This window comes from Sebastes fasciatus, chromosome 23 (genome assembly GCF_043250625.1).
Source record: "Sebastes fasciatus isolate fSebFas1 chromosome 23, fSebFas1.pri, whole genome shotgun sequence".
Lineage (NCBI taxonomy): Eukaryota > Metazoa > Chordata > Actinopteri > Perciformes > Sebastidae > Sebastes > Sebastes fasciatus.
Window position 1 is genome coordinate 492,731 of NC_133817.1, and position 72,089 is coordinate 564,819.

Below are 72,089 nucleotides of genomic sequence, written 5' to 3' on the forward strand. Positions count from 1 at the left end.
TGGTCTCCATCACCACGTGGCACTGACTGACCTGACGTTTCAGTCTTTAGAGTTGGTCTCCATCACCACATGGCACTGACTGACCTGACGTTTCAGTCTTTAGAGTTGGTCTCCATCACCACATGGCACTGACTGACCTGACGTTTCCATCTTTAGAGTTGGTCTCCATCACCACATGGCACTGACTGACCTGACGTTTCCATCTTTAGAGTTGGTCTCCATCACCACATGGCACTGACTGACCTGACGTTACAGTCTTTAGAGTTGGTCTCCATCATCACGTGGCACTGACTGACCTGACGTTTCCATCTTTAGAGTTGGTCTCCATCATCACGTGGCACTGACTGACCTGACGTTTCCGTCTTTAGAGTTGGTGTCCATCATCACGTGGCACTGACTGACCTGACGTTTCCGTCTTTAGAGTTGGTCTCCATCACCACGTGTCACTGACTGACCTGACGTTACAGTCTTTAGAGTTGGTCTCCATCACCACGTGGCACTGACTGACCTGACGTTTCCGTCTTTAGAGTTGGTGTCCATCACCACGTGGCACTGACTGACCTGACGTTTCCGTCTTTAGAGTTGGTGTCCATCATCACGTGGCACTGACTGACCTGACGTTTCCGTCTTTAGAGTTGGTCTCCATCACCACGTGGCACTGACTGACCTGACGTTTCAGTCTTTAGAGTTGGTCTCCATCACCACATGGCACTGACTGACCTGACGTTTCAGTCTTTAGAGTTGGTCTCCATCACCACATGGCACTGACTGACCTGACGTTTCCATCTTTAGAGTTGGTCTCCATCACCACATGGCACTGACTGACCTGACGTTTCCATCTTTAGAGTTGGTCTCCATCACCACATGGCACTGACTGACCTGACGTTACAGTCTTTAGAGTTGGTCTCCATCATCACGTGGCCCTGACTGACCTGACGTTTCCGTCTTTAGAGTTGGTCTCCATCACCACGTGGCACTGACTGACCTGACGTTTCCATCTTTAGAGTTGGTCTCCATCACCACATGGCACTGACTGACCTGACGTTTCAGTCTTTAGAGTTGGTCTCCATCACCACGTGGCCCTGACTGACCTGACGTTTCCGTCTTTAGAGTTGGTCTCCATCACCACATGGCACTGACTGACCTGACGTTTCAGTCTTTAGAGTTGGTCTCCATCACCACATGGCACTGACTGACCTGACGTTTCAGTCTTTAGAGTTGGTCTCCATCACCACGTGGCCCTGACTGACCTGACGTTTCCGTCTTTAGAGTTGGTCTCCATCACCACGTGGCACTGACTGAGCTGACGTTTCCATCTTTAGAGTTGGTCTCCATCACCACATGGCACTGACTGACCTGACGTTTCAGTCTTTAGAGTTGGTCTCCATCACCACGTGGCCCTGACTGACCTGACGTTTCCGTCTTTAGAGTTGGTCTCCATCACCACGTGGCCCTGACTGACCTGACGTTTCCATCTTTAGAGTTGGTCTCCATCACCACGTGGCACTGACTGACCTGACGTTTCCATCTTTAGAGTTGGTCTCCATCACCACATGGCACTGACTGACCTGACGTTTCAGTCTTTAGAGTTGGTCTCCATCACCACATGGCACTGACTGACCTGACGTTTCCGTCTTTAGAGTTGGTCTCCATCACCACGTGGCCCTGACTGACCTGACGTTTCCGTCTTTAGAGTTGGTCTCCATCACCACGTGGCCCTGACTGACCTGACGTTTCCGTCTTTAGAGTTGGTCTCCATCACCACGTGGCCCTGACTGACCTGACGTTTCCGTCTTTAGAGTTGGTCTCCATCACCACATGGCACTGACTGACCTGACGTTTCAGTCTTTAGAGTTGGTCTCCATCACCACGTGGCCCTGACTGACCTGACGTTTCCGTCTTTAGAGTTGGTCTCCATCACCACGTGGCCCTGACTGACCTGACGTTTCCATCTTTAGAGTTGGTCTCCATCACCACGTGGCACTGACTGACCTGACGTTTCCATCTTTAGAGTTGGTCTCCATCACCACATGGCACTGACTGACCTGACGTTTCAGTCTTTAGAGTTGGTCTCCATCACCACATGGCACTGACTGACCTGACGTTTCCGTCTTTAGAGTTGGTCTCCATCACCACGTGGCCCTGACTGACCTGACGTTTCCGTCTTTAGAGTTGGTCTCCATCACCACGTGGCCCTGACTGACCTGACGTTTCCGTCTTTAGAGTTGGTCTCCATCACCACGTGGCCCTGACTGACCTGACGTTTCCGTCTTTAGAGTTGGTCTCCATCACCACATGGCACTGACTGACCTGACGTTTCCATCTTTAGAGATTCCTGGAGAAAGCCTTGATTCAGTGGTCTGATTTTTATACTTAAAAACACAAAAGCAGCTAACATATTACATATTAAGTACTGTTTTTTCTTATTTACCTTAATGTTAATTTGTATCTTAACATTGTAATGAAACATATTTAGCTTTTATCTGCAAACTGGGACTTCTGTTTGACAAACTGTTAACTTGAATTTTGTTTTGTTCTGATTTACACGACGGTTTCATGAGGATCAAGTGTTTGTACGACACTACACATGATATATAGAACTACAAATGTTGTTCTTTCTTTCTGGCGTTGAACAGTTGGAGTTGTTTCTCCTGAGTTATGTACTACCTATAGACGTACAGTACCTCAAACAGACCGTTACACATGGACTAATCAGTTGAACAATACCTACCTCCAGTCTCTCTACTTCAGTATGTATGATATATGATCCATGTATGATATATGATGGATGTATGATCTATATATGATCCATGTCAGGACTGCAGCTCCGTTCTTTACGTATCAGATCAATCTCAGTTCATTTGGATTCTCACCTTCAACGTGACTTTCAGGTTTTGAAACAGATATGTTTGGATTTTTGTATATTGTATTCATGAATATGTTTTCTTGTTTTTAATTAGTAGATATCGATATACTTGATTAGCTGTTTTTGTGTACTTAAACACAAATGTGATTTTCTTTTCTTGTGATATGGTTAAACCAGATGTGCTATATGGAATTGCTTTTTACTTAGTGATGGATTATACAATTTTTCACCTGTCACCATGGCAACCTTTGAAAAGTTCACATGGTGTTTTTTTAAACTGGGCCTGAGGTAGAGCCTCAGAGGAGCTACGTTGATCCTCTTTAAACTGGGCCTGAGGTAGAGCCTCAGAGGAGCTACGTTGATCCTCTTTAGACCTGTCCTCATCAGCAGCAGCGGTACGGAGCGGAGGCTGCTTAACAGAAGCTGTGCTGAACTCTCACTAACCAACAACCTGCACGGTGTCTGGACCGTAAAGGTGCCTTCAAGGTGTTTATTCATCACAAACAGGCAGCGGACAGCTGGACGGCTGTGCTCGACGTAAACAAGACTAAACAGTCAGACCTATCTCTTTTCTATGGAAGCCTCGGTGATCCATTTTCTAGTGCCGGGTACACACTACACGAGGCTAACGCATGAGCTAATGCTAAACACAAAGCGTAAAGTAAGCTGTTATTTATCATGTCTCATGATTTCAGTACAAAGTAGAAAAACTAACATCACTAATTCTTCCTGCGTGTTGTCCGCCATGTTCGTTGACACTAAAGTCACATTTGATCGCGAGCAATTTTGCGAGATTTACGTTTTTTTTTAAGTCTCACATTTTCAAATTCTCCAGCAGCAGTTGAAGGTCCGATGACATCATTCTGCATAATAAGTAGCCATGTGCTTCTGTTTACAGCTGTGTGTCTGAGCTCAGACGGTCAGAATCACGGCCGTGACGGAACAAAAAAAAAATCTACCATGCTAGACTTTCTGTCGGGACGTCGTGAGGCGTCCCGGACGTCGTGAGGCGTCCCGGACGTCGTGAGGCGTCCCGGACGTCGTGAGGCGTCCCGGACGTCGTGAGGCGTCCCAGACGCGGCGTCGGTTGTCGTGCACTATGACACACTAAGGTTCAGGAACCGGACCTTTAGCTGTGAACCCGACCTTAGAAAATGTATCACCAGAATGTTTTGCCTCTGGGGGCTTCCGTACTTTACTGGACAAACAGATGAAACATATCTCATCTTATAAATATCTGAAACGTGTATTAAAGTGTCAGAAGATCTGAATATGGTTTGAAAACATTCAATAACTCTCATCCAGACACTGTGCAGGAATATAATATCTCTAATAATCCAACAATCCAAACAGAGAGAATCACCAGCTGCTGTTAAACGAGCTCTAAACTGTGATACTGCAGCTGTTGATGGAGGACGATCAGTAGCTTTGAACCAACGGCTTTGAAACAGACAGGCTTCATCATTTAACACCACACCCTCCATCAGCTACACCCTCCATCAACTACACCCTCCAACACCCTCCATCAGCTAATCCCTCCATCACCCTCCATCAGCTACACCCTCCAACACCCTCCATCAGCTACAGCCTCCATCAGCTACACCCTCCATCAACTACACCCTCCAACACCCTCCATCAGCTAATCCCTCCATCACCCTCCATCAGCTACACCCTCCAACACCCTCCATCAGCTACAGCCTCCATCAGCTACACCCTCCATTAGCCACACCCTCCATCAGCCACAGCATCACCTCCAGGTGATGCTACCTGCAGGTGACGCTACCCGGAGGTGACGTTGTCTGGAGGTGACGCTGCCTGGAGGTGACGCTGCCCGGAGGTGACGCTGCCCGGAGGTGACGCTACCCGGAGGTTATGTTGTCTGGAGGTGATGCTACCTGGAGGTGATGTTGTCTGGAGGTGACGCTACCCGGAGGTGATGCTACCTGGAGGTGATGTTGTCTGGAGGTGACGCTACCCGGAGGTGATGCTACCTGGAGGTGATGTTGTCTGGAGGTGATGCTACCTGGAGGTGATGTTGTCTGGAGGTGACGCTACCTGGAGGTGACGCTACCCGGAGGTGACGCTACCCGGAGGTGACGCTACCTGCAGGTGATGCTACCTGCAGGTGATGCCACCCGGAGGTGATGCTACCTCGCTGTTGGGCAGAATGATTGTAGAAGCCGTTGACCAGCTTTCAGCTCTGGGAGTCTTAATGAAGTTTCTCTTCATGATATCATGTTCTAGTACAATCGATTACACATTACTACCTCCAGAAGAAGGCCGACTTTTTACCTCATTTCAAACTTAAATACTGTCTAAGATTCAGGTGTCCGAGAGCATATGGAGAACATTTTAAAGTTTTATATATATATAGTTTATTTTTGTGGGGGATGAATTTTATAAGCGTGTTTTTCTCTGCCTCTCAGTCACCGTACGGTAAGACTGGACATGTAACCTTACCTTATGCAATGTGTCGTAGTTAGCTGTGAGGGAGGTGGAGAGAGGTCCATCAGCTCTCCCTCCGCCTCGCTCCTTCTGTATCATTTCAAATGTCTTCTAACTTGTATTTGTTTCTCTGTCCACATAGTATTACTGTCTTTTATTTCACTACATGTTTTTGCTTGCTTGCTAAACAAAGTCTTTATAGATATTCACTGCGTTTTACCCAGCACAATAAAAAGTATGGCATCCATAACATGGACGTGTGTGGTTTTACTTTCTGTTCTTTCATTTTTTACAGTGTAGATGAATCCTGTGTTTTGTTGAAAAGGTTCAAACCCAAAATCAGGTGGTCTCAAACCTCACTGCTGTGTTCTCACAAGCTTCAGTTCTCTCTCTGTTACATATTCCATATGTACGTGAAATGATCCCCCTGTGGTACGTGGGTAGATGCCCGGTGGCCACGCTCTACGGTTTACCCAGAAAACACCTGTGTGAGTCTGGAACTACTGGTGGTTTGATCTCCGGCTGCGTCAGGGTGAAGTGTGTGACAACCCATGTTGTGATATCGAGAGAAAGAGAAAGTGTGTGTGTGTTGAAGCCATTAACTACGAATGGTCAACGCGTTCTGACCCCGTCTCAGACCTCTTCGGTCGCAATAAACACACCCTTAATGTTGTCAATTCATTGTTTAGGATTAAGCAACAAAAGCGCTATAGTTAGGTTTAAAGGAAAAAACAGCATGTTGGGCTTAAAACTAGGTTTTTACAGTGAAAATGACATGAACGAACAGCTGACTAACGTGATGGACGGGACGTGAACAGCGGTCTCCTGGATGAAAGCCTTATGTTTGTTGGACCCATCCACCTCTTCTTTCGCTCTTAAAGGAACGTCACCACGCTCTCTGCGCCTTTTCCCCGAGTGTTAATATTGACGTGAATGGGTTTACGTTGTAGTTAATGGAAAGCTCGGTGCGTCTCAGGCCCCGTTCAGACCTGGTATTAAGATGCGTCCTCAGTGATCGGATCACACGTGGACAGCTTTAAGTACGTCTGTTCACACCTGGCATTAGAATGCGTCTCCAGTGACCACTTGAGTTCCGATCTCACTTCCTGCTCTATATGCTAATAAACACGTAGTAAACACACGGCTGATACAGCAGACGTTGTGACGTACTACTACAGGAATGTCAGTACTAATATGGTGAATTCAGGTACATCATTGGACCGGCGGTCCCTGGCCAGCTAACGTTCTGCATGTTGAGCGCAGACGAAGCCGACTGACCGCTGACCGCTGACGTCCTTCCTCTCTTTCCCGTTAAAAACGTGCAGCTTGTGAAGAAATGTTGGATAAACTTACTATAGACCATAGAGTAGTCTGCAGGTTGCCACTAGGCTGGCTGTAACCGGGGACGTGAGAGACCCGGAGCTGCTCTTTTGGAGGTTCCTCTCTCTGAAATACCCAAGAAGAGAAGTTGGGAGTGTTCACCCTGCGGTGGTTGAAGCCTTCTCGTTGGTTTCTCCCTCCAGTTCCATTCTTGGCGAGGCCTCCTGCACCAGCAGCAACATTATGGATGGCCTGCTGGGTGAGATGCACAGAGCTACACGGACCCGTCTGCTCCATCCAGGAGGCATTCTGTCCTGTCTGAGCCGGTAAGGTGAGCTGTGATCATACAACCCACCACTCCTTTACTCTATTCACAAAGGCCGTTGGATCGCCGCCTTCAGTTCTATTCAGAAGGTGAATAATTCTTAGATTACATTCTCCCCTGTGACTCTTCTCTGCTTCTCTGCTTTCTGTTTCAACGTGGAAACATCTGCTATGAATTCTGCGTTTTCTCTCCCCCCATGACTTTGAGCCTGCAGTCTGTAGTTCTCAGCAGCTTCCAGGGATTCAGACTTTGGTCACGCAGCACACCACTTCATCCTGGAGTTCATTTAAAGTGTCTTTGATGGGTTTGAGACTCAGAGTCCGGCCTGCGGTGATTCTTTCCTCGCGGACATCGGTTTCAGCGAGGTCGGTGTTGGCGTGAGTCATAAACACGGCTGCCAGACTCGGTTCACTTATTTTCAACCGCAAATATAAAATAACATTGCTGCCTGTATGTGGAACCTCTGGAACCTCTGGAGAGCTGTACGAGCTTCATGAACCAGAACCAGAACTTCCTCTTGAACTCAGTCAGGAGTTGATGTTTAAAGGATACGGCGGGTATTATTTTATATCTTTATTATCGTCAACAAATGTCATGTCATGTCAAGGTAACAACCGCAGCTGACCGCAGTGTTGGACATGTACAGAATCAAAATGAAAAACAAAGCAAACAACAATAAGAACAGAGCAAAGACAATAACCATAATCTGCACGTAACGGCAGTGAAAGAGCAGCACAACAGAAGGTAAACTCAATCAAACGCCAGTGAGAAGAGGAGTAGTGAGTCTACAGCAGCGACTTCAATGATTCTACAGTCGGAGCAGTTTGAATATGTAGAGGTGAGCTGTTCCAGAGATCAGGAGCTCCAGGACATCCGAGAGCATCTGATTGGTCGAAGTGCTCTGACTGGAGTACGGAGGTGTAATAGCTCTGATAGATAAGGTGGTGCCAGCCCATTTAAAACCTTAAAAACAAACAATAAAATCAATCTGGAAACGGACAGGAAGCCAGAGGAGGGAGGCCAGCAAACACCAAAACCACCAATGTGTTATGGTACGTGTCCACCGGGGCGTTTTTTATCGCGAGGGGACGTGACGCTTCCCAGCATTGGACGCTTGGTGGGCTGTCCCTAGAAACAAGGCACTCGGCTCCTGATTGGACGAACGCTTTCCCGCCGTTGGCTGCTGCTCCCAGCTTTCAAACCGGAACCAGTCTGGAGGCTCGTTTGGAAACTTTCTTCTCTTATTTCACGTAAATAGTTCACTGAGATGTTTCTGAAAACATTTGAGGAGAGAAATAATCCATGTTGCTGAATCTGTCTTTAATTTAGATCAACAACGTTTATTTTAAAAGATCCTCGGGAGTTTGGAGAGGCGGCGAGTCGCGTCGGACGCCTGTGATTTACATAAAGTAGACGAGCCCTCAACTTTATGCAAATGAGGAGCGGGCATCGTGATGCCTAGTCTCTCGAATCGCGACGCCACGCTATCAGAATGCATTGCGTGGCGGCTTACATAGACAATGAATGGGGAGCGTGGAAAGCACGGAGGCTGTGGACATGTACCGTAAGTCTGACTCTCCTGTCCTGTCTGTGGCTCATTAGCTTCACAAACGCATCACAAATATACAGTTTTTTACTTCTAAAAAAGTTCGGTAATTTCCTATAACAGCAACAACACTGTAGTTTTATCAATCATGTCTAAAACAGGAAGAGTTGTGTATTCGTTGGAGAATATTTTCAGCAGCAGATTAATTCCCAGTCGGTGGCAGAGTGGCAGCAGGACGCTGGATGTAGGTAAGTAAAGTTTATTTGTATAGCACCTTTCACAGATACAAAATCACAAAGTGCTTTACATTGATACAAAGAATACATGAAGAGAGCGTTACAATAATCTCAACAAGAAGAAATAAAAGCATGAATAATCATCTCCATCTCAGCCTGGATGGATGTGGGATGGAGTCAAATTAAAGTACAGTTTGTCTTCTTGGTGATGAAGGAACACATTTCTACTTAGAAAGTGAAAGCAGCAGCAGAACTCTCATCACAGTGTGTGTGTGTGTGTGTGTGTGTGTGTGTGTGTGGAACTGGAAGGTCCAGTTACAGTACGTCACATCCAGTTGTATTCAGACAGAACAATAGCATCCTGCCAGGTTGGCCTCTCACATTGTCTTCACTGAATCGGAGGACAACGCAGGTTTTGATAGGATTAAATAGACTTTTATTGCCCCCCCCCTCCTCTCCGTAACATCTCCCTCCTCCCATCCTCGGAGTCCATGACCACCTCGGAGACCCCGACCTCCGACCTCACTGGGAGTTCTGTGAAAAAGGGGGCTCCTCTCTCTCACATCAAAGCTGGCCGACTCGCTGTTCCCCGACGGGCTCCGTCACTCAGCGTCCGCCCAAACCTCCCGTTGTTAGTGCCAGAGCCCGTCAGAAAGCCTTCTGCTAATTCCTCCAGATTGACCCACGAAGAAGAGGAGGAGGAGGAGGAGGAGGAGGAGGAGCAGGAGGAGGAGGAGGAGGAGGAGGAGCAGGAGGAGGAGGAGGAGGAGGAGGAGCAGGAGGAGGAGGAGGAGGAGGAAGAGGTGTTGTGATGTGGAGCAGTTTAACACTCCTCACCCTCCTCTTAAGTTTTCTACTCAGCTTCATACGAGCACGATGAAGGTTCATTTATACCTCAGTGAAGAGTCTCAATGCACATCAGAAATCTGACGTGGTACTAACACTCACACATACACAGATCAGCCAGAACATGATGACCAGCTGCCTCATCTTCAGTAGGTCCCCCTCCTGACCCGTGGAGGCATGGACTCCTCTAGACCTCTGAAGGTCTGACCCGTGGAGGCATGGATTCCAGTAGACCTCTGAAGGTCTGGCCCGTGGAGGCATGGATTCCAGTAGACCTCTGAAGGTCTGACCCGTGGAGGCATGGATTCCAGTAGACCTCTGAAGGTCTGACCCGTGGAGGCATGGATTCCAGTAGACCTCTGTTGGCTGAAAATGCACCGGTATGTTTACGTATTGTTTTATTCTGTTATCTACGTATGTTTGAATAGTGGTCGTGGCTCCGCCCCTTCCGCTACGATGGCGACAGTTGAGTGTGGAAAGTGTCCAGTGTTCCACACTCAACGATCTGACCGTTTTGAGTACAACATCCGGGTACTTTGAGTGCACTGCATTTTGCCGTACTTCCCAGTGTGAACGCACTTATGCACTCAAAGTAGTAAGTGTAAGTACAGAAGTACGCGGATTGGAACACACTGTAATAGTATAGTGGAGTACTGAGAACACATTATGGTGTTAAAACTGCAGTAGGATCTCATCAGTGCTAACAGGTTCTAGCAGCAAGTTGAGGCCGTCTGGCTTCTTGAGGACAGGAACAATGTTAGAAAGAGAAAGTCTAACTCTGACCGTGAGAGCCGTCACGGATTCTAACAGACGGACAGAACACGGAGAAGGATCTGCAGTGGCACCCCACCATAAACAAACCACCACCACCCCTAACACACACACAGCATATATACATACTCCAGACAGGCACTTCCCCAGACCTCTTGAGTAAATAACCTAAATATCCCACTTCTGGTGTCAGGAAGTGCTACTTCCGGACGTGTCCAGAGAGAAGAGGCAGGCAGACACTCACTCCCCCTGGCTTCTCTCTCCTCCTCTCATTCTCCACATTCACAACTGACAAACTATTGACTGGAATGTTTTATGGCTGTACGTAATTGCAGCCGGCAGATATGGGCTGTATATTTTGAATTCTTCAGCACCTTCACAGTCGTGATAAAACATGTTTTTTTCATATCCTCGTATCAGTGCTGCTGCCGCTGGAGTTCAAACTGAGGCTATCTCCAACATAAATCCTCTCAAGGCCAGAGCTGTAAGTTTGATTGTAAATTCTTTGACATCCTCACTAACTAGTGCTCTTTAACATGCTGGTATGTCCAATAACAGCAGATTATTCACATTTAGTAAACAGCTGCAGTGTTTTCATTTAAACTGCTGTATGTCCTTCTCCAACTATTACCTCATTATTTAAGTAACGCCTGTATTTTTTAACCCCTTATCTTCCTATGGTTTTGTGTCTAAGTGAGTAATGGGAACAACACTTTTGACAACAGAGCAAGAAGCTGTTGATTCCGAACGCCTCTCTCATCTCACAGAAGTGTGTGTTTGGTGGATCGATGTTTTTTTCTTAAGGTTCCATTATTACATCAGTACATATTATTTATTTACACGTATATATACATACATAGAGTATATAAGTCATTATGACATGTTTAAGATTGAAGTGAAAGCTATTGGAATATGTTCTGAACTAGTTACATCTATTCAAAGTGTGAATGTTTGCTGGGCACTGATTAGTTTCCTATAGCAGCGAGAGGATATAACTGCTTCCTTCTTCATCTCCTGTCATCAGTCACAGACTACCCATCTATGCATTCTGACTTCCTGGAGGAAGTACAAATGGTGGAAAAAAGGATGTCTGAAAGCAAAAGGTTTGTTTCCAATGATTTACCGATCTAGAGCCTGGAGGATGGAGGAGGGCGTCAAAATACCAACTAAATGTAATAAAGCAGAATATGCATCAACCTTAAATAACGTGGAGATACACCAGGAACTAGGGAACACCGATAAACTAAGTTTGACGTGTTATATTGGCAGTAAATAAAAAAGGGGTATGATTCTTGCTTCGGGTGTGAGAGGTCTCAGGATCATATCTCGGACGAGCCCCCATTTGTTACGCCCCACCCTTGGGCAGCCCTACTGGGGCGAACAGCAAGCACCATCAGCTTTCACTTGACCTCACTGTCAACAGTTTTCATTTGAATAGTCTGAATGAAGACGGAGCATTGATGCAAGCACTTCAAATGAACATGGACTTCAACAGTAGAGCATTAAAGTATCAGTGAATGAATGAGATGCCGTGCGTTCTGCCAGTATACCATTGTCCGGTGCAGTAACTGGATCCAGTGGGACTGCTGGGAGAGGCTGTTTAAAGGTGTGAGTCAGGTGTCATCAGAGAGTCTCCTGCCTGTTTCTCTGCTACACACCCTGAAACTGGGTGGACGCTCTCATCTCTGGTTTCTAGAACTGACCATACCAACCTTTCTCCGCTCAGTGTGGGTGGCAGCAAGGTGTGTGTGTGTGTGTGTGTGTGGGGGAGGATTTGTGGTGTCTGAAGTATGAGATGTCACAATAGAGAAGTAGAGGCTGGCTAAAGATGTGCACGCTCCAAATCAAAACCCCACAAAACACCCAACCCAACGTAAACCCAGAGAGCCAACTGAAGGTGTTGACCCTCTGCAGACACACAACCAACTGAGCAGCCAACCTGCTGATATAGAGCCTCCCAGCCAGGCTGATTATCAGCAGCTGAGGGGATCACAGGTGATGAGCAAGGAGAGAGAGAAACCTGCAGAACCACATCTCTCATGACCAGAGCAGTTAAATGAATAAATGAACCATGCAACCCTGTCACTTGTTTTAACATCAGACTTAATATACCATGAACTTTTGTTTCTCATTGTATACATTTTCCCCCACCATAAATGTTTATGATTTTCAATAATATCACAGTAACAGTCACCTCTTCTCAGTCTGGTGGGTTACTGTCAACATCCGTGTCCATCACGTGATGCCATCAGACGTACATTGGGAAAGAGACGTCTGTAAGTCAGAGGATGATTCGTTTTTGAGTACTTGAATAGTCCTTACTTAAATCTTTAGGTCTTAAGAGTTGTAAAATGAACTAACAGCTGAATCCAGAGGTATGATTTCATGTGCTCCGTTCATGTGAATGAGACCCAGGCCGAGGCTGGAGCGAGGGCTGGGAGGCGGAGGTAACCAGTTCACCTGCTCTCACAAGATCTGGACAACTTTATACTCAGTAGTCAAACTTTTTTGCTTCATGCGCCACTAAAGGACTTCCTCCAACGCTGTATCCAGCTCTCTTTATACATCTATGATGTGTAACTAGGACTGAGCTCTTGTCTGGAGGGGCACAAGAAGAATCTGGGGGGTCCAACTAAGACCAGCACAAAACACATCCCAAACAGCTGAAACCCCGTCAGTCAGCTTCAGCTTCTCCCAGCAGGCTGGGACGGCTCACATCTGTTCACAGAATGGACTCTTATATTTAGATTTACAGTAAACCTGAAGGGATAAAGTACAGGAGAGCCTCCACAAAGACACTGTGACAGTTGTGCTGAAGTTAACACGGGGTTCTGGGTGAGTAACTGTATTTACAGCAGAAGGGCGTCTGTCCGTCCCGGAGCAGCGAGTGGACTCTGGGCATGGACCGAGGATGGCATGCAGCTCAGAGACAGCGGCCCACTGACTCACTTCCACTCGGTTCTGTCCCTCACTGAGTCAGTGCCCTGTCACTTTCACCAGAGCCCAGTCATCGAGGAACGATTCCCCCCACATCCTCCTCTCCTCTTCCTCTTTCTGTGATTCATCTGGGCCTTAGTTTGCCCCCTGCTTCACATCTCTCCCCCCCTCCTCGGCTTTGAGCATGATCTCAGTTTAATGAAGCACAGACTCCGAAGGCTGACTGAACCACAGCGGCGAGGAACCTCCCTTTCCACTTGCTGCTCAAAACCACTCCTAAGTGGCAGAACTGTGCACCATTCACATTTCTGCAGGGATCAAAGACAGACGCTGCTATTCAGGGATGCATCTGCACATTCTTTGGCAGCCGAACAGTAAGATGAGTCAACAAGACTCGACCGGAGGGAAAACACATCCTCTGTGGATTCATGAAAAATGAGATCGCTATGCACCTCGAAGATGTTTAAAAGGTGGCAGAGAAAGATTTCTGTTGGCAGGAAAACCACAGCGGTAACCTGAATCTGGTTTTAGGGGAATTCCACCTCGTGTGTCTCGTGACAAAACACACGAGGGACACCAGAGGTGGAGAATGCAGCTCAGCCAGGAGACGGGCAGACGGAGGTGTTCACCACTCGGCTCAGGGTGATCACTGTTCATGTACAAGACATAGAGAGGCCGAGGAATCAGGATGAACTCATTCCCAATGCTGGTTGCAAGGTTTTCCAGGATTTCTATTCTGAACCTTTCCTCTTAAGGAGTTTACAGTGACGGTGTCTCTTGATTCAGCCTGACACACTGAAACACACCTGATCCTCCGGTTCTTCATAAACTAAAAACCCAACTATATAGTCTGGCCTTTATGTAGTGTTTTATAATTTTATGTTTTTTTTTAATTTGTAATACTTATTTTATTTATCATCCTCATTATTATTATAGTGTTTATTTTACTCTATTTTATTCAATCAGCATTTTATTGCTGATCATTATTATCTCTTTTATTCTATTTTATTTTATTAAAATGTTATTATTTTAATACAAGCTGCTTATTTTTTGTAATTTCATAATTTTTATTTATTTAATTTTTATTGTTATTGTCATTTCCCTTTTATTTTATTTAACTTTTATTCTCTTAAATACCCATATTTTATTGCTTTCTCATTCAGTGAACTTTTATCTTGGTTGTTCTGGTGCATTAGTCTCTAAATCCATTTTTAACACTCTATATGTTTGTCACTCGTCTGTCCAGCATTTTGAATTGCATTTGACTAGTTTGAAAGGTTCTATATAAATAAAGTTTGATTGATTGAGTGATTGATTGAAATGTGATGATATCCACTGACATTTAAAATATGGTTTTGAGAGGTTTGAACAAAGTTTGACAGCATGATTTGAGTACATAAAGACAAAAACAGGATTTGGGTTCTCCTTTCATTGAAACGTGCAGCTTTTGCCAAAATCCAGAACTGCACTGACATCTAGTGGAAGTTCAGGAGACATCATGCACGGCTTCTTGTTTACCTCAGTGCAGAAGAAGTAGGATCATCATGAAGTAAGCATGAAAATATAGCAATTGAAACAAACCAAAGTTATATCCAGCGCCTCGTGTCACGGCTGTATTATAAAAGAGATAGCTACCGTAGTTTTTAAAGGTTATCTAAAGGAAGTTAATGGAAATCTTAGTTTCCCAGCTTTGATTCTCGCCTCTCGTCTGGCTGAATTACCTTTAAGACCACTCATAGATGTTTACTCTTGGTGTGTAAGGCGTAGACTTGCAGTATACTTGCAGTGTACTGGCTTGTTAAATGTTAAAGTGTTGGACCACACACACACACACTAACAAGTAGTTTCTGAGAGTCACACCTCCACTCCTGAGCTCAACATGAATCTCCTATTGAGGGTTTTTTTCACGAGGCCTATATAACAATACAAGGCCTCACTAACATACTGTATGTCTCCATAATATTATGCAGCAGCTCCATGGTAACGGTGCAGCGTTTGGCTCCGGCCTGGGCTCTCCCAGCCACAGATCCTATATGTGCCTCTGCATATACGTCTGGTATGCAACAATTACTCAAGCATGTAAAACTCTCGGGCTCGCTAACTGCTTGCAGGGCGAGAGCCTGTCTGCACATAGTGGCGCTTTAAAGGGGAACACCGCCCCAATGGAGAGCTCCAACATGTTATTTACAGAGTTCAATCAATGTTAGTGAACATGAGCTCCTCTCTCTCTCAAAGCCAGAAACCAGAGAAGGAAGTCTCAGACTGGTGATGTCATCGGGTAGAAAGAGTGGAGCTGCTCCATAGACGATGAATGGGAGACTGATTTAGTTTTCTTTTTTTATACTCAGATGAGCTTTATTCTATTGTAGTGTTGTCAGCTGGGAAACACAAAATGTTCCCATATACTCTCAGTGTCATCTAGAAAATCTCTCCCCATTCATTCTCTATAGAGCGGCTCCACTCTTTATACCTGATGACGTCACCAGTTTGAGTTTTAGCGCTCTAGTTGTTGGATTCTGGAGAGAGTTGTTCATGTTTAATAATCTTTTTTGGACTGTCGTAGACGGTATGACACGTATGAATTTTGAAAATGGACGTAGTTCCCCTTTAATGGCGTTCTGTTAAAATGCAAGACATTACGACACCTATTTATATTTAGGCCTATTTGTATTATTTGGACATGAGAACATCCTGGAAGAGTGTTAACGGCACAGGAAACTCAACAGCTCTGTTCTGGCTGTGCCTTTTTTTTTTTTTTTTTTTTTACAATACAATATTCACATAAAAATATTTTACAATATAAAAATAATATAAAAATAAATTATTAATTATACAACGAATAAACTGTAAGGAAAGGAAAAGATGAATAAAAACAAAATCAAAAAACAAACAAACATCCAGGGTCTGTTAAACAACTGGAATACATTTAAAATGTCTAAACAATTTAGAATTTTTGAGTTTTAAGTTATCAATCATGATTAAATATGATTTAAAATCAGTGTCTTTAAAAATAAAAAGGAGGGTATTATTTAAAGCCATATCATGTTATGTATATAATATTTTGCTGGAATAATAATCAATTTAATTATTGGTTGTGTTTGACTGCTTTTATTGTGGAGGGATTCCTCTTCCTGAACACACACAGCTCTCTTTTACTGTGGAGGGATTCCTCTTCCTGAACACACAGCTCTCTCTTACTGTGGAGGGATTCCTCTTCCTGAACATGCAGCTCTCTCTTACTGTGGAGGGATTCCTCTTCCTGAACATGCAGCTCTCTCTTACTGTGGAGGGATTCCTCTTCCTGAACATGCAGCTCTCTCTTACTGTGGAGGGATTCCTCTTCCTGAACACGCAGCGCTCTCTTACTGTGGAGGGATTCCTCTTCCTGCTGTGAGGAGCAGGAAGAGGAAGCAGTGTGCTGACAGCTCTCTGGTTAACGGTGTCTGGATCTACAGGAGAACAACTAGTGAATACTACAGATAATAAAGTGTGTAGTTCATCATGTCTGCCAGGAACCCTGGGATGAAGCTGGGTGAGTCTCTTTATGTTAACTGTAAAGTTAAAGCTACTTTAATCTTGACTGTAACAGAGTAGTAATGTGAGTTGTGTAACACATGTTGCTCTGACAGCTGCAGAGAACTGCTGACAGTTTAATGAGTAACACTGTAGGTTAATGACCTGCTGAACATCCACAGGTTAACCTAGAACTAATGCATACTGTAACTAATGCACACTGTAACTAATGCATACTGTAACTAATGCACACTGTAACTAATGCATACTGTAACTATAACACACTGTAACTATAACACACTGTAACTATAACACACTGTAACTATAACACACTGTAACTAATGCATACTGTAACTAATGCATACTGTAACTAATGCATACTGTAACTAATGCATACTGTAACTATAACACACTGTAACTATAACACACTGTAACTATAACACACTGTAACTATAACACACTGTAACTATAACACACTGTAACTAATGCATACTGTAACTAATGCATACTGTAACTAATGCACACTGTAACTATAACACACTGTAACTATAACACACTGTAACTATAACACACTGTAACTAATGCACACTGTAACTAATGCATACTGTAACTAATGCACACTGTAACTAATGCATACTGTAACTATAACACACTGTAACTATAACACACTGTAACTATAACACACTGTAACTATAACACACTGTAACTATAACACACTGTAACTAATGCATACTGTAACTAATGCACACTGTAACTATAACACACTGTAACTATAACACACTGTAACTATAACACACTGTAACTAATGCACACTGTAACTAATGCATACTGTAACTAATGCATACTGTAACTATAACACACTGTAACTATAACACACTGTAACTATAACACACTGTAACTAATGCACACTGTAACTAATGCATACTGTAACTAATGCATACTGTAACTATAACACACTGTAACTATAACACACTGTAACTATAACACACTGTAACTAATGCATACTGTAACTAATGCATACTGTAACTATAACACACTGTAACTATAACACACTGTAACTAATGCATACTGTAACTATAACACACTGTAACTATAACACACTGTAACTAATGCATACTGTAACTAATGCATACTGTAACTATAACACACTGTAACTATAACACACTGTAACTAAAACACACTGTAACTAATGCATACTGTAACTAATGCATACTGTAACTATAACACACTGTAACTAATGCATACTGTAACTATAACACACTGTAACTATAACACACTGTAACTAAAACACACTGTAACTAATGCACACTGTAACTAATGCATACTGTAACTATAACACACTGTAACTAATGCATACTGTAACTATAACACACTGTAACTATAACACACTGTAACTAATGCATACTGTAACTATAACACACTGTAACTATAACACACTGTAACTAATACACACTAACTAAAACACACTGTAACTATAACACACTGTAACTATAACACACTGTAACTATAACACACTGTAACTAATACACACTGTAACTAATACACACTGTAACTATAACACACTGTAACTAATGCATACTGTAACTAATGCATACTGTAACTATAACACACTGTAACTAAAACACACTGTAACTATAACACACTGTAACTATAACACACTGTAACTATAACACACTGTAACTAATGCATACTGTAACTATAACACACTGTAACTATAACACACTGTAACTATAACACACTGTAACTATAACACACTGTAACTAATACACACTGTAACTAATACACACTGTAACTATAACACACTGTAACTATAACACACTGTAACTATAACACACTGTAACTATAACACACTGTAACTAATGCATACTGTAACTAATGCATACTGTAACTAATGCACACTGTAACTAATGCACACTGTAACTAATGCATACTGTAACTATAACACACTGTAACTAAAACACACTGTAACTATAACACACTGTAACTATAACACACTGTAACTAATGCACACTGTAACTAATGCACACTGTAACTATAACACACTGTAACTATAACACACTGTAACTATAACACACTGTAACTATAACACACTGTAACTATAACACACTGTAACTAATGCACACTGTAACTAATGCACACTGTAACTAATGCATACTGTAACTATAACACACTGTAACTATAACACACTGTAACTATAACACACTGTAACTATAACACACTGTAACTAATGCACACTGTAACTAATGCATACTGTAACTATAATACACTGTAACTAATGCATACTGTAACTATAACACACTGTAACTATAACACACTGTAACTATAACACACTGTAACTATAACACACTGTAACTATAACACACTGTAACTATAACACACTAACTATAACACACTGTAACTAATGCACACTGTAACTAATGCACACTGTAACTAATGCATACTGTAACTATAACACACTGTAACTATAACACACTGTAACTATAACACACTGTAACTATAACACACTGTAACTAATGCACACTGTAACTAATGCATACTGTAACTATAACACACTGTAACTATAACACACTGTAACTAATACACACTGTAACTAATGCACACTGTAACTAATACACACTGTAACTATAACACACTGTAACTAATGCACACTGTAACTAATGCATACTGTAACTATAACACACTGTAACTAATGCATACTGTAACTATAACACACTGTAACTATAACACACTGTAACTAATGCACACTGTAACTAATGCATACTGTAACTATAATACACTGTAACTAATGCATACTGTAACTATAACACACTGTAACTATAACACACTAACTATAACACACTGTAACTATAACACACTGTAACTATAACACACTGTAACTAATGCACACTGTAACTAATGCATACTGTAACTATAACACACTGTAACTATAACACACTGTAACTATAACACACTGTAACTATAACACACTGTAACTAATGCACACTGTAACTAATACACACTGTAACTATAACACACTGTAACTAATGCACACTGTAACTAATACACACTGTAACTAATGCATACTGTAACTATAACACACTGTAACTAATGCATACTGTAACTATAACACACTGTAACTATAACACACTGTAACTATAACACACTGTAACTATAACACACTGTAACTATAACACACTGTAACTAATGCATACTGTAACTATAACACACTGTAACTAATGCATACTGTAACTATAACACACTGTAACTATAACACACTGTAACTAATGCACACTGTAACTAATGCATACTGTAACTATAATACACTGTAACTAATGCATACTGTAACTATAACACACTGTAACTATAACACACTAACTATAACACACTGTAACTATAACACACTGTAACTATAACACACTGTAACTAATGCACACTGTAACTAATGCATACTGTAACTATAACACACTGTAACTATAACACACTGTAACTATAACACACTGTAACTATAACACACTGTAACTATAACACACTGTAACTATAACACACTGTAACTAATGCACACTGTAACTATAACACTGTAACTATAACACACTGTAACTATAACACACTGTAACTATAACACACTGTAACTATAACACACTGTAACTATAACACACTGTAACTAATGCACACTGTAACTAATACACACTGTAACTATAACACACTGTAACTAATGCACACTGTAACTAATACACACTGTAACTAATGCATACTGTAACTATAACACACTGTAACTAATGCATACTGTAACTATAACACACTGTAACTATAACACACTGTAACTAATGCATACTGTAACTATAACACACTGTAACTATAACACACTGTAACTATAACACACTGTAACTATAACACACTGTAACTATAACACACTGTAACTAATGCACACTGTAACTAATGCACACTGTAACTAATGCATACTGTAACTATAACACACTGTAACTATAACACACTGTAACTATAACACACTGTAACTATAACACACTGTAACTAATGCACACTGTAACTAATGCACACTGTAACTATAACACACTGTAACTAATGCACACTGTAACTATAACACACTGTAACTAAAACACACTGTAACTAAAACACACTGTAACTAATACACACTGTAACTAAAACACACTGTAACTATAACACACTAACTATAACACACTGTAACTATAACACACTGTAACTATAACACACTGTAACTATAACACACTGTAACTATAACTAATACAGTCTGTATGTTACAGTCTGCACGTTACAGTCTGTATGTTACAGTCTGCACGTTACAGTCTGCATGTTACAGTCTGTATGTTAGTCTGTATGTTACAGTCTGCACGTTACAGTCTGCACGTTACAGTGTACGTTACAGTCTGTATGTTACAGTCTGCACGTTACAGTCTGCACGTTACAGTCTGCATGTTACAGTCTGTATGTTAGTCTGTATGTTACAGTCTGCACGTTACAGTCTGCACGTTACAGTGTACGTTACAGTCTGTATGTTACAGTCTGCATGTTACAGTCTGTACGTTACAGTCTGTATGTTACAGTCTGTATGTTACAGTCTGTATGTTACAGTCTGTATGTTACAGTCTGTATGTTACAGTCTGCACGTTACAGTCTGCACGTTACAGTCTGTATGTTACAGTCTGTATGTTACAGTCTGTACGTTACAGTCTGTATGTTAGTCTGTACGTTACAGTCTGCACGTTACAGTCTGCACGTTACAGTCTGTATGTTACAGTCTGCATATTACAGACTGTATCGTGCAGACTGTAACGTGCAGACTGTAACATGCAGACTATCTCTAGAAACACTGTCACTGTTGGGTGAAAGTTACAATGATATCTAGCGTGTTTTTACTGTCGCATACATTCACATACTGGTGGGTATTATGGGATGCGGCTGCTGTAGCTACGGTCAGACGGTGACGGTGTAATTGAGAACTCATGACAGACCAGCTCTCTCTGCTCAGCTGACTAGTTCTGTCTGTGTCACTTCTGTAAAGATACTCTCTGAGTCTGCACACTCTTTTAGTTTCAGCACCTTTGTCTTTACTCTCTCTGTCAAAGACTTGGCCTGTTTCTAGTTGACACAGATAGCTGGATGCTGGATGTGAAAGTGTACATATCAGTCCTTCTCTGCAGTACGCCACATGACAGCTGCCAGAAACACTGTCCACATCCTAGTTTATATGCACATGAATATTTTGTACTTCGTTGTGCCTGATGTGTTCCAGAGTTGTGTCAGCCTTTGGAAAATCCTCCTGTTTACCTTTCACTCTCCCAGAGTCACATGAGAACATCAGTCTCATCTGAGTGTTTGTGTGTCTGGTAGAACGACGGGTCGGGAACATGTTTAGCTTAGCATAAAGACTGGAAGCAGGGAGCTCAAATACAACCTCCAACTACTCCAAAGCTCTTATTTACTCCGTGTGGACGTTGTATATTTGTGCTACATATATATATATAGTTTTTTAGATTTATAAATAATGTGTTTTTCCCCTCTACAGACCTGGAGTGGGTCTCCAAAGTGAGAGTGAATACACATGCCGTCCTAAAGAGAGCTCAGCACATCCAAGGACAGAAGACACCCAAGAAACAGTGGCAGGTAGACCTCTCCTTTCAGTCTGTGTTACTCTGGACATATCCTCTCCTTTCAGTCTGTGTTACTCTGGACATATCCTCTCCTTTCAGTCTGTGTTACACTGGACATATCCTCTCCTTTCAGTCTGTGTTACACTGGACATATCCTCTCCTTTCAGTCTGTGTAACGCTGGACATATCCTCTCCTTTCAGTCTGTGTTACACTGGACATATCCTCTCCTTTCATTCTGTGTTACACTGGACATATCCTCTCCTTTCAGTCTGTGATACACTGGACATATCCTCTCCTTTCAGTCTGTGTTACACTGGACATATCCTCTCCTTTCAGTCTGTGTTACACTGGACATATCCTCTCCTTTCAGTCTGTGTAACGCTGGACATATCCTCTCCTTTCAGTCTGTGTTACACTGGACATATCCTCTCCTTTCAGTCTGTGTAACGCTGGACATATCCTCTCCTTTCAGTCTGTGTTACACTGGACATATCCTCTCCTTTCAGTCTGTGTTACACTGGACATATCCTCTCCTTTCAGTCTGTGTAACACTGGACATATCCTCTCCTTTCAGTCTGTGTTACTCTGGACATATCCTCTCCTTTCAGTCTGTGTTACTCTGGACATATCCTCTCCTTTCAGTCTGTGTAACGCTGGACATATCCTCTCCTTTCAGTCTGTGTAACACTGGACATATCCTCTCCTTTCAGTCTGTGTAACGCTGGACATATCCTCTCCTTTCAGTCTGTGTTACTCTGGACATATCCTCTCCTTTCAGTCTGTGTTACTCTGGACATATCCTCTCCTTTCAGTCTGTGTAACGCTGGACATATCCTCTCCTTTCAGTCTGTGTTACACTGGACATATCCTCTCCTTTCATTCTGTGTTACACTGGACATATCCTCTCCTTTCAGTCTGTGATACACTGGACATATCCTCTCCTTTCAGTCTGTGATACACTGGACATATCCTCTCCTTTCAGTCTGTGTTACACTGGACATATCCTCTCCTTTCAGTCTGTGTAACGCTGGACATATCCTCTCCTTTCATTCTGTGTTACACTGGACATATCCTCTCCTTTCAGTCTGTGATACACTGGACATATCCTCTCCTTTCAGTCTGTGTTACACTGGACATATCCTCTCCTTTCAGTCTGTGTTACACTGGACATATCCTCTCCTTTCAGTCTGTGTAACGCTGGACATATCCTCTCCTTTCAGTCTGTGTTACTCTGGACATATCCTCTCCTTTCATTCTGTGTTACACTGGACATATCCTCTCCTTTCAGTCTGTGATACACTGGACATATCCTCTCCTTTCAGTCTGTGATACACTGGACATATCCTCTCCTTTCAGTCTGTGATACACTGGACATATCCTCTCCTTTCAGTCTGTGATACACTGGACATATCCTCTCCTTTCAGTCTGTGTATCACTGGACATATCCTCTCCTTTCAGTCTGTGTTACTCTGGACATATCCTCTCCTTTCAGTCTGTGTAACGCTGGACATATCCTCTCCTTTAAGTCTGTGTTACACTGGACATATCCTCTCCTTTCAGTCTGTGTATCACTGGACATATCCTCTCCTTTCAGTCTGTGTAACACTGGACATATCCTCTCCTTTCAGTCTGTGTAACGCTGGACATATCCTCTCCTTTCAGTCTGTGTATCACTGGACATATCCTCTCCTTTCAGTCTGTGTAACACTGGACATATCCTCTCCTTTCAGTCTGTGTAACGCTGGACATATCCTCTCCTTTCAGTCTGTGTTACTCTGGACATATCCTCTCCTTTCAGTCTGTGTAACACTGGACATATCCTCTCCTTTCAGTCTGTGTTACACTGGACATATCCTCTCCTTTCAGTCTGTGTATCACTGGACATATCCTCTCCTTTCAGTCTGTGTTACTCTGGACATATCCTCTCCTTTCAGTCTGTGATACACTGGACATATCCTCTCCTTTCAGTCTGTGTAACACTGGACATATCCTCTCCTTTCAGTCTGTGTAACACTGGACATATCCTCTCCTTTCAGTCTGTGTAACACTGGACATATCCTCTCCTTTCAGTCTGTGATACACTGGACATATCCTCTCCTTTCAGTCTGTGATACACTGGACATATCCTCTCCTTTCAGTCTGTGATACACTGGACATATCCTCTCCTTTCAGTCTGTGTAACACTGGACATATCCTGAGGCATGGTGACCAAACAGCACAATACTACTTTAAAAGATAATTACATAAACATGACACATGAATATGTCTCTACCTGTCTCTACCTGTCTCTACCTGTCTCTACCTGTCTCTACCTGTCTCTACCTGTCTCTACCTGTCTCTACCTGTATGTACCTGTCTGCATATGCAGGTTAATGTCCCTCTACTCACCGTGCAAATGTGGTCACATAACAACAGTATGGGTTGTATAGTATTACATCTTCTAACCCAGTACATGTCATCTTATACTGCAGTATTGTTGTATAATAAACGTTCTGGACATCAGTTAAGAAACTCTTCTCTTCATAGATATGAGACAACAGATGTCACAGTATAACCCTCACTGTTCATTTGACCAAGCTTCTGTCAGCGGTGACATCGAGCTCTGAAGACGGAGACTAGACTATTTGCCGTGACGTGGGTGTGTTTGTCCTGCAGGCCGCCTGGCTGCTGAAGGCCGTCACCTGCATCGACCTGACGACTCTCGCTGGAGACGATACGCCGTCCAACGTCCATCGGCTGTGTCTGAAAGCCATCCAGCCGGTCCGATACGACCTGCTCAAGACGATGGATATGCACGACAAAGGTCTGCTACCAGAACACTACTGTACACATGAAGAGCAGGTTCAGTCACTGCAGCTACTGTAAACGTACTGATACGACCGCTGTGAGGTGTTAGGAGGTTGTATTTAATGAATTAAGAATGCTGATTATGAAATATTTACTGGTTAAACATGACTTGGAATGCAAGTTCTGAGGTCTGGAGCACAGTTCTAGTTCTAGTTGTTCACACGGTGCAGCAACGTTTCAACATAAAGCATTTAAAGTCTCAGTGTTCCTGTCTGTCGAGGCTTCCTCCAGGCATTCATCCTTCCTCACAGCTTCACCAATTCAGACAACTCTTTCACAGACACCTCTGCACAAATACTCCATAAACCACAGCTGCATTCTGTTCTGTAACTATTATAAATAAAACTATTATAATAAAACTACAGGGAGAATTAAAGAACAAATCAAATGTTTAACACATTATAACAATCATCACTCATTATTATCTTGATGAATCAGTTCATTCTTCAGTCTATGAGATGTCAGAAAATAGTCAGAACTGCTGATCCCAGAACCCCCGAGACAAAACTAGACATCTTTAAATGGCTTATTTTAACAATTTAAAAGCCAAAGATATAGTATATCAAACAGAGAAAAGCATACAGTTGTTTTTGCTTGAGAAAGGATTTTTGATAATTGATCAGTTATCAGAATGGTTGCTATTTAATCCTCTTTTGATTGACTAACTGATTCATTGTTTGACATAAAGATATAATCCAGGTTTATTTGAGTCTTATTTTCATAGTTTTGTCATCATCATATCGATCAGTAATAATAACATTAAGAGCTCGGGGAACACGCTGACTCACAAACACCAGCAGTCAGACAGGGTGTGGTGGTTAAGGGGTTAATCAAACCTATTTGGACGAGCCGGTGAAGGTGAACAGTAAACATTCACCAGCAGCTCTGGAGCTCTGGAGCCGGTTCAGCAGCTTCACATCGTCTGTTCAGAGCTGATTCAACCTGCAGAGGGCGACACAGACCAGCTCATCACCACGTCTCTTCTCTGCTCTGCTTCCTGTGATGTGATGTGTTGTGTTGTGTATCAGGAGTGACTACAGCAGCAGTGTGTGTGTATCCATCCCGCGTGGCTGATGCCGTCAAATCACTAAAAGCAGCCAACTCCAGCCTCCCTGTTGCCTCCGGTAAGTCACCTGATGCAGTAACCAGAGTGTGTCGTGTACCTCCAGTATAGAAACTGAATCAGACTTGTGTTGTCCCTCGTCTCCCTCGTCTCCCTCGTCTCCCTCCCAGTGGCCACTGGTTTCCCAGCAGGGCAGACGCCGCTGGAGACACGCCTGCAGGAAGTCCGCTTGGCCGTGGCTGACGGCGCCACGGAGATCGACATCGTCATCAACAGGACGCTCGCCATCACGGGACAGTGGGAAGGTAAAGCTGAGGACACACTGATGGGATGGGATGTGATCATGGATCATGGATTGAGTGTGTCCTTTCTCCCTCTACAGCCATGTATGATGAGATCCGTCAGTTCAGGGAGGCCTGTGGAGACGCCCACATGAAGAGCATCCTGGCTATCGGAGAGCTGGGCACCTTCACCAACGTCTACAAGGCCAGTCTGGTCGCCATGATGGCTGGTACGTCTCACCACCGTCTCACCGTGACACAACAACCTGCTCTGACATGGTTCAGTGTCGCTCACAGTCACAGTTTGGACTGCGTGTTAAATACAGATAGACTTTTTCTTTGGTGAGTAGAGGATGGAGAGATTTAGCTGCATCGGTACATTACACCAACAATACAAACATGTTTCCACGGTGTAGGAAGAGTCAGGCTGGAACCTGAACGGCAGCTGGAGAACACCTTCTGTGACCGAACCTCTGTCTAACAGCAGGGGGTCTGCCAGTCCTGGACAAGTCTTTAAATGACTCAACTTATTGATCTAGGTTCAAGTCTTTAAATGAAACCGTACATGCTGAATGTTCTCTAATAGTTCAGTTTGAAATATTCAGAAAGTAAAGTCAGAAGGTAAAGTGGGCTTTCCTGAAGAACCTCTAGTTTAACGTCAGTAAACCGGCAGCACCAACCTCCAGACCTCTGCAGCAGTTTACCCCGGTCCACACTGCCGAGCTTTAACAGCAGCAGTAGCTCCTGTTGAATGATAGAACACATCTGATGTTGCCTTCATACGTCAGGCATAATAATATGTAATCATAATAAATAATCATGTTTAGGCTTGTTATGTTTATGGACATAGTCAGTGTATGACCTACAGTAGATGGAGTTTGGAGAAACAGACAGGAGTTCCAGCACGGGAGGCAAGCAATGTACTGCTGTGGTCTTTGTGTTTAGCAATGCAGTTCATCTGTCTGATATACACACAAAGCATTTCTTCTTTCCACCTATTCAGGAAAATTAAAATGTACCACTTTTGACAGTATTACAGTTTAGCTTCCAGCTTTTCTAGCTTAATGTATTTCAGCTCTTAGCTTCTTTAGCTAATGCAGTTCAGCTTCCACCTCTGCCAGTTGTACATGTCATCTTCTAGGGTTTTCAGCAGTGCAATGCATTTGAGCTTTAACATTTTTAGGCAAGTCATTTCACATTTCTGCATTTTCAGCTATGCTTTGCAAGACGCATTTTAGACACCTAATTATTTATACTTTGCCGTCAGAAAGCTTTGAGACAGGGAACTGAAGCCGTTATCTCTGCTCTCTTCAGAGCCACCAGACTCCATTGATAAAAACACGTCATTCTACCTCTCTGAACGCAGGAGTTGCTGATCTACTGCTGCAGCGATCGGTTAGTTAGTTAGTGTTATTGTGTGACTTTGGTGAATCTAAACTAACCCTCTAATACACCAAAGTCTCAAAACACAGGTGACCTACACTTGATACTGTCTCTGATGCAGGCTGTAAGCTGCAGCTGCTGCTCGCGCTACGTGTACGCCTCTCCCGTGTAGACACAGAGTGAGACTGTGTGTTTCTGAGTGTTCCTCCTCAGTCAGCAGCTGGAGGTAAATAGGAGTTTGTCTGCAGGCTGATGGATCTCTGTGGTGAACTGAGATGTCACAAATCAACTTGTGTTAAAGTGATGATATCAGCGTCTGAGAGGGCTCGTAGAGGGACGACCCACACAGCTCGCTGGATTTCATTAGCTCCACCGTCTCAGCCTCGTTACCGCCGGCTCTGCTCGTACAGTACCGCTGGATCAGACCGCTGTGATAGAAGGGCTCGCAGGCCAACGTGCACATGTTTCAGCTGTTAACTGAAGTCCGACATCGGTCTGATGTCCATGTATCACCAGAGAGGTTTGAAGAGGTGAAGGCCTGGTGTAATTCCAGCGGTCATCCGGCTTGTGGCGCTGCTGCTTAGCTTTTTCTTTTGCCTATTGCGAACCTGATGAGTGGAGCCCTCCCTCTCTCATGCACACACACACACACACACACACACACACACTAGCTTAACTAGCCATCACATAATAAGCCGATTACAGAACCAAATTGTCAGGGGCTCTGATAGAGATCATTATTAAAATGCATTGCTTTTGTCGCCACCCTCGCTCCTTAATCTCCTCTTGTTCCTATGAATTGCGTATGAGATTCCTGAAATTGAATGATAATTTCACCTATTAATCTCTGATGCAGGCTATTTTACTCTGCTGTTCCCCGCCAGTATCCCCCTGCCCACGCAAATGAATAGAGCTTCATTACCGCCACCCGCATTTAATAACCGTTATCCATTATCTGGTAATTAAGACTCCCCAGAACGAATCTTAAGGATTATGCCAGTTTGAGGAAGAGGGGAGAGAGGCTGAGAGAAAGACCTGACTGGAAGAATACATGGAACATGTCTTTAATGAACTGGAAAATGTTCATCTTGTTCTGTTCAGTAATGAACAGTCATTATCCACCAGGGAGGCAGAAGGGATGGCTCTTTTCCTGTCTTTCCTGCAGCCTGCAGTTTGTGGGTAATCTATTAAAGAGTGTCATTTCATCTTCTATTTTTATCAGGAAAGCTGATAAAACATAATTGGCTGTGAAGGAAGGGAAGGAGAAATGAAGGCTTTTATTGATGAGCGTGCAGCTGCCCCGCGTTAGCCGTCATCAGCCGCAGCATATGTTCCAGACCGTCAGAGTAATGCCCCGTCCGTCTCCGAGCTCTGCACCGCGCTGCGTCCGCAGCTTCAGCAGCTCCAGCAGCTTCATCTCCTCTTCAGTCTCTCTTGTAGCGGCGGGACTCTGGAAACATACATATAGATAAACGTATGACTACATGTCACCTGTTTCATCCCGACAGGTTCGGACTTCATCAAGACGTCCACGGGAAAGGAGTCCGTCAACGCCACCTACCCTGTTGCCATAGTGATGGTGAGGGCCATCCGGGCCTACTTCCTGTGTACGGGCCACAAGGTACAGTACTTCCTCCTGCCTTATTCTGGAGCTGGTGGATGAGGAGAAGCTCCGCTACAGATCAGCTGCATGCAGGTCGTCTCATTTATTAGCTCCATTCAGCAACCAGCTAGAATTATAATTATAATAGTTCTCATTTATGTTATTGTTTCATTAATACAATAAACCCTCTGCAGACTAGACAGTGGGAAGCTGTTACACACATCCATCATGGCAGAAGGTGGAAGAATGCAGTGACAGAACTAGTCAACGATACTTCAGACCAGCAGCCAAAGAGTTTTTTAGTAGCCTGCATTTTATGTCAGTAAATCATTTTTATTTAACGTTAGCCAACATAATTAGCTGGCTGATGGACACACTCTTATTTAACCTGGTTTAAACATACAACCATGTCAATCATCAGATTGATTTGATGATCCTGTAAGGTGTGCAGCCCGTTACTAGGAGGGGGGGACACAAAAGAGAAGTAGAGGCTGGCTAAAGATGTGCACAATCAAAATCAAAACACCCAACCCAACATAACCCCAGAGAGCCAACTGAAGGTGTTGACCCTCTGCAGACACACAACCAACTGAGCAGCCAACCTGCTGATATAGCCTCCCAGCCAGGCTGATTATCGGCAGCTGAGGGGGATCACAGGTGATGAGCAAGGAGAGAGAGAAACCTGCAGAACCAGATCTCTTATCATCCCTCTGACCAGAACACAATGCAAATCAGAAATAAAAACAAACCAATAAATTACTTTTTAAAATAAAAAATGTTTTGAATAAATTATAAATTTGTGAACAAAAATATACAAATTACTTTGATGTTTGATTTATGTTAAAGGTCACTTTGAAGGATTAACTCATGACTCAGGCCCCGTTCAGACCCGGTAGTAAGATGCGTCCTCAGTGATCGTGGACAGTTTTAAGGACGTCTGTTCACACCTGGTATTAGAATGAGTCTCCAGTGATCACAGGTAATAACTCCTGATGAGCAAGGCTCAGAGAAACCTGCAGAACCAGATCTCTCATGATCCCTCTGACCAGAACAGAACCCGCCGGTCTCCCCTTTACAGACACGTCCACTGTATGATAATCACATGCCGTGATTATCATACAGTACAAATCTGAAGTCTAAAATGATGTGTTTCTGGTGTGTTCTTTATACTATGACAGCTTTCCTAAAATTACATTTTAAATTAATTGCTTACAGTACAGCAATATGTCACAATATATTGAATCATTACCCCTGTACCATAATATAATATATAATATGATAATATGTATCGACAGATTCTTCACAATTTAGTTTTTGCATTTCTTCAAGAAAAAAAAAAAAAAATCACCTGACAACTTTTAATTTTTTTTCATGTTTCACAGATAAAAAAAAATTTAAAGAAGTTGAAAAGATGATTCTGTCATTGAGTCATAAACAGGAGAGGAAACTATTTAATCAGACTTTAACAATAGTCACCAGAATGTTTTAGCAGTTAAACTCTTATAGGATACAGCCTTAACGTTCAGAGTGTAACCACGCTGCAGGTGAAGTGATGTCCTGTTGACAGAGCTGTGTGTGTGCGTGTGTGCGTGTGTGTGTGTCTGTCTGTGTGTGTGTGTGTGTGTGTGTCTGTGTCTGTGTGTGTGTGTCCGTCCCTCAGGTGGGCTTTAAGCCAGCGGGGGGGATCCGGACGGCTCAGGAGTCTCTGGTGTGGCTCAGTCTGATCAAAGAGGAGCTGGGCAACGACTGGCTCTCTCCTCTCCTGTTCCGCCTCGGAGCCAGCAGCCTGCTCGCTGACATCGAGAGGCAGGTGAGGTTTCACGCACGCACACGCAAACGCACACACACACGCACACGCACGCACACACACACGCACACACGCACACTGTTTCCATAGCTTACTTTTCTGCATATGCGTGAGTTGTTTATTTCTTGATTTATTCTTGTACAGATCTACCATCACGTGACCGGACAGTACGCAGCCTTTCATGAGCTGCCCATGGCCTGAAGCTGTGGACTTCCTGTTCTACCGACCAATCAGAACCTCAGACTCACCACACGAGCCTCTCAGTGTCTCATCCAGGCAGAACCCGTCTACTCTGTTAACCACACTCATGTTCAGGGCTTTGACTGAAGGCTGGGGTTAATGTCTAATATACTAATGTACTAATGTAGTACACTAATGTGCTGATACAGACGGTGTACGTATGAAGAAACTAACAGGTGAACAGACTTTGTCTCAGTATTTTGTTACACACATAATAAAGTGTTTCTCATGTATCTGGAGTTAAACTGGATGTGTTTCATGTGAAGCAGGATAAAGTAGAGATTTAGAGTTAATAATGAAGAATTAAGAAAATAATATTAATACATTTCTCCTTCAGATCCTGAAAGTCTTAAATTTGAACTCTGGTGCTCGCTGATCTTTAAAGAATAAAATCTATATATGTGTAAAGATGATAACGGACTCCTCTTCTCACCACGACCACCGACGGTTACGGTTCAGAACAGCAGAGAGATATCACTCAGAAACATCTCACATGCAGAGAGATTTGATTGATTACTGTCGGGATGTAAAGAGAATGTTTCTGAAGAAGATCACCGACTCTAGTTTTAGATTGAGACACCTTTGTTTCTGTAAATATGAGAACAGATTGGAACGGCATGCAGGGATCACCTCTCTGTTCATGTTCAGCGTCGGTAGATGACGTCCTGAGAGCTTCCATCACATCCACGAAGCCTTTGGTCGGCGCTGCTTCGTGTGATTCCTCAGATGCTCGTTCGGTCTCTGACCGGTCCCGGCGATGTGTGCTGAATCTGTTATGGAGGCTTCCTTTGCTCTTAATTTCATTAGCGGGGAAGCTCGTCGTACTGCGGAGCGCTGGGGATTAATCAGGGGTTAAGTGAGTTTAAAAGATCTGATTGAACAGATCACAAATGTGAGGCTTCATCTGAAGAGCCAAAACTTTCTTCTTCCTTTTCTTCTTTAATTACGATATCACAGACGTTGACCTTGACCGGAACAGAGGATAAATGAGTGAATTAATTGTGGGGGGGGAAGAGTGTGAGCTTTTGGGGGAGAAATGTTGGATTTGATAGTTAAACTCACGGGAGAGGGAGGGTTGGCTTCAGGACGCCGGTGGAAGAGCTGGGAATGAGGCCATGCTCTGTTGGGGCCGTGTTGGTTTGACAAGGTCAGATACACAACTTTAAATGTTAGAACCTGTCTATCTATCTACACAGTTTATACTGGAGGACAAATATATATAATATATATAATAAATAACACAAAGCTTTGAAATGAATGTGTGTTTGTCTGCTGCTATATACGTGGTGTTACTGAGCCCAGGAGGAGACATGGAGGGAACAAATAGAAGATAAAACAGTACTTGTAGGATCCTGCATCTCCTGAATGTCAGCTGGATTATATGAACTCTGTTGGTTCCTTATGAGCGTCGCTCCGGCAGCACTACACCTGTGGTTGAAAGCTCTGGAAAAAGAATTCAAGTGGACATTTTTTTTTTTAGTCCAATACCTATTTCCATGGTCAAAAATGAACTTTGATGCTTCAGGATCCGAGTTTCAGACGCCTTCCATCACCGCTGGTGAAGCTGCAGATGAATCAACGGTGAAGCTGCAGATGAATCAACGGTGAAGCTGTAGATGAATCAACGGTGAAGCTGTAGATGAATCAACGGTGAAGCTGCAGATGAATCAACGGTGAAGCTGCAGATGAATCAACGGTGAAGCTGTAGATGAATCAACGGTGAAGCTGTAGATGAATCAACGGTGAAGCTGCAGATGAATCAACGGTGAAGCTGTAGATGAATCAACGGTGAAGCTGTAGATGAATCAACGGTGAAGCTGCAGATGAATCAACGGTGAAGCTGTAGATGAATCAACGGTGAAGCTGCAGATGAATCAACGGTGAAGCTGTAGATGAATCAACGTCTTGATTCTTCTGTTTTGCTGCTGATCTTCTGCTGGCAGCTGTCTGATGTCATTCATATCTGTAAACTCACCAGTGTTTGGCCTACAGGTGTGATTTATTGAGAGTGAAACCGTTTATGATGATGATGACATCTCTGATGTTAAAGAATGATGCAAACTGTTGGATGACTTTGCAGCAAAAATAGTTTTTCTTTTGGTTTCCTCCCAGGAGATAACCCCCCCCCCCTCCGTCTCCTCCGTCTGCCTCTCTGTGAGGGGGGGAAGCAGGGTGATGGAGTGAGCGTCTGCAGTCTGCTCTTGATGGATTAGTCCCACTTACGTAAAGGCATGTAGATCATCTCAAATCTGGACCATCGGTCAGCACGCTGCCACTTGATAAGACAGAGGAACGACGGAGGAACGACGCAGGAACGGAGGCTGGAACCTGATTCTGCTTGATTGATTCCTGAGGCCATCCATAAAGATCCCTATCACGCACACACACGCGCACATGCAGGCACACACGCACACACTGCTGTAGGATCATTAAAAGGTATGCTTCACCTGTTCTGAATGTCCACACCATGTTAACCTCCTCCTGGCTACATACATGTCCCTGCGTCCCACTGCGTCCCACTGCGTCCCACTATGTCTCCCTCCAACGAGACATTCATGGTGCCGTCGCTTCAGAACGTTTCTATAGAGAAATATTATTATATATATATTGTATATTTCTATAGAGAAGTATTTCTATAGATCCTCCATCGTTGGCTCCCGTCGTTCAACGTTTTGTCGGAGGACAGTCACATCTTCGTCCGTCTGACAGATTCTCTCCTCGAGTGTGACGATGAATCCTCTTTAATTCCGTTACCTGCTTCCATCCTATGGGCAGATTGTCTGGTGCTAAATCCTCCTTCAGTATGAGGCTGTATGTGGCTGTTTGTCGGCCGATGGCTCCTGCGTCATCGTCGACCTTGGCGGTGCTAGCGTGAATGCTATCCGCGTGGTTTTGCCCCTGAAGGCGTCGTCGATGATCGTCGTCCCGTTTTAGAGTTTTTTGGTGTCATAGTTTCTGCCAGAGCTTTTCCAAAACTTTAGAATAAATGTATTCGAGCCGTCAGTCGCTTTCCAGGTGTTCAGAACGTTAGTCACGGTCAAAGTCACAGCGAAGTGTCAGCATCACGCCATAACACCATAACGCCATAACACCATAACCGGAAGTCCTCTGAGAGAACGTTTCTATAGAAACCCAAAGTGTTCAATATTTAACTTATTGATATGAAAAATAAACATGATTTTCCCTCCAATTCAGGGAATATTATTATTATTATTATTATTATTATTATTATTATCATTATTATCATTATTATTATTATCATTATTATAATAGTTATTATTATTATATTCAGGAGAATATCAATCAAAGTAGTGTTGGTTTATTTATTTTACGAAATCATGATTTCCCCTCCAATTTATGCAATTCCAAACAAAGTGGTGTTGGGTTGTTATTATTGTTATTATTGTTATTATTATTATATTCAGGAGAATATCAATCAAAATAGTGTTGGTTTATTTATTTTTAGATTTTTTTAAAATAAATGAACTTCATATTCTCTGAATAAATACAGATAAAATATGTAAAATAATCATGACTTTGTGAAATAATATAAGATTTTTTTAAAACTCATTATTATAAAATATGAACCAGTTATGTGATTGGCTGTCTGATCTTTTCGGCTGACGCCACTCTGTGTCAGAAAAATGGAAAAAATAGATGATGAAATAAAACATTTTGTAATAATGATAATAATAATAATAATAATAATAATAATAATAATAATAATAATAATAATAATAATAATAACATAGATGATGAAATGCTGGAAACAAATGAGCTGCAATAAACTCTATTCTGTTCTTGTGAAATATTTCATCAAAATGAGCTCAGTTAAAATAATAAAACATTCCTTGTTTTAGATTTTGTCTGTTTATTCCTATGATTATGATTGTGTCTTATTTTTGTATTTAGTATTGGAAATCCCTCCACTCCATACATCAATCCTTTTAATCACAGCAACAACTAGAACCTGTGGAAGACCAGAGTTATTCGTTCTGATGATGTCACCATTGAGTCTGGATATGTATTTAGCTTTTGAACCAACACGACGCTGGTTGCTCACATTCATCTGCCTCATTACAGGTCAGATAGAGACGAAGCGTAACCGTGACACGACGTTCTGGTTCCATGTGACCCCGGTGAGGAGTCTCCTGACCTCCCAGCAAGTCCACAGCTGCTCTACTGGACACCAGGAGGCTCTTTGATGGGAATGGACGGTGTGTTATTTAACAGGTCTGTTGGCTCTTTCATTCTCTCTGAGGATCACGTAGGTTCAGATAAACAACCAGCAGCAGCAGCAGCAGCAGCAGCAGCAGCAGCAGCAGCAGCAGCGGCGGCAGCCGGGCCCATCCAGTCGCTCACACCTGACAAACCGGCTCGCTCAGATTGATTGGTTTCCTGTTGTTTAATTCATCAGTGTTTCTTTAGCCTGAAGCAGGTGTGAAAAACAACACGCTCTGAGTTTATGATGGCGTGGCGTGGGGGGGGTAATGTCCTGACCATCCGTTAGGAGTCACAGCCTGACGTATCATGCAGAAGATACACTATGCACATGCTTTTATTAATAATATCCCAGGATGCAGCTCTGCTGTTGGAGCGATGTCAGTGTGTGTGACTGATATTCCTTCTCATGTCCGCTGGACGAAGCATCATTTCACATTTAGTCAAAATGAACTCTATATATATAAATTATATATTGTCACAAACTGACAAAAAGGGAGTCCACACAAGGTGATATATATATAAAAACAAACTATTTATTAAACTGAGGTTGACATAAAGTGAACGATGGAGTGTGTGGATCAGTAATGGATGTGGAGGCGTTGAAGGTGTAGAACTAAACAAAGGTGATGTCAGGTGGATGTGTCTGCAGGAACACAGACAGACAGACAGACAGACAGACAGTGAGTGCATGGGGCAGCTCTATAGCCTTGAAGACCCGGGTGAGCTCAATCCAGCTGACGATCCCCCCTCGTCAAGGAGAGGAAAACATGCACATTCTCAAAGCTGTCTGTGGTGCTGGGAGTAGATCAACTCCAACGTGCACTTTTTCAAATACAAAATGACTTTTCTCTGCTTTATTAGTCAACGCTTCGGTCAACAAGGACCTTCATCAGGACACTGAGAGGATAACATGGAGGTGTGTGTTCTTTAAACACCAAATCAATATGATTGGATGATTGATTGAAGTGTCTGCCATCCCTATTGGTTGAGGAAGTGACATCATCACATATCCATGCACCATGAAAAAGAGAAGAGAAGAAAAATACATGTCCAACAAAGGTAGATAGCGAGCTCCTTGTTGGAGACCCCTGTGTGCGCTAGACAGATTCAGATGAGAGTGTATCTGTTACGTGAGACGTGCACGTGAGAAACGCGTCAGATCAGCTTAAGCTGCCAGAGATCTGACCTCTACTCAGAGATCTGACCTCTACTCAGTGATCTGACCTCCACTCAGAGATCTGACCTCTACTCAGTGATCTGACCTCTACTCAGTGATCTGACCTCTACTCAGAGATCTGACCTCTACTCAGAGATCTGACCTCTACTCAGAGATTTGACCTCTACTCAGTGATCTGACCTCTACTCAGTGATCTGACCTCTACTCAGAGATGTGACCTCCACTCAGAGATCTGACCTCTACTCAGTGATCTGACCTCTACTCAGTGATCTGACCTCTACTCAGAGATGTGACCTCCACTCAGAGATCTGACCTCCACTCAGAGATCTGACCTCTACTCAGTGATCTGACCTCTACTCAGTGATCTGACCTCTACTCAGTTATCTGACCTCTACTCAGTGATCTGACCTCTACTCAGTGATCTGACCTCTACTCAGTGATCTGACCTCTACTCAGAGATCTGACCTCTACTCAGTGAACGCTTCTAGTTCATGAATATAAAGTGAACCCAGATGTGAGTTTGTAACATGATGTGAGCACCCGGCTGCAGACAGAGGTCAGCGTGTACATGTTCATCGTTAGGTACTGTACATCACGCTGCATTGTTTCCTTATTACACGTCATCTTTGGCGTGTTGTGCTGTTGTGTGTTGAACTGGGCTGCGTCTCCGTCTCCAGTCTCCAGCATCCACACAGCTTTGATCACAGATGAGTGAAGAGCTCCTCTATCACTAACACAGCCCGTCTGCGCTCCAACATGGGAGCCGAGCCGATTCAAGGTTGGAGCAGGTGAAACTCAAAGAGAGAATAATTGGCTCTCAGACTGCAATGATATTAATGATACAATTAGAGCGGGCCTTTGGTTTCCTCTGTGGCAGAAACAGGTAGTGATAGGTGATACCGGGAGACTTCACTAGTGTCAGTCCGATCCTTCTGATGCCGCGCTGATCCCACAAAAGCGGGAGGCTGGCACACACTCGCTCAGGCTCATTTCCCATGGTGCACCCTGCCTTTGAGCGCTGACCTTGGTTGGAGGCTCCCTCGTGGTGAGAGAAGAGATGGAATACATGTTTGAAAGATCAAAAACAGTCCGGGGCTCACCTGTCTCCACAAATACCGGCACGCCGTTCTCACAGCCCGGCTTCATTATACAAGTTGATCAGCATTGATTCGGCTCGGCTCCAACACACAGCTGTGCACGGTGGAGACATCACACCATTTACTAGCTGCTGATATCTACTGTACACACACTGACTCCATAGTGACGCTCTACTCCAGAAGGTTTCAGGGTTTTTAGTGTAGAAAATGAAGAAAATAAAGATGATTAATACCAATCAGCTGTTGGAAGGATTCACCTTTTCACCGGCTAATCAACTAACACCTTACTAACAGCACATGACATTCATGGCATTTACTTGTGGAACCATTTCACATGTTAAAGGCACATGTGGTATAATAAGATAAGACAAACAGGGAAATGAAACGGAAGCAAAAGAAAAATACAAGAAGATGCACAGTGAGAGTAACCTTAAAGGTCCCGTATCAGCTCATCTTCAGGTTCATGTTTGTATTCTGTGTTTCTACTAGAACATGTTTACATGCTGTAATGTTCAAACAACACTTTATTCTCCTCATCCTGTCTGTCTGAATATACCTGTATTCACCCTCTGTCTGAATATACCTGTATTCACCCTCTGGGTCTGAATATACCTGTATTCACCCTCTGTGTCTGAATATACCTGTATTCACCTGTCTGTCTGAATATACCTGTATTCACCCTCTGTCTGAATATACCTGTATTCACCCTCTGGGTCTGAATATACCTGTATTCACCCTCTGGGTCTGAATATACCTGTATTCACCCTCTGTCTGAATATACCTGTATTCACCTGTCTGTCTGAATATACCTGTATTCACCCTCTGTCTGAATATACCTGTATTCACCCTCTGGGTCTGAATATACCTGTATTCACCCTCTGTCTGAATATACCTGTATTCACCTGTCTGTCTGAATATACCTGTATTCACCCTCTGTGTCTGAATATACCTGTATTCACCCTCTGTCTGAATATACCTGTATTCACCCTCTGGGTCTGAATATACCTGTATTCACCCTCTGTCTGAATATACCTGTATTCACCTGTCTGTCTGAATATACCTGTATTCACCCTCTGTGTCTGAATATACCTGTATTCACCCTCTGTCTGAATATACCTGTATTCACCTGTCTGTCTGAATATACCTGTATTCACCCTCTCTGTCTGAATATACCTGTATTCACCCTCTGGGTCTGAATATACCTGTATTCACCCTCTGTCTGAATATACCTGTATTCACCCTCTGTCTGAATATACCTGTATTCACCCTCTGTGTCTGAATATACCTGTATTCACCCTCTCTGTCTGAATATACCTGTATTCACCTGTCTGTCTGAATATACCTGTATTCACCTGTCTGTCTGAATATACCTGTATTCACCTGTCTGTCTGAATATACCTGTATTCACCTGTCTGTCTGAATATACCTGTATTCACCTGTTTGTCTGAATATACCTGTATTCACCCTCTGTGTCTGAATATACCTGTATTCACCTGTCTGTCTGAATATACCTGTATTCACCTGTCTGTCTGAATATACCTGTATTCACCTGTCTGTCTGAATATACCTGTATTCACCCTCTGTGTCTGAATATACCTGTATTCACCTGTCTGTCTGAATATACCTGTATTCACCCTCTCTGTCTGAATATACCTGTATTCACCCTCTCTGTCTGAATATACCTGTATTCACCCTCTCTGTCTGAAACGCTCCGTTTTAGTGCATTTCAACAGAATTGCGTTGCTAGGCAACAGCTTGGGTCCATGTTTACTTCCTGTCAGCTGATGTTATTCACATCCACTGCAACAGGAAATAAACTGGGACACATTTAGACTGTTTAAAACTGTGTAATGGTCTAAATATTGTATATTTGTGACATCACAAATGGACAGAAATCCTTAACGTCTTGTTTCTGAATACGAGCTGTGTGTATTTCTCCATGGATTGAGTATTATATTGATTTTTTCACCGTATTTATATATCACTTAACCCTGCTTTATGATATAAAAGACATGGCTATACGGGACCTTTAAAGAACAGAATGATTTATACATGATGAGCATCTATTAAAGTCTAGATGTGTGAGAACGTCGTGGAACGGTCGTAGTTTTAAAATCGTGGTTAACGTTGTGAATTGGAACTAAACTACTTTGTTAAGTTTAGCAGAAGATCCTGGTTTAATGGGTTAAATAAGTCTGTTAGGTTAAAGTACGTTATGTAAGTTAAAATAAGTCACGTTGACATGAACAGCGTCCTCCTGGGTGACCGTCCTGTGTTTGTTTGACCCATCCGTCCACTCCGACCTCTTCTCCACGCGGACTCTGTCGTCGCTCTTTATACTACGTCACCGCTTTCCTCTCTCTCATGTGAAACACATGATTGCATGTCATGGGAAACCTTTACATAAGTCACATAACATGTTAAAGGACCAATATGTAATCTATTTACTGTAATAAATCATTAAACTACTGCTGCTGGCCAGAAGCTAACGCGGTCGTGTCTAGAAGGTAACCCTCAGATTGTGAAAACGCCGACACAATAAAGAAAAGGATTTCTTCAGTCCAATCTTTCACGACACATGGAAACATGAATTTATCATGTTCTGTTTTTGTAAGGGATAACACATATTTAATTATGAATCAATGAATGAGTTTCTTGCTGTTGATAATGAGGTTTTGATTCCAGGTTTTCTCCTTAAAGGAGCAGCGTCTCTGCATGTTTTAGTCCATTTCTCACATCTCAGCATTGATTTACCTTCCAGGCTGGTTTCACTTCATTTAAGTCAACTATGAAAATGAACAATAACGATAATAAAAGCTGATATGATGTTCACTGTGACGGATCACTGAACACAAGGAACAGAAACCATCGTCTGGAAGGTCTACAACACAACACAGGATAGTTAAAACAATATAAAAACAGGTATATGCATGGATCATAACATGATGATATAATGCTGCTAGAAGCTTTACTGCACTAAGACAGAAACAAAGTGGATTCACCAGCTCGCCAGCCTGACCGGCAGTAATGCAACACATCTCGGGTGGGCCCGGTTTGGCTTCAGACTTCACCCGAGAGTCCTCCAGCAATAATCTGAAATTCAGAATAAAGAAAGCTGATGCATTTATTTATTCGTCCGTGTTTACTCCCATTCATTTCCCCTCCAGGACATGGCTGCGTCTGCGTCTCCTCAGTGTGGGTGGTTACCTGAGGGAGGTGTGCTGTGTTGTAGTGAAGCCTCTTTTAAAGCTGCAGCCCTTGTTCTCATCACTCCGGCGATGTGTGGGGTTCTTTGCTGGGACCACTGCTGGGGAGACTTCACAACGCCTTCCTGTGGCAACGGAGAGGCTTTCTTATCTATTTTGGATGATACAGCCGCGCACCATGAAAGACCCCCCCCCAGCCCAGGTGGATATCCCAGGTACAGAGGCCAGAGAGGTTGTAGGGTTTCAGGAGGGGAGGAGTTAGAAGTTACACAGCTGAACTTCAACAACCCAAAAACTTCCAATGTGAAGACGCCGACATCTAAACTCTGCTTTTTCCCATAAATCTGCTCCCCAAAATCTCACTCCTGACTGAGCTGTTTTGAATTAAATCAGTTCCTAGATCCCTCTACAGAGAATAATCTACATTCAGCTCAAGGTTTGGGTCAATAGCATAACCACTGTGAAGCACGAGGCACCACTGAGACACAGAGATATTTGATTCATGGCCTAGTAATAGAAATCTAAAGAAATCTCTGTCAAAGAACCGCGGACAGAATAATTGTTTGCAATGGGAAATCTCAATGGAGTCCTCAGAACTCACTCGCAGGCGTTTGAAGTGAGCGCTGACATTGGAGAAACTCAAGGGCGGGGGTGGGGGGAGCTCTTGAATGAAGAAAGATGGAGGTGCGTTCACCTCAGAAATTATAAGCAGCGCTTTAAAGATGCCGTCAAGTTGGTGAGAATAAACTGAGGTCTGTGTGTGTGTGTGTGTGTGTGTGTGTGTGTGTGTGTGTGTGTGTGTGTGTGTGTGTGTGTGTGTGCGCGCGTGTGTGTGTGTGTGTGTGTGTGTGTGAAGACCTGAATATGTGCACTTGAGGAGATCATTAAAAATGAAACAAGTTGTGTTTGCAAAGCGGGAGAGCGAGGTGGTCTGAACTGCACGGGTTGAGCAGAGGAGCGTGTCGTTGCGTTGGTAGAACCAACCAGAGGAACATCCCTCCGTTATTACACCAACATTAAAAACCTGATATGTGTTATGAAATGCTTTGATGCCCGGGTTCCCCCCCCCCCACAGCATGCAACACATAATGTGTGATGCTGATTGCCTTGTTGTGGTCAGGAGCGCGCTCCGGCTCCCTGTGCATGCTGGGAGAAACAGCTGGGAGGCTGATTATCGGACTGGACCGGCGTTAAGCAGCACGTTCAGCACTTCTCTGTCCTGCTTCTCTCTTAAACTGATTCCATTATTTAGCCACGGCCCGGGACTCAACGAGGACAAAGACGTCTCTTACTCATCCTGACAAATATTATTGAGTCTTAATATCTCCCTGCTTCTAATAGAAACTAGAAGGGCACTCGGAGAGCGCAGACCTCCGCTGTAAGGCCGAATGCTCCATCTCACCATGTTAATTCAGATCTGCTGGGTTCTTCATGCTGCATTCTTCCACCAAGTTTCATGAAAATCAGGCCGGTAGTTTCTCCCTAATCCTGCTGACAGACCCAAAACAGAACCACCTAATCAACTTGTTTCAAGAATCTCCTACAATGAAGTGTAATATTAAGATGTATTGTCTACTTCATGACCTGCAGTGGAAATTAAACAATCTTATGACGTCACATTTCAAGATGCTGACGCTCATTTCTCAAACATGAGAATACAAAGAGAGTTCCTGAAAGACTTCTGTGTTCCCTCGTTGTCGTTTCCTCATAAAACATCTTAAAGAACTTCAAATAGTTTTTGCATTAATTCACCAAAACCTTTTGATATTGATTCCATATCCATTCTGAGGAGGCTCCCTTTAGTCAACTAACTCCATAGTAAACCCAGCGACGGCGTTGCGGCGGTTGGAGCGGTGACGTCGTATTAATATCTGGAGAGTCTGCTGAGGGAGCAGAGATGTATTAACCAGATCCAGAAGGTTCCTCCATCAATCACAGCGATGACAGGATTGTCACGGCGTGTTTGAAGTCTGCAGCCGGAGTCAACCGGGACCAGAACCGGTAAATAAAACATGCTGCTTTGCTTTGCCTCTGCCGGTTAATAGGGCGGCAGCGCTGATCAAAAGAACATTAGCTTTGATTAATCAATCAATACCCCGGTGGCCTCCGTCCTGTCCATTGATCTGCCGGCTGGATGGAGGTCAGCGTCGGGCTCGGCAGCATGTGAAATGCTCCGCTGGATTTTTCACACTGGCCCGCTCGCACTAAAAATCCTCCTCATTGATTTTTCTTTCATTTCCCTTTAAAATGTTCTTCTTCTTTTCAGAGGTTATCTGTGCCGAGGAAAGTTCTGCCGCTCCGCCGCTCTGCCACAGCGCTCAGCTTTTTACCACGTAACTATGTGCTTTATAAAGACATGAAGATGGACCCTAAGAGACGGCAGAGGAACCTTCATCAGAACAGAACCATGGCCGTTTACAGGCTGTAGAGGAACCTTCATCAGAACAGAACCGTGTTCGTTTACAGGCTGCAGAGGAACCTTCATCAGAACAGAACCGTGTTCGTTTACAGGCTGCAGAGGAACCTTCATCAGAACAGAACCGTGTTCGTTTACAGGCTGCAGAGGAACCCTCATCAGAACAGAACCGTGTTCGTTTACAGGCTGCAGAGGAACCTTCATCAGAACAGAACCATGGCCGTTTACAGGCTGCAGAGGAACCTTCATCAGAACAGAACCGTGTTCGTTTACAGGCTGCAGAGGAACCTTCATCAGAACAGAACCGTGGTCGTTTACAGGCTGCAGAGGAACCTTCATCAGAACAGAACCGTGTTCGTTTACAGGCTGCAGAGGAACCTTCATCAGAACAGAACCGTGGTCGTTTACAGGCTGCAGAGGAACCTTCATCAGAACAGAACCGTGTTCGTTTACAGGCTGCAGAGGAACCTTCATCAGAACAGAACCGTGTTCGTTTACAGGCTGCAGAGGAACCTTCATCAGAACAGAACCGTGTTCGTTTACAGGCTGCAGAGGAACCTTCATCAGAACAGAACCGTGTTCGTTTACAGGCTGCAGAGGAACCTTCATCAGAACAGAACCGTGTTCGTTTACAGGCTGCAGAGGAACCTTCATCAGAACAGAACCATGGCCGTTTACAGGCTGCAGAGGAACCTTCATCACAACAGAACCATGGCCGTTTACAGGCTGCAGAAGAACCTTCATCAGAACAGAACCGTGGCTGTTTACAGGCTGCAGAGGAACCTTCATCAGAACAGAACCGTGTTCGTTTACAGGCTGCAGAGGAACCTTCATCAGAACAGAACCGTGTTCGTTTACAGGCTGCAGAGGAACCTTCATCACAACAGAACCGTGTTCGTTTACAGGCTGCAGAGGAACCTTCATCACAACAGAACCGTGTTCGTTTACAGGCTGCAGAGGAACCTTCATCAGAACAGAACCGTGTTCGTTTACAGGCTGCAGAGGAACCTTCATCAGAACAGAGCTGTGGCTGTTTACAGGCTGCAGAGGAACCTTCATCAGAACAGAACCGTGTTCGTTTACAGGCTGCAGAGGAACCTTCATCAGAACAGAACCATGACCGTTTACAGGCTGCAGAAGAACCTTCATCAGAACAGAACCGTGTTCGTTTACAGGCTGCAGAGGAACCTTCATCAGAACAGAACCGTGTTCGTTTACAGGCTGCAGAGGAACCTTCATCAGAACAGAACCGTGTTCGTTTACAGGCTGCAGAGGAACCTTCATCAGAACAGAGCTGTGGCTGTTTACAGGCTGCAGAGGAACCTTCATCAGAACAGAGCTGTGGCTGTTTACAGGCTGCAGAGGAACCTTCATCAGAACAGAACCGTGTTCGTTTACAGGCTGTAGAGGAACCTTCATCAGAACAGAACCATGGCCGTTTACAGGCTGTAGAGGAACCTTCATCACAACAGAACCGTGTTCGTTTACAGGCTGTAGAGGAACCTTCATCAGAACAGAACCATGGCCGTTTACAGGCTGTAGAGGAACCTTCATCACAACAGAACCATGGCCGTTTACAGGCTGCAGAAGAACCTTCATCAGAACAGAACCATGGCCGTTTACAGGCTGCAGAGGAACCTTCATCACAACAGAACCGTGGCCGTTTACAGGCTGCAGAAGAACCTTCATCAGAACAGAGCCGTGGCTGTTTACAGGCTGCAGAGGAACCTTCATCAGAACAGAACCGTGTTCGTTTACAGGCTGCAGAGGAACCTTCATCAGAACAGAACCGTGTTCGTTTACAGGCTGCAGAGGAACCTTCATCAGAACAGAGCCGTGGCTGTTTACAGGCTGCAGAGGAACCTTCATCAGAACAGAACCGTGTTCGTTTACAGGCTGCAGAGGAACCTTCATCAGAACAGAACCGTGTTCGTTTACAGGCTGTAGAGGAACCTTCATCAGAACAGAACCGTGTTCGTTTACAGGCTGCAGAGGAACCTTCATCAGAACAGAACCGTGTTCGTTTACAGGCTGCAGAGGAACCTTCATCACAACAGAACCATGACCGTTTACAGGCTGCAGAAGAACCTTCATCAGAACAGAACCGTGTTCGTTTACAGGCTGCAGAGGAACCTTCATCAGAACAGAACCGTGTTCGTTTACAGGCTGTAGAGGAACCTTCATCAGAACAGAGCTGTGGCTGTTTACAGGCTGCAGAGGAACCTTCATCAGAACAGAGCTGTGGCTGTTTACAGGCTGCAGAGGAACCTTCATCAGAACAGAACCGTGTTCGTTTACAGGCTGTAGAGGAACCTTCATCAGAACAGAACCATGGCCGTTTACAGGCTGTAGAGGAACCTTCATCACAACAGAACCGTGTTCGTTTACAGGCTGTAGAGGAACCTTCATCAGAACAGAACCATGGCCGTTTACAGGCTGTAGAGGAACCTTCATCACAACAGAACCGTGTTCGTTTACAGGCTGTAGAGGAACCTTCATCAGAACAGAACCATGGCCGTTTACAGGCTGTAGAGGAACCTTCATCACAACAGAACCATGGCCGTTTACAGGCTGCAGAAGAACCTTCATCAGAACAGAACCATGGCCGTTTACAGGCTGTAGAGGAACCTTCATCACAACAGAACCATGGCCGTTTACAGGCTGCAGAAGAACCTTCATCAGAACAGAACCATGGCCGTTTACAGGCTGCAGAAGAACCTTCATCAGAACAGAACCGTGTTCGTTTACAGGCTGCAGAGGAACCTTCATCAGAACAGAACCGTGTTCGTTTACAGGCTGTAGAGGAACCTTCATCAGAACAGAACCGTGTTCGTTTACAGGCTGCAGAGGAACCTTCATCAGAACAGAACCGTGTTCGTTTACAGGCTGCAGAGGAACCTTCATCACAACAGAACCATGACCGTTTACAGGCTGCAGAAGAACCTTCATCAGAACAGAACCGTGTTCGTTTACAGGCTGCAGAGGAACCTTCATCAGAACAGAACCGTGTTCGTTTACAGGCTGCAGAGGAACCTTCATCAGAACAGAACCGTGTTCGTTTACAGGCTGTAGAGGAACCTTCATCAGAACAGAGCTGTGGCTGTTTACAGGCTGCAGAGGAACCTTCATCAGAACAGAACCGTGTTCGTTTACAGGCTGTAGAGGAACCTTCATCAGAACAGAACCATGGCCGTTTACAGGCTGTAGAGGAACCTTCATCACAACAGAACCGTGTTCGTTTACAGGCTGTAGAGGAACCTTCATCAGAACAGAACCATGGCCGTTTACAGGCTGTAGAGGAACCTTCATCACAACAGAACCATGGCCGTTTACAGGCTGCAGAAGAACCTTCATCAGAACAGAACCATGGCCGTTTACAGGCTGTAGAGGAACCTTCATCACAACAGAACCATGGCCGTTTACAGGCTGCAGAAGAACCTTCATCAGAACAGAACCATGGCCGTTTACAGGCTGCAGAAGAACCTTCATCAGAACAGAACCATGGCCGTTTACAGGCTGTAGAGGAACCTTCATCAGAACAGAACCGTGTTCGTTTACAGGCTGCAGAGGAACCTTCATCAGAACAGAACCATGGCCGTTTACAGGCTGCAGAAGAACCTTCATCAGAACAGAGCCGTGGCTGTTTACAGGCTGCAGAGGAACCTTCATCAGAACAGAACCGTGTTCGTTTACAGGCTGCAGAGGAACCTTCATCAGAACAGAACCATGGCTGTTTACAGGCTGCAGAGGAACCTTCATCAGAACAGAACCATGGCCGTTTACAGGCTGCAGAAGAACCTTCATCAGAACAGAACCATGGCCGTTTACAGGCTGTAGAGGAACCTTCATCACAACAGAACCATGGCCGTTTACAGGCTGCAGAAGAACCTTCATCAGAACAGAACCATGGCCGTTTACAGGCTGCAGAAGAACCTTCATCAGAACAGAACCATGGCCGTTTACAGGCTGTAGAGGAACCTTCATCACAACAGAACCGTGGCTGTTTACAGGCTGCAGAAGAACCTTCATCAGAACAGAGCCGTGGCTGTTTACAGGCTGCAGAGGAACCTTCATCACAACAGAACCGTGTTCGTTTACAGGCTGCAGAGGAACCTTCATCACAACAGAACCGTGTTCGTTTACAGGCTGCAGAGGAACCTTCATCAGAACAGAACCGGGACCGTTTACAGGCTGTGAGAACACAAACGCTTTGCTTTGCAGCATGAATGAATTTTAAAAAGTATAATATCCAACCGCAGTAACCAACACATCTACAGCTGGAGAAGTGATCTCTGCCAGGAGTTTCTCCCTCTCTCCTCTAGGGTTTAGACGGAGCTCCTGAGGCTGTGCTACTTTACATGATGCTATCTTTCCAACATGGTCCACCCTGTCTTTAACACACAGACATGAGACTGATAGCAGCTTCTCATCTCACTCTCAGAGGGAAAGAGAAAACGTGTGTTTCTCAAAAACACTGAGAAACAGGATTTGCATGTAAAAGCTGTCGGTGGATGGAGAGAACATGATCCGATGGTCACCCCCCCCACACCATACTATACTATACTAGTGTTAGTGGAGCTCTGGAGGAAGGCAGAAGTCTAGAAGCCATCTGGAGAAGTTTCTCCTTCTCCTGAATCCCAGCTTCTTTAAAACCCTGCAGGGTGATCAGCCGACAGCTCATCCCACTGAAGTGCTCCGAGGTTCCATTTCAAAGCCGCGTTGCATCTCTCCGTGCCCCGCTCGGTGCCATCGTTGTTTTTCATGTGGCCCCATTCTCCCGGAAAATGCAAATGAGTGTAATTTCAAATGACAACGAAAGTAAACTTCTTTAGTGAGTTGTGCTTGCCAGGTTCCCTGTGGGGGACAGGGAGCCGAGAAGAACCCTGCTCTAATTCTGTCATTGTCAAACTTTGACATAAGCGATTGTTCAGTCGCCTTTGTTGAGCGATACAACGGGTAACAGGGTCCCAAGTCCTCCACGTTAATTTTTTAAAAGAAAGCACAAGATATGTATTCCTTGAAGAAATGTTTGGCGCTGCTTATGCTAAATATTCTAACATCCAGGCAGTGATGTCTTTTGTTTTTCTCTTTTATCTCCTCTTATCCACAGGAGGCCTTTACCTTTGCCACCGAGCCTCAGAACAGCAGCTCAGAAATAATTTAAGTAGCCCTTTTTTAAAAAAACACTAAGACAAGTCGGAAGAATTCAGATTCAAGATCAAGGTGTTCGGTGTCTGTGCAGCGAGGGCGAGGGCTGACGTCCTACAGCTTCCTCTCCGACAGCAACGCGATGATCAATCCTGTCCTGGATCCCAGAGATCTGCCCACAACACACATGTCTGCATATTTACCAGCATGTGTGTGAACAGCAAATGAAGTGTCAAGTTGAATGATGTTGTCTGATGACAGAAGCCACACAGAGAGTACATTATGTTCCATACAGCAGCTTTGTCTTTGTGAAGAATGTAAATACAACAGTGACCGTTTGCTCGCCTGCAACCTTTGTTTTAAATTGATGTGAGCTTGACTCGCGGCTTGAGGCCAGGTGAGGAATGTACACAGCGCTCACACCGCGGGGATTTATGGAGTCAGCCTATTATAGACGGGAAACTTTCTCACACTTTCACTTTCTCTTTTCCTTTTCTTCTTCCCCTGACACATAAATCTGGGGATAAATCTGGGGGAGAAGAAGTTCTTTAATTTCATCAGCTCTCCTGACTGACAAGCATCATTATGGATAAAATTATCTCTGTAATTATCCTGCTCAAAGGAGATTTATATCCCTTTGTGAGGGCTGAGAGGGAAAGCATGTGGATGTGGAGCCGCGGCTACATGCCTCTCTGCGGCATGGAGAGAAAGTGCTTTGTTAAAATAGCGCCCTAATGAGGTGCAGCCGCCCCTCCCGCTGCGCACCATCTCGCCTGGCCGGATCACCCAGAGTGCATTGCTTTTATTCTGCCAAACACTGGCGAGGAAAGGAGAGCGAACGCAACCTAACCGCTCAGTACGGCACGCCGGCCGCAATTATCTCTGTTTGTGAAGGAAACTGGCTTACGCTGATATCAGATACCTACATTACTGTTCAACGCTTTCTATTAGAAGGACTCTGAAGCTGCTGGTGACGGGGGACTGGAGGTCACCGCTGGAGGTCACCGCTGGAGGTCACCGCTGGAAGTCACCGCTGGAGGTCACTGCTGGAGGCAACGTACTTTCTTTCAGAACAAGGTTGTTTTTTCTGAGCTTTAAATAAATGCATGTCACATTAAGATGGGAGAAAGATGCTAACAAAGAGTTAACTGAAAACGACACAATCCACCACCTCAAGCTCTAATCTGTGGAGGGAATCTACCTGGAAAAACATTTGAAGGGTTTTTATAACTCCAAAAACCAAAGAGTCACAGAGCAACAAACCTGAGCACGGTCAGTGTTGGAGATCATGTGGTAATATGTCTGATGATATTTCTTCTTACTGGGTAGAATTCATCTCCACGATCAGATCAATAATCAGATCAGAGCTTGATTTTACCTTCAGTGTTATATATTTGGGGAAACGTACCAACTGGGCTGAAAAAGCAGGACAGATATTTATTACAAATACTTTGAGCTGGTAGTAGAAAACAATAACCAGGAAATGTCTGAATAAGGAATCTCCATCAGTCCTTGAATGTACAGTATGGAACAACTGATGAAAAATACTGGAAGAACTGGAAATCTTATTTGAACCCAAAGTGATTTGAGATGAGAAGTGACTTTATTTTTCATGTATTTTGTTGTGGAACACTTTGCTTCCTTCTCCATGAATAGTGTTGGACTGAGGGGAACTCTTCAGACTGACTCAGGATGAGACTCACGGTGACCCTGTCTGTCTTTTGTTGTCTTCATTGTTAGTTTAGTTTGCTATAAAACAACAAAAAATAGCGTATAAATAAAGGCATCAACCAATCAGGTGGTGCGGAGCGGGTCGAGTAGCACCTATAGTATATTTATGAAAAAACAACACAGAGTCCGAACTAAGAATAAGAAAATGACGCAACTGAAGTGACATCCTTCCAGTTCCTTTCAGACAAACTGTCTTTGTTGTGGGAATCAAGATGAAGGTGTTCTTTGAGTTGCCTAACCTTGGATCAGATAACCTGCTCCAACCTGCTCCAACCTGCTGAGGAAAGGAGCGTCTGCACAACAACTGTGTGTGTTTGAAACACGATCACTTAAAGGAACAGTGTGTCACATTCAGGGGATCTATTGGCAGAATGGAATGTATAATATGATATAATATTACTGCTGCCTCACAGCTAGAGGGTTGCAGGTTGAAACCCGGCTCGGGGTCTTTCTGTGAGGAGTTTGCATGTTGTCCTCGTGTCAAGAGCCCAAGCTAAGCCAGCGGCTAATGTTGATGAATTGGTATGGACATCTTGGGACTCTGCAGACACATTAAAAAGGTTCTCATATGAAACAAAGAAGCACGTTGGCATGACGTTCCCCTCTAAATGGATTTGATGTTGAATATTAGTAGAATATAAATGTCGCTTCATGTTCCAACACTTCTACATGATGGAGTGTAGTGAACTCTGCAGCCTCTAGAGGCGTTTCAGGGCCGTCTGACCTCCAGCATCGTCTCGTTTCAAACACTTCTGAGACCTTTAACAACCGGCGACGAGGACTCTAAACGGTGCCAGATGTGCTAACATGCTCGGTCATCCACCTCAACAGAAGAGCTTTCTGAGAAGGTGGATGTAAAGACGGCGCTGAGCCGCTATCGGCGGCGGGTGGAAAAGACAAAGCCTAAAGGCCTGAGCCTAATGAGCAGCTGTGTGGCCCTCATTAAGTCTGCAGAGCAACCACTGATCCTTAATGAGCTTCTTCATTAAGAGCCATTTGGAAGGGAAAGGTCTGTAAGGCAGCCAGGCTCAGCACCCCCAGCACCAGGGCAGGCTACCCCCACCAGGGACAACCATTACACATGCACTCAATCACTGCATGACAACGTGCATGTTGGGAGACGCAGTGTGTGTGTGTGTGTGTGTGTGTGTGTGTGTGCGTGCATGTTAGACTCAACAGATTAGAATCCAAGTGTTACGCTATGGAAGCAAAACAGGGTCAAAACTATCGTAGCTGTGTGTCACCACATCTGGATGAAGACGTTCAAATGTGTGAAAACTCTCTGGATTTAAATGTTTGAATGTGTTTAGAACCGGAGAGCTGATCTGTAGCTGTGCACCACATCTAGTCAGCAAATGAAGAAGATCTACACAAATCATTTATGATGTGTGAGTGCATGAAGAAGATTTGAACAAAAGTTACAAAACCAGTTTGCAGTTCCACGTCTATCTATCTGTGAGAGTGAATCTCTAGTTTACAGCTACCAATCAAATCTACCAGTGTTTTTGTTCCATATTTGACGTCTCCTCCTGAAGAGCCAATGGGGATGCTCAAATTAACATATCATTTGACGATCCAATCAGAGAGCCTTCTGGGTCGTGTCTGGAAGGTAAACCCCCCCAATGGAAGTTCAAAATGTTTGATCGTCACGTGATTCCTGTCTTCAGATAGTTCCCGGCAGTCATTGCCGGTCAATTTGAAAGCGTCATACAGAGGAACAGAACTGTGATTTTTGGTAATTAGTAGTCAATAAATGCATTGATATGTAATATCAATATAGCTCACACCAGTGTGTGGATGTTGCTACATCAGTATGTTTTAAAAAAAGTGAAATTCTCTAATATTTGAGGATGATGAAAGTTAAATAAGTCATACACTATCAGTAACCCTGTAACACCCAAACATCCACTGCTCCCATTACAGATAGAGATATACAGTCCTACTGGTTTTAATGCAACATCTGTTTAATAGCCCACATCATCATCATCATCATCATCATCATCATCATCATCATCATCAGGATGGGTTTACATGATAGTTAATGGAAAGCTCTGTGCGTCTCCTACCGCCGCTAAAGGGTGCTTTGTGTGGCGGTGTCAAACACCGAGACGGGCCGTGACAACACGTTGGTATTTGATGCCCTGGGAATGAGAACGGGCTGCAGAGTCGGCGGTAACTGAAGTGCATTTCTACTGACAGACGGGGACATTAAATCCTTAACGTGGTTTCTTTGTCACGTTTAAGTTGCCTGAAGTTTTGAGGAACGTCTCTACGCCTCGTCAGTCAGGACGAGCTGGAGCTCATCTTTCTATCTGCCGTTGTTCTGCCTACAAAGGAAACTCTTATACTCAGCTGCGAAACTGAATGGTCGTGTTTGCTCTGTAATATCATTAGTGAAGATATCTGTTGTGAACGCGACCTTGAGACGGGGCAGATAGCGGTCGCAAGTGATGCACAATTCACTGTGGTATCAGCGACCACAATCCGTTCTTTGTGAATTCACCCCTGAATACTACAGAGAAACTTTTCCAGGCTTCATTTCTTCTCTGGCGGAGCTGGCCAACTTCCTGCTGACTTCCTGCTGACTTCCTGCACACATGAAGGGCATGAAATCATTTAGTGATTCGGTTCTAAAGAGACCCAAACTGCGATGATACAAAGAGTCATTGTAGAGTGTTTGTGGCATTTAGAATCACTGTTTCCAGCTCTCTTTACACATGTTCTATCTGACAGACACGTTCCAGGGCTACCTGTGTATCAATGACGGAGTCATGTTTTATCTGCACCCATATGTAAAAAGGTAAACTTCTCCAAACCCAGTTGCAGATACCTAATCTACTCGTTACGAGGAGTCTGACCTCATTGGTTTATGAGGTATGTTTGTGTCCCCCGGTAAACCCCGTTTAGAGCCTGTCTGGTTGTGACGGAGTCATCATGTTCCAGTTCAACAGAAATCAACCAATTACTGGTATTGTGGCTTCAACCGTTATTCTGCTGTCCGTCTCTCAGGTTGATATGATTTCTGTATTTTGTGGTTAAGGCTGAACAGATTCCTCCCAACCTGCATCATCAACACAGTCTTATCTGAGCTCTTTCCTCCCGCCCGGCTGCCGGTCGGATTTCTTATTTTCTCGCTGCCCTTGGGCCACGGAGTTGTGAATAAGGGTCAAATGAAACCCAATTGGACGAAGTTAATCACACCATATCTGCGGTTTATCCCACAGGTTGCAGTGAAAATGTTCACACTTATCAATCCTGTCAGTCGGGGGTCACCTTCCAAACCCTGATTACATGCTGCCAAACTCACTGCGCCCACTGTACTTGTATGCACTTCCATGCACTCAGCATTCTGCCGGCATTGATTGGCCGCGTGTGACAGTGCTGAAAGTAATGTGGACATTGCTGCTGATCAATAAAAAAATGTATGTGCCTAGAACCTAGGAGGCATTCTGTAATGAAATCAATAGCTGTGCTTGGCTTGTGGCATTAAGATCATTGGCCGGGCTGTTATTTAGTCATTGTTGTCCTACACCAGCAGCATAACCTGGCTACCAGAAGAAATCAATGGCAGCGCAGCGCAGCCAGCATCCCAATTACTGGCAGGGCTGGCGAGGAATCAATGCAGCTTTTTGCCATTACCGCTCCTTGTGGGAAATCACAGCACATTATTTTTCTTTGGGAATCTGCTGCACAAAAGGATGACGCCCGGCTGCTGATGTTTAAGATCCATCTGAGGCCGTTTGATTCGGGGCGGGGCTCAGATCGGACTCCTGCAGCACGGTGGGAGCAAAACTCATATTCTGTTGCCAGCCATTGACATGATATGTGATCATAATGTATCGATCACCTGGCGGCTCCCGACAAGAAGAAGAATCAATTTCAAATAGTAAACTGGTTACAGCAGAGAAATTAAACGGTAGCGATAGAAATCTTTACATCTCTGCAGCTGACAGATCCAAAGCTGGATCCTAGAACACACGCTCTGCACACAGACAGCGTCAAGGTCTGTGGGAACATGTATACAATGATGCATAATAAATATATAATAATAATAATAATAATAATAATAATAATACACATTCTTCTAAATTTATTTGCTATTTGTTGTAAGTTGAATCATGCAAGAAATATGTTTAATTGAATTTACTTGCACACACATCAAACCACACAAAATCCAGTCAATACAAAAAACAAAAGGAAAATACAACAAAAGTTAAAGAACAAAATGAGCAGAAAAAGGAACCAAACAGAGAAAACAATCCAATAAAAACAATGAAATACATTAAAAACAGTACAGAGAATAAACAAATCTATATCTAAACACATCAGAAGATAATTAGACATCATGAATTCAATGTGATGATGATGTTCGGAGGATAACGAGCTCTTGATAACGTGTACTTTTGTGTTCCGTATTTGTTTTGTTTTGTAAAAAGCCAAATGTATGTAATAAAATATAAATGTGTATATGAATATGTTTTATCATGTGTTTATGTATCACCAGTTTAAAGGTTCAGTCCTCCGTCAACACACGATGCATTCAGGCTCAGTACACGATGCGTTCAGGCTCAGTACTGAGTGTAGGTCATCTGCATCTTGGCAGCACCCAACACACAAAAATAAAACAGACTTGAAGCGTTAAAGCATGCTTTGGGTCTCGGTTGTGATGCTTTGGGTCTCGGTTCTGAATGCGTACTGTAGGGTGAGAGAAACACAGACAGCTGTTTGATTCAAACTGGATCTGTTCTGTCAGATGTTCGACGTTAGACGAGTGAAAACGCAGCTGAAGCCGCTCCTGTACAGACGAGGAGAAGACTAACATCACCTGTGAGCGTGTCACCTGTCATTAGCATCATGCCTCCACATGTATCAGCATGTCAAACCATAGAAAACACGCCTTGGGCCAAATAGACACGTTAACAACATTCTGTTGTTCTCACTCACAACTCCATCGAACAGACGGGGACTCCTCTCCCAAACTGGTGTCATACCCTCCCAGTAAAGGGACTGCACTGGGCTGACTGGGATGTGACTGGGATGTGACTGGTGAATAACAAGCTCGCTCTCTTTATCAGGTGTTCTGCTTCACTTTTCAAAGCACCTGGTGCTGGTTAGACGTGGCTCTTTGTTTCAGTGTTTCTAGCATCTGGCTCTGGAAACACAGCGACGTGACACCCGTCTGATTAAAAGAGGAAATGACGGCAATGTTTGAGACTAAAGTGATCTCGACTTTACGGCAGCTCAGTTCTCGCCACAGTCTGGAGACGGGAGCTCACAGAGCTTTGATGGAAGGATGAAGAACGGAGAGGAGAGGAGTGGTATCTACCGTTGGGTTGGATTGGGAGTAGAGTATGAATGTGCTTCCTGATGGTTTTCCCAACTTTTGGGCCCAAAATGATCTCAACAAGATAATAAACTTATAAAGTGCATAAACTGCTAACTGGGTGTAGCTCTGTCTCCCAGACCAATGATGTATTAAACTGGGATTGTACCTCATTTCTACATCACGTTGGGCAAAAGCATCACATGAATAACTTTAAATGGAACTGGAGTAGTTTCTTGTAAAAAGTGACCCGACACTGAGCGTCCAACGACGAGCGGTCGCCGAGAGACGGACGGCTGCTCTGACTGACAAACACACCTGACTGGCAGCTGTTGGACTGATTCAAAGTGTCTGATGTCAGGAGTTAATTAATTTAACCCACTTCTTTATAATGTAATTTTTAAACTTTGAGAGAATAAGAAGTCATCCCGAGACAAAAAGCTAAAGTTCACCAGACATTGGTGTTAAAAGCAAAGTTGAGTTGCACATCTAAAGTCATCACATTCATGATTGAGTCTGACTCAGATTCACTCTAATCCTAAACTATGTCAAATCCTAAACACCGTTCCAAATCCAAAACCTCAATCCTGACACTTATCCTGATGACAGACAGATTTTAGATTCTAATTTCTGCTCCCATTTGATGAGCAGTTTGAGGTCTGGAAGCCTGAATGATCATCCATTTGGCTCTTTAATGATTTATGAAACATTTATAGCAGAACTGTGTAAAGTAACGCTGCCTGTCTTTCTTTTTGTGAACACTGAGGACACGGTCGGACTGAGGTTCCATCAGTGGGAGCTCCACGTGGACGCCGGTCAACGGATCCGTGCAGTGTGAGGGGAAACGTCACACATCTGGCAGATTAAAATGATTTAACACATTAACAAGATCAAGTTTTAATCCTGATGTACTTCTACTCTAAATGCCACAAGTCATTATCCTTGTATTTAAAAACCAACGTGTATTGCTGCTGAGCATTGGGAGTGTTTTTAATGCTATGAATGCATGTAGTCCTCATAAGAGTAGAAACACAGGAACACTCCCATAAACAGGAAGTTGTGCCGCCTCCAGAGTCTCTGGGTGGTGGGTCAGTTTGTTTTTCTGCAACAGACCGAGACTCGCTCCACTTCTGCAGAGTCACTACAGGAACGTGAGTTGAGCTGTTAAACTGTGAATGATGCTGTGTATTATATGTTTATATAGTAATAATAATCATTTAGACATTAGAGAGAGATGCATTTAGACTTTAGACCTGCTTTTAAAGCCACAGAACTGAACTGGAACTTGTTTGTTTAGTTCTCTAACTGTCACAGGGGTGTGTCTGGAGGGTTGTTTTCTCCACTCTGCAGGTAGACGGCTCAAATTCACTCTGATCACCTCTCTAGAATAATACTAACACAGCAGAAATGATGTTTTTCATCTAGTGTATGTCGTGTTGTTGAGGTTATTTCTTATCTTTGCTGAAGCAGATTATTAAACTAACTCTTCCTGGTTGTGATTCAGCTGTAAACCAGCAGAGATGGCCGGACTGATGGAAGACGACGTATTCATGGCGTTCACCACCTACGCAGCTATCGTCCTTCTGAAGATGATGCTGATGGGGCCCATGACCGCATACTTCCGTTTCACCAGAGGGGTAGGTAACATCTGTTACAGCTGTTCTACATCTGGTAAAACAAGATGTACAGGGTATATAGGTAACATCAGTTACAGCTGTTCTACATCTGTTAAAACAAGATGTATAGGGTATATAGGTAACATCTGTTACAGCTGTTCTACATCTGTTAAAACAAGATGTATAGGGTATATAGGTAACATCTGTTACAGCTGTTCTACATCTGTTAAAACAAGATGTATAGGGTATATAGGTAACATCTGTTACAGCTGTTCTACATCTGTTAGAACAAGTTGTACAGGGTATATAGGTAACATCAGTTACAGCTGTTCTACATCTGTTAAAACAAGATGTATAGGGTATATAGGTAACATCAGTTACAGCTGTTCTACATCTGTTAAAACAAGATGTATAGGGTATATAGGTAACATCTGTTACAGCTGTTCTACATCTGTTAAAACAAGATGTATAGGGTATATAGGTAACAGCAGCACAGCTGTTCTACATCTGTTAAAACAAGATGTATAGGGTATATAGGTAACAGCAGCACAGCTGTTCTACATCTGGTAATCATCTGCTCGGACGGGTCAGGTAATCTTGACCCGTCCTCCCTCCTGCCCGTCCTACACGGACTTCCTCGCTCTTTATACTACGTCAGTGTGTAATAATGAAACTGGAGGGTTTACATTGGAGTTAGTTGGAAGCCGGTCGTCTCATACAGACACTAAGGGGTGCCTCGGTGCATCGGTATCAGACGCAGAGGACCGCTGACCGAGTGTCGATATTTCTGACGAGTTGAAAGTCATGAAGACAGTCTAGCTGAGGCTCAACCCAGGCTGTGAAAGACAATGTTTTTTTTGCATATTCTCCTCTTGTATTCGCATTTTGACATAATTTGGAACGTTTCAACCTAACTTCTGGTAACACTTTGAGTCAATGCATGCATCATCTCTCATTTAGGCTTTCTCAAATGAGGAAGATGTGGCCTTAAAGGCTGCAGAGGAGAGGAAGAAGCTGCTGAGAATCCATCCAGACGTAGAGCGAGTTCGAAGGTGAGAATCCCTTACACCCAAACATGTGACTGATACACTGGAAAATCACATCAGGAAATACACAAAGCAGATAATTAGACAAATATAGAAATATACAATACACTTTTTGGACTTAAAGACGGGGTCTAGGAAAGACTGAGAAATGCTGGTTTAGTTTATCATAAGAAGCTGAAGAATAACGTCATATAATAAAGGATAAATAGTAAATAATACTACTTAATATATATTATATATACTAATAACACAGTAATGAGTGTGACACAGTGCCTCAGAACAAACCTTCACACAGACGTCAGGGGGTCGAGGTCGGGGTCTAACAAACACAGGACCTTCACCCAGGAGACCCTTATTTTAATTATACGTCTGTAATTCAAATAACGAACCAAACATTCTTATTTTAAGCCAAAACATGATCTCTTACTAAAAATAACCACGTCATTTTGTTTTGTTTCAGTTTACAACATTAACCACATGTTTAAACCTGCGACCGTAATCAGGGGGGGGAGAAAATATGTTTCTCTCAAAACGTGATTGAAAAAGCAGTTTGGTTGTACGGGCAGTGATTTAGTCGCAGACGGGGTTGGATGCTGATGTTCTATGTTTGTGTTCTGCGGGCAGTGATTTAGTCGCAGACGGGGTTGGATGCTGATGTTCTATGTTTGTGTTCTGCGGGCAGTGATTTAGTCGCAGACAGGGTTGGATGCTGATGTTCTATGTTTTGGTTCTGCAGGTGTCACCAGAATGACCTGGAGAACATCATTCCGTTCGTGGTGATCGGCCTGCTCTACGCTCTGACCGGACCCGAGCTCTCGACCGCTCTGCTTCACTTCCGGGTCTTTGCCGGCTCTCGGATCTGCCACACCATCTCCTACGTGTTCGCCTTGCCTCAGCCCAGCAGGGCTCTGTGCTGGTTCGTGGGCATGCTGGTCACCTTCTGCATGGCCTACAGGGTGCTCAGCACAGTCCTCGTCCTCTAGAGAGACATCCTGGACCAGTAGACCTCTTCTACACAAGCTCACGTTCCTACATTAAACCTGCTTTTTTTACCTAACTCATGCTGCAGCTATCTACAAGCTCGATCATTAAACATCTTTTACACTCTGCAGGCCCTGGAACTATTGTGGTGGAATAAAAAGGTATTTTAAATAAACTTTTCTATCAGCTTTGTGTCTGGGTAATAACTTCTCAAGGTGATGGCACAGGTGCTAAAACTCAAATGCAACTATGAATTATTTAAAGTACCGCTGTTAAATCTGGCAGTGGAGAAGAAGGTCATTCATATAAAATGTTTTAAAAAGTAAAATCCACCCAGTTACTTAGAACATATAACAGCATGCAATATTCACACGTTAATGTCATTTACAATGGAGCCAGCCCAGAGAAGAATTAGGTCCATATATTCACTTTAAAACGATTAGATGTGTAGAACCAGTGTATAATATATCTGAGGCTAAACTGTTACTTCAACGACAACGACAGAAACACCTCACAGTCACAGTCACAGTGTTATTCCAGGTCAGGCCTGCTCCCTCAGGTTACACAACCTCAGGTTACACAACCGCAGGGGAATTCCATTCATTCTGATCTTTGGACTGATTCTTGCTGGTAACGGTGACTGTGCAAAAAACAAGGGAGGTTGCACATTGTAAACTATTAACTACACACTTCATATTGTTCTGAAACTATTTGACTGTTTGTCTGCAAACATCCCCACTGTGGAACTAATACATGGATATCTTCTCTTAACTTCATGTTGGAACCTGTTTAGGAACATGCACAATGTGAGCAGAACATGAACTAAAGCTTTTGGCTTCTAAAATCCAGATTTTGATACGACTCCTCTCTTAACAATACCTACATTCATGGTGTTGGTATGACGTCCCCACACAGGTACAAACATGCACGCTGCAGTCACATCATGGTTTGCGACAAAACAGTAAAAACAGCACACGTTAAAGCAAAGAAACACACACTCACACCCCCATATATACACTGCTCTGTGCATGCATGCACACAAACTCACACAGAGGGACAGATTTACATTAAATGCACACTTTTTTGGGATTAAGCATTAGACTAAAACCCATATGGATTACAGTCAATACCATTCAAATTCAAAAAATGATTGATGAAAACCATTCAGTTCGACATCCACAAAATGATTCCAGATGGATCAGAACACAAAACAAACCTATCGACAGTTCAAATAAATGTAAAACAACGGGTCAGAGAAGAGACATACACCAACTGTATGATGGTATTCTTTAAAAACACAAGACGAACTGAGCTCAAGTGGTTCCCTTCACTGGAAGGACTGTGTATAGTTGGTGGTAACGTCGTCCAGCCTGGACTACCATATTTAATCCTAACTAGCATTGGCTGTTCTTATTCACTAAACCTAAACCTAACCAAGTAGTTTGGATTACTGATTACTGGTGTTGCCGGACATTCGTGGGAGAACACACAGAAATAAATAACTCTTGTTAAGATCCGAACCGTTGTAGGAGGACGTGTTGAGCGACGACTTATTACAAGTTTCAAGTTCAACTTTATTGTCATTTTTCCACATACAAAGTACACGGTTAAAACCAAATGTCGTTGCTCACGGACCAAGCTGCAAACACAGACATACAAAAACAGTCACAGACATAGAACATAACACAGAGAACAAAGTGCGATGGTGCAGCACAATAAAAAGTGGACGACAGGATATTAACAGAGTAAAAAAGCAATCAGGTCAATATTAAACCTGCTGTGGTGTTAAATATGATTTAAAATATGAACATGTCCAATGCGCTGTGGTTTCATGTTGCAGAACACAGGTCAGCTTTGTTATTGAAATATTTACAGTATGTTGTGTCTGACCTGATGTAAAGTTACTCTGATATGATGAACAGCAGCATGAAATATGTAGTTCTGTTGTTCTCCAGTGAGGACGTCTAACAGAGAGGACGTCATCACTGAGCAGACGATGCTCATGTCAACCTTTGACCTCTGACTGTCACCTGACAAGAAAGATGCCAGTTTCCTCCGACTGCCTCCTAACACTGTCACATACAGTTAGATTAGTGTGTCAGGAGTATTAATAAAAAGATCATGAAGCAAACAAACACCAAAGAGATATTTCACTTGGATTTAAAACAACCAAAGCAGAGAAAAGACAGAAACAGGAAAACTAGTTTTATTATTTAACTCAATTCAGCCAGAAGTATGTATTACAGCAGCTTTTTAATGTTATTAATGTGAACTGTGGAGAGTCTAATAGTTCAGTCTAACAGTCATCACAGTTTCTTCACAGCCCCGTTATCTGGAGACGGATGCTGTTTCCAGGACGATGTACAACACATGACTGACAGGTTTCTCCTTCACTCAGCTCGGAACGCCGGAACAAAAAAACACAGGTTTGTTTCTAGAAATTAATCTGCGTCTCATCTCGTCCTCCTCTCGGTGTCCCCCCCGATATTAAAGACAAAGTACTGTTTCAGAAGAACTTGTGCTTTCATTAGTATTGTACTATTATTAAAGATACCATTTCTTTAACAACCTGTCATCTGTATTTTAGACGTAATGAAGAACAGACTCCATGTTTCCATTAAGAGTGATTCACCACATTTGATTTTTAATTATAGCAGACTGGAAATCAGAGTTTTATTTTATCTGCATTTGTTTTATGATATTTTAATACATCTTTTGGTTTATTATTCATTTCCTTTATTGACTGAAACAGATAAAACTAATCATATTTGGATTACCTCGGCAGCTGATGTCAGAATGACCGATGTGTCATAATAATAATAATGATGTGCTGCCGGCTGATAAAACAAACACAAAGAATGAAGAAGAAGGAAAGAAGGAGCTGAACACGGGGAGATATTAAAGAGCTGTTCACACCGGACAGTGGTTCGTTACTACACATCTGTATTCAGGTCTCGATGTAGTCCTGCTCAACCTGACTGATGTGTTGGAAGCGTGTCCGTCCTCCACTAGAGGGAGACATTTTAAAAGTCAACTGAGTGTCTCCTCATTAGGAGTCATTTATGGAACCAGGTGCAGCTCATAAAAGAGCTTCAGCTCAAACAATTACCTTCATTTGCTCTGCTGATAAACAGAAACATTCCCCTGCATATCCCACAATGCAGCTTTTAGTTCATTTCCAGCTGAGCACAAACACGCTTATGAACACAGCCTTAATGCACGGAGCAACAACAGCTCCAGTTTCATTTAACCCACTTTGTGTACAGAATAATTATCAGCAGCAGATTCTCTTGTTAGAGGAGCTACTAAGTGTACCGACTTGTTTAGATGTGTCAGCTGCTGATATGATGAATGCCTCACGCTTCACATGAAGGTGACTGGCTCCGGCGCGGAGCAGTGAAACCCATGGGTGGGCACTGTAAATAGTAGAGTGAAATTACCATGAAGGCTGCTTTGGGCGGTTGCTCGTCTGCATTGTGTCCCGTCCCCGTATAAGTAGAGAGTTTTATGGGAGCTCATTTGTTCGGGACCCTTGGCCCTCCAGGGTCCCTCATTCCTCAGACAAGCCAGGCATTTCACAGCTCGGGTGGAGGTGGAGGCGGGGGGGATGGAGGAACGCCCCGACCTCCTCCTATAACTAACAACCACAGACACACCCAGGACGCCTTACTCATGCTGCATGCACGCTATGCTGGGCTGCGTCTGCAGAACCTCTAATGAAATTACACCATGATCACGTGCAACCGTTTACTGGATTAATCACGTGCAACCGTTTACTGTATTAATCACATGCAACCGTTTACTGTATTAATCACATGCAACCGTTTACTGTATTAATCACATGCAACCGTTTACTGTATTAATCACATGCAACCGTTTACTATATTAATCACATGCAACTGTTTACTGGTTTTAATCACATGCAACCGTTTACTGGATTAATCACATGCAACTGTTTACTGGTTTTAATCACATGCAACCGTTTACTGGATTAATCACATGCAACTGTTTACTGGTTTTAATCACATGCAACCGTTTACTGGATTAATCACATGCAACTGTTTACTGGTTTTAATCACATGCAACCGTTTACTGTATTAATCACATGCAACCGTTTACTGTATTAATCACATGCAACCGTTTACTATATTAATCACATGCAACTGTTTACTGGTTTTAATCACATGCAACCGTTTACTGTATTAATCACATGCAACTGTTTACTGGTTTTAATCACATGCAACCGTTTACTGGATTAATCACATGCAACTGTTTACTGGTTTTAATCACATGCAACCGTTTACTGTATTAATCACACGCAACCGTTTACATTTTTGCGAGGAAAAACTGCCATGGCAATTTTAAAAAGGGGTCCCTTGACCTCTGACCTCCAGATCAGTGAATGTAAATGGGTTTAATTGGGACCCACGAGTCTCAACATACTCCCAGCAGCAATTCAGTTTCCTCCAGAACCCATGTGAGAAAGCTAATCTACAGTATATCCCATGTTGTTGTTGGAGACAGGGTTAGTCCGGATGCACACAGTATCTGCATGTGTGTCTCTGTCCTCACTGAGTCTCTACTGTACTGAGGAGCTTCATGTGTGTCTCTGTCCTCACTGAGTCTCTACTGTACTGAGGAGCTTCATGTGTCTCTGTCCTCACTGAGTCTCTACTGTACTGAGGAGCTTCATGTGTCTCTGTCCTCACTGAGTCTCTACTGTACTGAGGAGCTTCATGTGTCTCTGTCCTCACTGAGTCTCTACTGTACTGAGGAGCTTCATGTGTCTCTGTCCTCACTGAGTCTCTACTGTACTGAGGAGCTTCATGTGTGTCTCTGTCCTCACTGTGTCTCTACTGTACTGAGGAGCTTCATGTGTGTCTCTGTCCTCACTGAGTCTCTACTGTACTGAGGAGCTTCATGTGTGTCTCTGTCCTCACTGTGTCTCTACTGTACTGAGAGCTTCATGTACCCGACAGCCTGATTAGATGCGCCGGTGTCTCCGGTTGAAGACGTTACCTCGGTGCGTCTGTTCGCTCTGCGTTTCATTAGCTGTCATCCTCATCGCCTCAGATCTGCCCCGTGCCTTATTGTTCAGCTGGTTAACTATACAGCCGCTTCATTAGGCACGACTTCAAAGTCACACTCCACACCGGTGCCGAGGTGAGCCGGGTATTTATATCGTACAACGGCACCCGAGGTCCTGAAAAATTAATGAATGGTTAGACGGGATCCAACTCAAGGCTGGCGGAGAGAATTAGGAATCAATTGGGTAACGCCGGGTGGACGTTTTGAGACCACAGTTTCTTTACTCTCTCTCTTCTCATCGTGGGAAGACAGAGGAGACACAGCCTGTTATCCTCCTGAACACTTTCAGCATTAAACACCTGAGTTTGATTTCTCCTTCGCTTCCACCAGCTGACTCTGCTGTGGTGAAGCCGACAGTACAACACAGGTGCAACATGGGATATCTACGTCTCTGCTTATCCTCTTAGTACTACACATATATATATATCTATATACTGTATATATAACACAATAATAGAGTTTCAAACCATCAACAGTGAAGAGATTGAAGGCCTCAGTATCATATATCAGCATGTGAGAGCCTCCTTCTGGCAGGACTGACGGGGCTGAACCTTCTGAAAGCAACGATTCACCAACTTCACCCTCTTTCCAGCGAGATGGTTCAGGTGGTTCAGGTGTGTGGAGGTGTGAAAGTGAGCGAGATGGTTCAGGTGGTTCAGGTGTGTGGAGGTGTGAAAGTGAGCGAGATGGTTCAGGTGTGCGGAGGTGTGGAAGTGAGCTCTCTGTTTTTGTTTTCATTGAACTGAGTGCAACAGCATTAATGTCTTCAAGGAGAGACTATCTCAAAGTCTTCATTGTTATCCTCAATTCTAAATCCCCTCAGTGGGACCTTTTGGGCGTAACAGGAATTAGAAGTCGTGCTAAAATGATTTGTAAAACGATAAAGACTAACCTTAGCTATTTTAGGATGAGAAGAGATTATGCCTTGCCGTTTGTAAATTCAATGATTTTTCTCACATCTGTCCAGTGGTTTGTCTGCTGGTCCCAGGCCAGCCAGTCTGTAGTAGAATCCATAGAGTGTCTTTATGAACCCCGTGTTTATCTTCTTCTCTGGTTTTTATAATTACACATAATGGATGTAGTTGACTTTATTCTGACTGGGAGAACCTCCAAACTCAGGATGTGTGAAGTTCAGAGCCCCTCCTCCTTCTTTTCTTCTTCTGTGGTCCTAATTATAAATCCCCTCTGCCCTTGTGTACCACCATCCTGTAGGAGACATGGAGGTTCTGTTTGCCTGTGTGTTTGACAATAAACAGAGGACACATATGAAGAGATCCCGGTGTCACAGAGTCCTTTCTAACTAAATTTCCATTTTAGGGTTGAAGAAAATGTCCTGGTAATTATCTGCTGGGACATTATCTGTTTTTCTACAGAGTCTTTTCTCACGTCTGTGCAGCTAGAAGACAAGACAGAGATGATATCATTCAAAATCCTCCTGGATTGTGGTTAAATGGACGGTGATTTGGTGAAACCCTTTTAGGGCCGGCTCAAACAGTTTGCTCAGGGTTAGGTTGGAATGACCTTAAAACACATCTCAGCCTCTCGGACCTCCAAACCTCTACGTTACAACATTCAAGAGTTTTATTGGTCACGTTCTCATACAGGATGTGCAGTGAGATGTAAAGTGGCAGAGCTCACGAGATTGTGCAAAACAACCTGGACCTGGTGAGGTCAGAGTTCACCGTCCTGATGGCCTGGGGACAGAACCTCCGTCTCAGTGTCTCTGTTTTGGCAGCGTGGCTGTGGAGGCGCTGGCCTGACCGCAGCAGCTGGAACAGTCCGATGTTTGGGTGGTGAGGATCCTTCATGATCCTACAGGCCATTGCCACATTTCAACGTCCCGAGACGAGTGTGTTTCCATCAGCTCTCCTCCTCTTCATCACTTCCTGGTGGAGAAGCTGATGTCTCTTGTTTTTACTGCTCAGAGCAGGATTCAGCATTTTAACACATCTTACTAATTTAAAAAGAAAACTATCATGAGACCAGGCTGGTGTATGCAAACCCTTATCCACCCTCGTGCACACCCATATCTACCCTCGTGCACACCCATATCCACCCTCGTGCACACCCTTATCCACCCTCGTGCACACTCATATCCACCCTCGTGCACACCCATATCCACCCTCGTGCACACCCTTTCCACCCTCGTGCACACCCATATCCACCCTCGTGCACACCCATATCCACCCTCGTGCACACCCATATCCACCCTCGTGCACACCCTTATCCACCGTCGTGCACACCCATATCCAGCGTGGTGGTGGCCCCTTCCAGCCAGCCGACTCCTCTTCATACGTTTCAATCTGTGGCTGGGCGGGGTGGGGGGGTTCTGGGGTCAGCAGATTGTTATGCTGATCCCGGTGATTGGAGGTGCATTGCAGGTGATTACCATAAGCAATTTAAATGTTATTGATTTAACCTCCCGCGTGCTGTAATTGAACACCGTGGCTGAGCACCAAACGTTACTCCCCCACCTCCGTGATTCTCTTTCTCATTCCACTTCCAACGTTTCTCTTTCTCAGCTCACTCTGTTTTTATTATTTCAGTCTCTCTCTCATCCTTCTGTTCCTCCTCTGCTCACAACGCTACAGCGTAGACCTCTCGGTCAGTCTGTCCTCAGGCCAGGGGGAGTGGTGGGAGCACCAACAGCCAATCAATACGCAGTCTGTCACGGTAACAATGGAAATGTTCAATTAACAACCAGCGCTGGATAATTTACAGTCTCACCATCATTACTGTTCCATTGTGTATGTATGTGTGTGTGTGTGTGTGTGTGTGTGTGTGTTAGAGAGGGCTGGCACACAAAACACTGTTTTTTTGTATTCATAAGAATCATTTTTTGATAATTCCACTCTTCAATAGACCGTCATTACTAATCACCAAACTTAACACAAAAGCCCAATTTCTTACTTAATTACAATTTTGCTGTTTTTAGATAACAGTGTGAACAATCGTGTGATTGCAAATTACAGAGTGGAATTAACAAAAAAAGGCAATTCTTTCATTAAAATATTCCCAAATCAGTTTAATATCTTCTTCATTATACGGAGCCATAATGGAGGACTAGATTCAGCACTCAGATCAATTAATAAATGGAGAAAACTCCACCTGGGAGACACACTTGTGCATTCTCCATTTTTCATGGCGCTCTGTCATTCCTCATGAGGGATCACAATTTCTTGTTTTAATATTTTAGTGTTCTAACTTAAGCTTCAGAATTCTCTCCAGGTAGCGCACTAGATCATCTTGACATTTCAAAGTACTGAAACCTTTGGAATAAAGTGTTTTTTATTAAATTCTATTACCATAATTTATGCTTGTCAGGCGCCCCACCTCAGTGGCAGCTGAGTCGGGCTGCGGAGAGACTCGACCGCCATATTTCATCCTCTGGTCCTCTCAGATGGAAGACCGGGCTGCTAAGACACATGTGACACAGCGGTGATGATTAGTGCAGGAGACAAACTGCCCAGCACTCAGTGTCATCATTCACTTCCTGCTTGGGCACGGCGTAAACCGCAGGGAGTGTCTGAGGGGGATTAATACGTTAGCTCTTAATTTAGCGATCGCTTCCACAAAGAAGTGAACAAAGACGTGGTGTTCTCTAATCAGTCAAACATCTCTTACGTTGACCGGTAGGGCCGCGACAACAGATTGATTAAATCGATTAGAAAACACGGTCGGCGACGAATTCCATCATTGATTAGTCGGGTCTGTGTTGTGATGCACGGCACGCGCTGTGGCAACGTCTCCTAAGGTGGGCGCCGGTAAGCTGGCCAACGCCGTGGCTCGTGTAGCTCACGAGATGAATTACAGGAAATGACTCCGTCTCTGGAGTGAGCGTTTGAAAAATAGCTGAGGCAGAGACTCACGGGAAGGCGTATAAATACCACGACATTACACGGACATTCGTGTCATGAGTACGCCATGCGAGTACGCCATGCAAACGTCTGCAGGTCAAGCAAGAAAACTACTTAGTTAGGTTTAGGAAAAACATTATGGTTGGGCTTCAAATAAGGACATAAAATACATAAAATACGAACGCAAACAACGTGAAACAACTACAGAAAACACGTGGCAACGATCTGGAACACGGGTCTCCTGGTTGACGTGTGAACGGGCCGACTAATAATACAGATTATCTGCTTTCTCTCTGTTTTGTGATGGATCAATGTAGCCGTCCCCCTGATGAAGCTATTTTATAGCTAACGCTTTATAAAGCTAACACCCAGCTACACTGATCTATCACAAAACTGTGGGGCTGGGACCAGCAGAAGGGGCCCAGCGGGGATGGAGCCTTGTGTCACAGCAGGGGGCCGATCTTTATGCTGCTAAGCGTAGGGGCTACTGCTGGAACTGCTGAAGCCTCGGCCTCGGTGATCTATTGACTGTATATTGACATCATATCAGCAACATTACTACAGTTTACATGTCTATCTGTAGAATATGTTAGAGTCATTTCAAAATTAAAGCCCTCAAGCGTTTTTTTTTCTGGACAGAATTCTTTCATTTGTTAACACGAGGCTTTTATTCTGAAATATGTGACGGATAGTGTTGTAGAACATGCAGTGACTTGGAGAGCTCCATGAATGAATATAGTACGGAGTTTTAATGGTGGATTATTACTATTATTTACAAATTACCACACGGTTCTGAACCTTTCTCTGTCTAAAATAATTATAAATGATATTTATAATGAAATGAAACGGACATTATGAAAGGAGAACTCTATGTAGAAAGAAAGGACTGACAGCAGCAGCAGAAATGCTGCTGGTGTGAACATGCGACGTGTGAATCACGCAGCCGCCACACGACGAAGCCGCCACATGACGCAGCTGCCACGCGCTCCTGACGTGCCCAGTCTGTCCACAGCGTCAGACGTTTCACAAGTGTCAGGCAAAACATCAGACACTCATCATCAGTCTCATTTCACCACCTCAAATCAGTAATGAGGTGCTCAGTGTAGGATTTAAACCCTGGTCACCCAGTCCTCCTGCACCGGTCTTAACCCTTCCTCTATCTAGCTGCCCATTGAACACAACAACCAGTATGAGTATTCAGCTGCCTACAGAGCAGCAAACCAGCACTCAGTGTTGCAGAGGTGCATCATCAACATGTTTCGCGGCCCCGTTGGGTTTACCTGTAAAACATGTCTCAATAGGGCTTTGACCAGAGAACAACTGACTCATTAGTGCTCGTCTCCCAGTGTTTAATTGCTTTTCTTTTCAATTGACATTATTTGAGTTTCTGTAAGTGTTTGCTTCCTTTTATCGAGTCAAAGTGACAGCCGTTCTAAATCCTATCATCTTGTTCTGGCAGTAATTACATGGAAACCTCCTCCCTTCGCTGCAGTGACGGCTCCTGATCTCCATCCACATGAAATAACAGAACCAACGCGTGTGATTCATAACACGCTGAAACTGCAGCAACGTGGGCATCCTGTGCACAATGATGAAGCAAACTGCGACCACGCCATTCAGGCGGCCTGTTTGGAGTTAATGAGTTCTGCGGGAGGAGAATCAATAACCTGGAGGGAGGCTAATTAACTGCTAATCATTCTGCACCATTTTGGCAAAGACATAAACGTTGCCATTATGAGAAGCCAAGTTATTAATAGATAAATCTGACAAGTTTTATTAAAGAAATAAAAGCTTGCTTATCAACTGCTAGATGTTGCTGCAGGGCGTTAAGTGTTCAGCCTCCAACATGATGACCACAACGTACCAGGACTGCATTCAAAGCATTTCTGTCAGGCTCTTCTAATTCACTGTTCCTACTTACACCTACGGAAATGCACCGTGATTCAGATATAAGCTACGTAGTGGTATAATGTTTGAACTTAACCTGTGATGTGATAGATTAGTGCTACTTGATGGTCTCAGTGTTGTCTTCTAGAGGAGCGTTCTGCCTCCTGATCGGTCCAGCTGTGTGACCTGATTGACTTCACATCAAGCAGATCAGGAGCAGCTGAGTGGTGACGTGTCTGCGTCCACATCCTGCCCGTTCTGCTTTGTGATGCTGACCTGACGACACCTGACGATGATCTCTGTTAGATCCAAACGTTGCTTTATTCAAATTGTTTGGAGCTCCCTCTGCAGTCTGCCGATCCTGTTTTCAGATTTTTTGCCTTGTGTTGATCCAGAACCTGTAAAAACCTTTGGGATGTGTGTATACCACACAGCTTTTCTGTTCCTTCTAAAGATGTGCACACTCAAAATCAAAACACACAAACCCAACATAAACCCAGAGAGCCAACTGAAGGTGTTGACCCTCTGCAGACACACAACCAGCTGAGCAGCCAACCTGCTGATATAGCCTCCCAGCCAGGCTGATTATCAGCAGCTGAGGGGGATCACAGGTGATGAGCAAGGAGAGAGAGAAACCTGCAGAACCACATCTCTCATCATCCCTCTGACCGGCATATTGACATTAATGCATATTGCTGATATGTTGATTAATGTGCACTGTCCTAATTCAGTAATTCAATCAAATAAATAATGAAATAAAAGAGCATGCTGTTGTTAATGGATTCATATCTATCAGGTCAGACACGTCACACATCTCAAACTGGATGTAGAGTTGAAGAACACTCAGAGATACACTTTAAATCAGTTGTCACTTTAAACCCAGAGCACACTGGTGTACTGTAGGCAGCAAAGTCTCACATCCTGTATGCATGCGTGCTGGATGGACGGGTTTAAAATCACTGAAAAGTCATTTCAATATTAAAATCCCCCGACTACCTCTGGAGAAATCAATCCCCACCAAATAGGGTTTTTCCCTCCGAAGACCTGAGTCTTTGTATTTAAGGGGTTAAGCGACAGGCTTTCAGATCCTAATGATACTAGTAATTAGTGCTTTATGGAAGGCTAGTGCACAGGAGAGGTGAAGCAGTTACGAGTTCAAAACATTCATACAATGCTCCCATTTAACACCAGCAATCTGATCAAGCATCTTAAGAACCAACACGACGCAGCGTTAAAGGACTCTGCTAACGCCAGCGGCCGGAAACAGCAACAACCGACTTTGCAGCAAACGCTGGAGAAGCGAACAAAAACGTCCGGAGACAACCCGCAGGCGGTACTCGGTATCGGTGAGTACCTAGATGTAAGTACTTGTACTCGGTATCGGTGAGTACCTAGATGTAAGTACTTGTACTCGGTATCGGTGAGTACCTAGATGTAAGTACTTGTACTCGGTATCGGTGAGTACCTAGATGTAAGTACTTGTACTCGGTATCGGTGAGTACCTAGATGTAAGTACTTGTACTCGGTATCGGTGAGTACCTAGATGTAAGTACTTGTACTCGGTACCGGTGAGTACCTAGATGTAAGTACTTGTACTCGGTATCGGTGAGTACCTAGATGTAAGTACTTGTACTCGGTATCGGTGAGTACCTAGAT

General features: G+C 43.7%; 2 protein-coding genes and 2 long non-coding RNA genes across 6 annotated transcripts; 3 read left to right on the forward strand and 1 right to left on the reverse strand.

Moving 5' to 3' along the window:
* The first annotated feature begins 2,288 nt into the window (after nucleotides 1-2,288).
* LOC141761985 (uncharacterized) lies at nucleotides 2,289-5,561 on the forward strand. The gene is made up of 2 exons (XR_012592685.1): nucleotides 2,289-4,799; nucleotides 4,832-5,561. It is a non-coding gene; the product is annotated as an uncharacterized LOC141761985 (long non-coding RNA).
* LOC141761986 (uncharacterized) lies at nucleotides 4,230-4,705 on the reverse strand. The gene is made up of 3 exons (XR_012592687.1): nucleotides 4,565-4,705; nucleotides 4,412-4,496; nucleotides 4,230-4,369 (listed from the first exon to the last, which is right to left on the reverse strand). It is a non-coding gene; the product is annotated as an uncharacterized LOC141761986 (long non-coding RNA).
* An 11,099-nt stretch (nucleotides 5,562-16,660) lies between the features above and the next one.
* On the forward strand, nucleotides 16,661-31,867 carry dera (deoxyribose-phosphate aldolase (putative)). Its single transcript, XM_074625625.1, has 9 exons — nucleotides 16,661-16,824; nucleotides 22,327-22,424; nucleotides 25,068-25,215; nucleotides 26,288-26,383; nucleotides 26,493-26,627; nucleotides 26,705-26,833; nucleotides 29,495-29,607; nucleotides 31,250-31,399; nucleotides 31,541-31,867. The coding sequence occupies exons 1-9, from the start codon at nucleotides 16,794-16,796 to the stop codon at nucleotides 31,595-31,597; spliced, it is 957 nt and encodes a 318-aa protein (XP_074481726.1). The 5' UTR covers nucleotides 16,661-16,793; the 3' UTR covers nucleotides 31,598-31,867.
* A 25,087-nt stretch (nucleotides 31,868-56,954) lies between these two features.
* On the forward strand, nucleotides 56,955-59,788 carry mgst1.2 (microsomal glutathione S-transferase 1.2). 3 transcript variants are annotated; one of them, XM_074625236.1, is made up of 5 exons: nucleotides 57,087-57,109; nucleotides 57,256-57,308; nucleotides 57,463-57,595; nucleotides 58,535-58,626; nucleotides 59,357-59,788. In XM_074625236.1, exons 3-5 carry the CDS (start codon nucleotides 57,479-57,481, stop codon nucleotides 59,601-59,603), a joined length of 456 nt encoding a protein of 151 aa, XP_074481337.1. In that variant the 5' UTR covers nucleotides 57,087-57,109; nucleotides 57,256-57,308; nucleotides 57,463-57,478; the 3' UTR covers nucleotides 59,604-59,788. The 3 variants fall into 3 exon arrangements, with proteins under 3 accessions (XP_074481336.1, XP_074481338.1, XP_074481337.1); XM_074625235.1 differs by lacking the exon at nucleotides 57,256-57,308 and having other exon boundaries at nucleotides 56,955-57,109; XM_074625237.1 differs by lacking the exon at nucleotides 57,256-57,308 and having other exon boundaries at nucleotides 57,070-57,109; nucleotides 57,429-57,595.
* Nucleotides 59,789-72,089: the final 12,301 nt, after the last annotated feature.

Bases quoted from the DNA above. Each gene is read 5' to 3' on its own strand.
- mgst1.2 (XM_074625235.1), top strand. From the start codon at position 56,961: ATGCATGTAGTCCTCATAAGAGTAGAAACACAGGAACACTCCCATAAA. The intron at 57,110-57,462 runs GTGAGTTGAGCT...GTTGTGATTCAG, and splicing joins TGCAGAGTCACTACAGGAAC to CTGTAAACCAGCAGAGATGG. The intron at 57,596-58,534 runs GTAGGTAACATC...TCTCTCATTTAG, and splicing joins ACTTCCGTTTCACCAGAGGG to GCTTTCTCAAATGAGGAAGA.
- dera (XM_074625625.1), top strand. From the start codon at position 16,794: ATGTCTGCCAGGAACCCTGGGATGAAGCTGG. The intron at 16,825-22,326 runs GTGAGTCTCTTT...TCCCCTCTACAG, and splicing joins GAACCCTGGGATGAAGCTGG to ACCTGGAGTGGGTCTCCAAA. The intron at 29,608-31,249 runs GTACAGTACTTC...TCCGTCCCTCAG, and splicing joins TCCTGTGTACGGGCCACAAG to GTGGGCTTTAAGCCAGCGGG.